The sequence below is a fragment of the Macrosteles quadrilineatus genome, unplaced genomic scaffold, assembly GCF_028750875.1.
Source record: "Macrosteles quadrilineatus isolate MER2022 unplaced genomic scaffold, UCM_ALF_1.0 Scaffold_1__1_contigs__length_201487025, whole genome shotgun sequence".
Lineage (NCBI taxonomy): Eukaryota > Metazoa > Arthropoda > Insecta > Hemiptera > Cicadellidae > Macrosteles > Macrosteles quadrilineatus.
In genome coordinates, this window is record NW_026542594.1 from 4154881 (window position 1) to 4226969 (window position 72089).

Genomic DNA, 72089 nt, shown 5'->3' on the forward strand with positions numbered 1-72089 from the left:
AGAAGTTGGTTTGAACAACAACAGTTCTTTTCTTATATTTATATCCATATGTTATGTAGTAAAGAGTGTTGAAGTAAAACCAGAGCAAAATAGACTAACAGAATAACTAAATACTATTAGTTATAGAGTAAGCTGTGTAGTTATGCAAGTCAATATGCAACATGAAATGTTGTACTTAACTCATAAAAAGCATAGTTGTGTTTTATATCGACATTTTGAAGGATTTTTTCACGATTTAAAGTCAAGAATAAATTAAGTAAAAAGATATAAACTAAATTTATCTTAAAAGCATAGTAAAAGTGAATTAATTTAAGTGATTAATATAAAACTAAAACAAAAAATGTTACATACTCTTGTAAATGAAAATAAAATATTGAATACATCTCGTATAACATTTAATTAAAAATATTCCCTACACAGACCGACATCAAATTTACTGAGCGAGATTCAACAGACGGACCGTGTCAACATTGTGTGCAAGTCGATTCCACGGCTGTTTAAAACACGTATGGCTTAATTCTTTACTTCTAGAGCCATAATACATCATTCACCAGACTTTAATGAAGTTATTGTTATTAATATTTGTTTATATATTAATACATTTGTGTATCTCTTACAGGTTTCTATTTAATTTGTATACACACAAATACAGATTTTGGATTAGAAGATTTTATGTTTCACATATGAGACGTGCGTGTTCTTTGAGGTTATATAGTTATAAAACGTAAAAATAAAAATGACAATATAACAAGATAATTAATAGCTAAATTTGCTCTTTATTAATTCATTAATTAAAATTAAATTAATTCATTCTAAATTCCATCACATTGTTAGAATCTAAGATATTGACCAGGATTTTATTTAGTTTTTTTTTTATTAATAACTAACTTAGAAATTTAAAAATATAACAAATTCAAATCGGCTAGGTTTGAACCCCAAACCTTTCGGTTGGTTATTTTATTATATTTCCGAGCGCGACAGTGTGCCGAATAAAAAACCATTTTAAAGATTGATTCAAATTTGAATTGATGACGTTAAATCACAATAATACACTGAGGACTACAAGAATTGTAATCTAACATACAAGAGGAATATTTTAATAAGAAATTGTTTACTGTTAGACTTTGAAACTTAGTTTACCCACCATCATGGTTGATTATTTATTGAACCATAAGTCCATGACCTAATTACTAGGGTTCTAAAATATACCAGGTTGAATTGTAACAAATTAGTGTGAATACTAATTCTAGAAGATGTAAGTTTCTTGAATGGATCAGTTTTTTTGTGTGTCCACGCCGATTTAATTTTAAAGGTAATACTAACACTTTAAAGTAAAGCGGTCCAAACTCATTAAATATGTTGTGAATAAACCGGGAATCGAACTCGGCCCTCCCAAACCGAATACCAGAATATTATAATATATAAGACAGTTTTTGAGTTTTTGAAAATTATTGTGAAGTACCTTAATAGCACTTTTCGTATTGACACGTTAACGGAATAATCCACCGTCTATATCCTTTAATATTTTTTACAAAATCTAAGCAGTAACTAAAATGGTATACTCAATTTAGCTGCAGAAAAAAAACCGGAATATCATATGAAATATCAAAGAAAATGTACATAAAAATCGTTGCTTCAGCAGGCCTAGTCTATAGATAAATATACAGATTAATTTAAAGTAGGCCTATGTGAATTTGTAATATAAAAAAAAACAAAGAAAGACAGATAACCAATCGTTTATATTATTCGTCGAGATATTCATATACATGTGTTTTTACTTACACTAAACCACAGATTTGAAAAGGGGAATCTTCTTACCTTAAATAAAAAAACAATGTTATATTAATTGCAATACATTAATAAATATTGATTTATCAATCACATGATACAAGTGGCTATAAGTTTATAATATAGTACTGTATGTAGTATTTTTATAATGCATATAAACAATTTAGATTTCGAAACTCATTTCATAATAAAACAATTGTTATGGAATCTCCATAATACCAACAATAGTAGCTATTTTACAGTCGAATTAATCAAAAGCATAACCGGTTTCATATTTGCACTTGCTGCTAAATAACAATAATACGAACAATTTTGATGTTTAGTTATTATAATATAGTATTATAATATACTATTATTATAATATAGTTTATAATTCATACCTCATACATCACGTATAATGTTTTATGCATTATTGAAAAGATGCAACTTAAAATTGTGATGTATTGTAATTATATACTTATCATGTTATTAAAAGTATGTATCAGAACAAACTAATTATATACGATATATTATAAATGTTATCATTAAGTACAATCATTTTATATCCTAAACGTTAAATGTAGAAATAAATATATCATAACAGTACGCAAACTACCAAAGGGGGAATAAATAATGATCTTCACATCAAAGGAACTTTACTGAAACTTCGAGATAGCTTAAAAACATAAATGCGTCTTTCTCGAGATGAAATCTTTAAAAACAAACATAAAGGGAACAATATTTCTCATAAAACGCTTCGGCGACCTTCTTAATTGGAGTTAAAGAAGCGCAATAATTTCGGTGGAACAAAGAGGTTAATGGACTTTGACATTCTTGTCATAAGGGGGCACCTGCTGCTCCTTCTAATAACTTCTCTTTTTACGCTTATAAAATAAAGCTACATTCCTATTGACATTTCTGTTATTAGGTAATTTTAGTGTAATTTTAGAATGTACAACTTTTACTTTGTAATTGGACAACATGTTCATATAGCACATGTCTACTAGCTACGTTGTAGCCAAATTGTTCCTGCAACGAAGAAATTATTTAATACAACATTTATTGACACAAGATTACAACATGCTAGCAACATATTGCATATTTCTTGTACAGTTAAAAATCTATTTCAATTAAATGTCTCCACCTAATCCTCTTACAGTTCAGCAATATTAAACATAAAGGTACTGAGTTAACTTTGTGGTCAATATTGCCAATACTATTTATTTCGAGGACGCACCAGTAAACAGCTTAAAATCACAAACAATACACCTATAGTAGCAGCTATCATTCTCGAAACAAATATTGTGGAGGTGTTATGCGTTTACTCTTATTTGATACTTCCTAGAGTATAAAATACAATTTAAAACACATTTTACAGCAACCAATAATACATAGTTTAAAGACAAAATGAGACTAGGTATTAAAAATGAGAACTTTTAAAGTAATTGGAGAGACACACTATTGAATACGGTTCTAGAAATTACCATATTAAGGCATTCAGGTTAACTCCATAACTCTTTTAATTATTTTTTTATTGAGAACTCATGAGATAATTATAAAGCAGATGTTTCGAGGTCAAAATAATTTATGAGAATCGTTTTAGTCTGGTGAAGTTCAAAAGGCAATGCTTTCAAGGATGACACAATTTAAAAGAGTAAAAATATATCTTTTAGCGATTACAAAGGGCGCAATATTCTCGCTCAGTGAACCTTTTAATTGGGGTAAAACGAGTTCAAAGAAGCGAGAAAACTTTACTGATTGCCCGGATTGAGAGTCTGAAGTGATTGATAACTTTGGGCAAAAGACTTTCACACCCAGGAGAGGTCTTTACTGATGGTTCCTATAATGTCGGGAAGCTGATTGCAATCCTTGTTTAGGTGGAGAAATTCAAACTACATTTAAATAAATTAACAAACTTTATTCTTTGGTAATTAGTATTACCACTGAATTCTATAGTGAGAATTCAAAATAATTTGTATAGGAATTAGTTGTTTAAATGAAAGTAGGCAGGAATAGAAGTGCATACCTAAGTGGGGATGTTTCGATAAATTACGCGTGTGTTTAAATATATATTCCTTTGAGTTTACTCGAAATAACTTCTTTGAAAAACATAATTTTAAATTGACTAAATTATCAATTGAATAAAAGTAAAGTATCAGGGGAAAAATTCATGATTCGCTAAAAACAAAGCCAATGAATACAAGTTATCCTGCTATTGATAACACATTTTAAAGTTTATATTAACATTATAAAAAATATCATAATGTTTACAAAAGCACTAAGACGATTTCAGGTTTGTACTTGTAGATGGAAAAATAAGCAACAATCGTAGTATGTTTTACAAAACGACCTTAGACTTACTTTTAAAATACTGAAATAACTAAAGATTGCCCGTTGTATTTTTTTAAAGCTCTGCATAATATCTCGGCTACATTAGTCATACTCATAATGTTGACATGATGCTCATAGCTGTGTCGCTTATAGGTGTTTACACTTTTGAAGTAAAATTCCTCGTACTAAAGGAAACTCGCAATGATATAATAACAATATAACTTGTACGAATTATTGTTATTTACTGACAACAAACTACTTATAAAAAAATCTTTATTGAATTATTCATAGAAAAGGCGTTGACCACAAACTATGGTCTTAAACAAGTTAAAATTAAAAATTAATATAAAATATTTCGCCCCCGGGTGGGCTCGAACCACCAACCTTTCGGTTAACAGCCGAACGCGCTAGCCATTGCGCCACGGAGGCCGATGTTGAAAGGCAATCAATAAAGGTTCACCCAAATTTTAATTGATTATGTTAAGCCACAGTAAAATGCAGATATTCATAAAGATTGGAAAAAAATACTTTAACGAATAATTTGTGTTAACTGTTGCTTACGAAGCGTGGTTAGTGCCATGCACAGAAAAACAAATGTTACACACGACTGGTGTTGGACATGTGAAAGAATTATATTTTTGGGGGAATATACTATTATGGATATGATTCATTCTGAGTAATACGGTATTATGTAAGGAAGTGTGCATTATTAGAATTATATAACAAATTAAAAGCATTAATAGGTAAATGTATGTAAAAGTTATTACGTTAAATTGTAAAAAGATGGCAATGGCTTATGATTCAAAACCCTAGATTTTTGTCCATTGAAGGGAATGTTTTAAATACAAACTACTGTATTGATATTTGGCTGTTTTTGGCTTGTTTGGTTATGTGGGAATGATGTTTGTAAAAATACATATTTTATTGTAATATCATATAAATATTTAAATAATTTATCAATTCAATTTACAAATTCAAATAAACCTTCCCTTATATGCATACATAAGTACTCAATAATAAGGAATGCATATTAAATGATTAGTGAAACTTTTTTGTAAATTCAGATAAATAAAATAAATTTAGTTTGCAAATTTACTGCGACATAGGTAGTAATAAATACTGAATGGTTCAATGCATTAACTTTTTTGAAAGAAAATTATCAATGACTTTCACAAATTGTAATGTTTTACTTTATAATGATGTGGTTCTTCTAAACTTTCGACCTTTTAAATCGAGGATGAAAATTGAATACGGTGTTCGTAGGAAGGAATGTTCAAGTTAGCCACCATTTTCCGGAATTGCGGCCATGTCTAAGAACGTACACATATTTGTTTTTCGTTAGGACGAAAACTAAGTAAAGTGAAGTCCCCGATTTAAAGTTGTCTGTATATCTAATTCAGAAATACTAATGTTGGCACAGTTAAGTTGTCCAACCTGTAAAATTTTGTATTCATGTTTACTTGTCTTGGAGAAATATTTTAAAAAGTTAAGTAACCGTAACCAGAAGTTCATGTTATTGAATTTAGCATGGTTCAAAGCATCATCTTAGTTTTTAGACTGCAGATTAAACGATAAAAATAATTAAAACAACTTGAAATTTTATTACAACAAAAATTTAAAGAAAAATATTATCTCCCTATGATCTTATATTGTAATTTTTGAATTGATAGGAAATAGTAACTTAAATTAAAATCAAAAGAAATTAATAAAATCAAATTAAATTAATTATAGATAAACGTTTGGCAATTGTTAATGGAATATTAATCATAAACATGTATACAAGGAATAATATAAAAATAAGTACTTTTAAATAAGTTACTCATACTTTTTAATGTTGACCCTCGTGCACGCATTAAGTATTGACAATTGTTTATACAAAGACGTATACTAATGGGATTCTCCAAAATATTTCGCCCCCGGGTGGGCTCGAACCACCAACCTTTCGGTTAACAGCCGAACGCGCTAGCCATTGCGCCACGGAGGCTACGGACTAAATGTGTTTTTACATTTTTAACGTATTTACTCAATAAACTTTCTTACAAAAAAATACTGCTACTAAATATAAACTTAAACACTACATTTTCGGAAAATTTACGCAGTTGTATTAGAATATTAATATATTGGAAATTAATTTGTTTTTCAATACAAGTTTAACATGTTTGAATATATTGTACCCAATATCGTGCAGAATTCACTAGATTATACGTAAAGCCGTTCTTATCCTATCTAACCAATGTAATTGACTTATTTATTACGGTCTTATAAGAATCCCAGTCCAACATTTCTCTTACTTACCTTTATTTGTTGACCTGATCATTTGCATGGAGCATTTTAGTTCGATATTTTATCCAACGATCGTATTGTCTTGATAGTCTTTGTTTTGTATACTGGGGCAATATTACGGCCAACCAAATGTACAAGCATAGTTGTAACACATTGACATAACACTCAAAACATGTTCTCTAAATTATATTTTAGCCGTTCGAATGTCCAACAGTAATTAAAATTACTTTCTACTAAGAAATCGCATTACACAACGATCTTTGTAGTTACCATTATTCAATTGGCAAATTTTCAGATTGTCTAATTAATATCGAGGTTCCATGGTGTAACGGTTAGCACTCTGGACTCTGAATCCAGCGATCCGAGTTCAAATCTCGGTGGAACCTAATATATTTTATGTTTTGGCTAAATAGGTACCTAGACATTTAAATACTTTTAAAATGTTAACCTGTGAGACTTTTGATGAGAATGATAAATGTTTGTTTGTTAAGATGTCATTGTAATGGCGGAGTTCTCTGGTTGAGTAATTTTTTAAATTAACATGTATAGCTATAACTAAATTAAACCAACTAAAAAATACACAAGGGAGTAGTTTGACTAGACCGACACTTACTCGTCTAGACGTCATTACTCTGCCTACCTCTCTCTACAGAAATGCCAATGTTACTTTAAAACTTTCTTTTAAATGTTCTTAGGCTACGTTATCAAATCAGCCATAATGTTCTCTTTGTAATATAAATTCATTCGTTTGCTAAACTGTATAGTTATTTTCTACATACATTTTGTAGACAGATATCTAGGTGGCTCCATTATATATCATCATAAAATCACATAACATGTGAGTTATAAATCTGAAAACCCTTAATAAATGACTTTGAAATTAGTTTTGAATAACTACTATTTCAATGTGCGATTAAAGGCTATTTTACAGGAAGACTTATTGACATAGTGGTAAGAGGCCTTAACGAATGTTTAAAAAAGTCTCACAATTAGGGAAGAGGACAGTAGTCAAATTGTTTTCCAAATGCTTGTTGCTGTATACGGTTATTGCGGTTGTCGTTTAACTGACGTGTAAATATAAATTCAAATACCCCCGCCGCAGCAAACCTGCAGACTTAGCGAACTTCCATTTGCCTGATTGAATTTAAACTAAAATGCCTCCTTAAAAATATCACATTTATTTCCTATTTAAACAGAATTCGTTTAATGAGTACTTAGGTTTGCTGCAACAGGGAGGGTAAAAAAGTTTTTTATATGTAAAATGTTTAAAGGTACTGTGGTTTAGTAAGAAATTAATGTATTTTTCAATTTGATCAAAATATGTTCTTAAACAAGCAAACTACAACAGTTGACTTATTCTCCATAAGAATAACATGGGAATTTTAAAATTACAATTTTTTTTAAATTTTCTCCGTAACAATTAGGCGCATAATAACGCTTCAAAATTATTTGTTTTTTAAGCTCTACAAAATGGTTTGAAAAGAAATTGTGAAATTTTGTGTTTTTAGGGGAAAAAATGGGAAAACCCTATTTTTACCCCATAAAACCCCCCACAAACCCCCGTCCCCATAGTCCGATCATGCTGGTTCGCGAACTCATTCAAGTTTATCCCGCCTTACACCTTCAAACCAAATTTTATCAAAATCGGACAAAAATTACTCAAGGTATCGTGCGGATGGACATATATATATATATATATATATATATATTAAAATTAAAACATATATAACAAAGTACCCTTTTAGTAATTATTTTATTTTTCATGACGACATTATATAGGTCAAACATCTCGAACTTTTAAAACAAGATTCAAGGAACATCTACAAGCATTGAAATAAAAAAATCAGACATCAATGAAGTCGAACTTCGCCGACCATATAATGAACACAGACCACAGTTATAAAAACATGAAAGACAATCTAACTATTTTAGAATTTGAAAAAGAACGTGAGAAACTTAATGTGAAAGAAGAGCTAAATATTTATATACACAACAAAAAGGACCCCAACAACATACTCAACACAATGATTCCAAAATTAAACCAACCTATCTAAGATAAAATTGAAAAACTAAGGAAAGAAAGAAAAACATTCATATAGTATAATGAAAAAAATTAATACCAAAATGTATTAAGATTTAGTTAACATATTTTATTATTTTTACATATGATTATATTTTTAATTTTGTTAGTTTAAAGAATGAGGTTATGGTAAAAATGACTTGACAATGGACTTAGTTCCGAAACATGTCGTCATGAAAAATAAAATAATTACTAAAAGGGTACTTTGTTATATATGTTTTAATTTTATTATATTAGTAGCCCTAAAAATGCAAGAAAATAATATATATATATATATATATATATATATATATATATATAGATATACAAAAATTTGAACGAATGGTGTTTTTGGCCTCTGGGGACATCAAAATGAAAAAGTAAATCGGTCCCGGGCTTAGGTCTTACCATGAGACCTACGGTAATAGCTACTTCCCTATAGGGAAATTCGCTAAAATGATTTCGTCATTATAGAACCGAATGTTTATTAACTATTTTTAACTGTGTTCTAGCAAAACAAATAACAAACTATTGATTTGGTGATAATTATCTCCAATTAAGGTCGAGTGGCGCTTGACACAGGGTTGATTAATCGTTTCATTGTACAAACATCGTTGTTTGTACAAGAGGTAATTAACATTTCACGGTGATTCGGTCTATAAAAGGTGAATTCATTTTTAAATACATAGATCAGTGAAAATATTTTAATTTCTTGTATATTACTGACAATGGATTGCTGATTGATTACTATTCCCTTGATAAGCATTTTACCGGTTAAATGGTGAGGCCATCCAGCAAACTGAGTTCAAAATTAGGCAGAATCTCAATATAAAGTTTCTTTTTCCATTGTACTCGTAATAGTTTTCCGAATATAACACGTTGCTATGATTATTATTAGAAATACTTCGTGGTATTTCGGAAAACTTTATCACGAAACATTATGCAGTTACATTATCAACAACTGACAACATAATGCACAAACGTAGAATAAAGTGATTATCCGATGTTGTAATAACAAAACTTTTCAATTTATAATTTTCTTTCTTTTTCTTTATTCGAAAATAAAAACGGTATTGAAATGCAAACAAAAATGTTGAATGCCCAATCAGCTGGGTGTACAATGGAAGGTGTTTATAGTCAGCAAACACTAACCATTGACCAAGGACATAACGAATGACCGACATTAGTGACGTCACTGGCGACGTAACTGTTATGGAAACATTCAGTGTGCACTCAATTTGACGACCTGACACGCCTACAGTACTGTTCAATCTAATTGTCTTAATGGACAGTGTCACATTGAAACCCTACGTTGTCTTTTCCGCCACAACACTATCCGCCGTTTAGCTAAATTGCGTCGATATTCACGTCCTGTCGTAATAATTGTGTAAAAGATTTTAGTGCCTATAGTCAAAACCATTTGAAGAGTATCAATGGTGTATACATTCAGTTAGTAAACTGAATAATACTATTTAACTGACATTTTTACTGATCTGCGTATTTGTAAATACTTCATTATCCTCAGGGCACAGACAGCGGCCGTACCTTGAACTCTGTGTAGCGGAGCTCTTGTCATGGGAGTTGTAATGAGTCAGACTCTCTAATTTACACCCTCAACTTGACCTTCCATAATTTTGATAGCGACCACTTTAAGTGTCACTTAACTAAGGTATTATTTTATATGTTTATAAAACCTACATACGTATTTTTTTACGATACGAAGCTTAAACAAAATTTGTGTATCAATGCAAATGATGCTGTAAATAAGATATATGTGGGCTTAAAATTAAAATGCCTAGGTACATTTATACATGTGCTATTATGACGAATAATATGTAGTTATTTTAAACTGATAATCTACAAATACAAATTGCTGTAAATTAGTGTTAACTATCATTATGATATTATCTGATACAACAATATTTTTGTAGGGTTATACAATTATAATTAGAACTATAGCATAAAAGAGATCGGTAAAATTGTTGTTTGGCACGTTTAAAAACACATATATTATGTGTAAACTAAATAGCCAAACAGTACAATTATTAGTCACAAACAAAGCATTGATTTATTGGCATTAATCACAAATAGGTACAGATTCGTAATTTTGACAAAAGGACAATTATTTGTTTCACTGTAGAAAACATCTGTTTATGAAATCATTATTCCCCCACAGCAGCTAACCTGCAGACTAAACGAATTTCTATTTACCTGGCTGGATTTCTACTACAATATTCCCTAAAAATTGTCAGATTTAAAACATTAATTTTAGTGAGTAGGCCTACTTAGGTTTACTGCTACAGGGAAGGTATTAAGGTGTGTTTTTTTATTGAATTGTAGATATCTTAGTATGAAATAACCAAAATTGCCAAATTTGATTAATATATACCGATGAAAAAGCAAACTGCAACATTTTATTTACTCTCCATAAAAATGGCATTGGAATTTTAAATTTACAATATTTTAATTATCTTCGTAACAGTTAGGCGTATAACAAAGCTTCAATATACAACATTATTTATTTTTTTAAGGTCTACCAAATGGTTTGGAAAGAAGTTTTTTTTAGGGTAAAAATGGGTAAAATCAATTTTTACCCCATAAAACCCCCATAGGTCCTGTTCCCATAGTCCGATAATGCTGGTTTGCCAACTAGTTCGAATAAAAGTAGGTTTATACGTTTTTATAAATTTTCATTGAGTTATCGTGCTAATGGACACACACACACACACACACATATATATATATGATTTTGATTAGAGGGTGTGTTGGGGGCTCTGAGGACCTCAAAACTAAAAAAAATAGGTCCCGGGTCTAGGTCTTACCATGAGACCTACGGTAATAGCTTCTTCTCTATATGAGAAATTCGCTGATTATTTGACTAATAATTTGATTTCAAACTCAGCGAAGAGTTATTTTAGTGTAAATCAATAATGGAAATACATGTACGCATTACAATAACGTAAACAATTAAATTGAGATATAACAATGTATACACAAGTCAACCAGTCAGTTAAGTTATAAATAAATACACTGTAAGCTGTAAGGACAATTACAGTTTTTGTACACCATAAATGATTTGCCAGGGCAATATTTGGCATTTAATTTTAACAGTTTTAATATAAAAGTTTGTGCGGGTTCCATGGTGTAACGGTTAGCACTCTGGACTCTGAATCCAGCGATCCGAGTTCAAATCTCGGTGGAACCTAGAAATTTTGCATCTCTTAAGTCACATTAAAGAATCAAAGAAACACCATTTTTCCAATGATAAATCACGTTATTTTGCTTTTCATTAATCTAAATTAGGATTAAATAGTTATTTGTGTAACTAGTGGTGAAAGTGGCACTTTGCTGCACACGAGAGCAATGTTTACGCACGAGCCGCAGGCGAGTGTGGAATGATCTCGAGTGCAGCAAAGGCCTTTTTCACTCGTGTTACACATTATATTTTTCCTACAGTCACTATAAAGCATATAAATAATTAGTCTTTCAAACACTATGCAACACGTTTTTAGGTTCAGCTGGCAACACAAATGGTGCCCTAGAGAAAGTAGTACCCGCGGTCCGTATCACTCCGCTATTTTTCCTCGGCAAGAAATGTGCTCCGCGTTTTGATAACATAGTTCCGTATGTTTTTGTAATTTGAAGTGGTTTCCGCGCCTAAAAAAAATGCTTAAAAGGTATTTTCTTGTTTATTAAGATCGTATGAAGGTTTTAAAAACGTTTAAAAGAAAAGTCCAGAAAGTTCAGAAATACCGAAACTATAAACACGAAATGACAGGTTAAATCGTAGTTATAATAGTCAATCAGCTGCTCATAGTATAATTATCTTTAAGTGTTGCCAACCTATTTCCAAGCGTACACGGATTACGTGCATAATGGAACCACGCTGTGTTGTGTTGTTTCGTTGGAATCCTGATGTGCGGCAAAGTATAAACCGTACGGCAAAGTATAAATATGCAGCAATTAGCAGCTTTCTGTACTATAAACAGTACAAGGAAGCCAACTCTGTCGGGTGACTGTGGGAAAAAAATATTGTTGTTGGTGTCATAGGTAAAATATCCATTTGATACAATAATTTATTTTATTTAATTTAGTTAAAGTATTGACTATTATATTTGTATTCGATTCATTGCTATGTTAAGATCGTAAACCATATAAAAATGGATGTAAACACACACTAAGCTTTTAATTGAAAGATAAAACACGATATGCAGTGTTGAATAATTTGCCGATAATCGGTGTTCCTGTATTGTTATTGTAAAGAGGTCAGGGCCGAAATGGTAGTCTAATTGTTATCTGTTATGACCTTACTGGAACACCATTCACGTGTTATTGGTAACATTGAAGCAACTCTCTTTCATTACCTTACCGTTCATGATACCTCAAATTACCAACCTTTTCCATTGTGACAATTTCATGAATTAACGAAAATACAAAAAGGAAAAATTTGCATCCTTTTAAAAATACATCCATACCAATGTCCATGACAAGTACAGTACGTTATCAAGACCTACACAGATAGCAAAAAAAAAAACTTCAAAACATTTCGCCCCCGGGTGGGCTCGAACCACCAACCTTTCGGTTAACAGCCGAACGCGCTAGCCATTGCGCCACGGAGGCCGATGATTAATGATATATAAACTGTACTAGTGAACCTGTGCGGCTCAATGCCCCGCAAAATAACATATGAATTTAGAAAACAAGTTCGTCGTATTATATATTGACTCGACGACGACAATTAAATAGTAATAATGAAGCCTTGGAAGGGAAGCAGTCCAGCCATTTTCTAGCTGTATGTGTATTATATTTAGTAAATCAATAAGTGTTCAAGTTCAAGTATGTTATAGGCAGCAAGCAAGGTTTTAGGGTAGTTATTTTTAAAAGATTTTTAAAACACATTTAACAAAACATTTTATTATATCAAACCAATAGGCCTATGTAGCATATTTTGAGGGTCATAAAAATGCTGCTTGAAGAAAACACACTTTTAAAAATAAACACTAAAAAACGATATTTTATCACAAAAGCACTTCCATGAATACTACGATTTTAGCCAGTTAACTTCAGGAAGATTACCCTGGTCAGAGTTTTCTGTAACGAATATGCGTATCCTATTAAAAGATGTAGCCTTACTTAAAACAACATATAATATAGTTGCTCATGACTGAAATTGGTCTGGTAAAGAACAGCGCTGCAAATGCCAAAGGTAACAGAAATTAGCATCTGACAATTAATATACTGACAATTAATTACCTGACTTGTCAAGTTCATGTAGTAATTCATTAATACTGTTAGTTTATAAAGAAAATTAGATAAAAGTTACTTGGCTTGGTGCTTTCATAACTGCAAACTCAAAATACATCCACAAGTAAAAAAGAATCAAAATATTGGCTAAAAAAATCTATGTTTGTGTAATAACATTATTCACACGAAGTAGATGATTTGTTTGATTTGACGATCAGCTGTTTAGTTTCAAATGAATTAATAATGTCAAAGATTTGTGATTTAAATACATAAATTATTATAGTAAAGTTTTCTAAATCATGGTAACTTATTCTCCACTAAATTTTACTATTCCCAGCATTAAAATAAAGCAGTAAAATCCATTATGGGTAAACTTTAAGGTACACAATCCTTGATTGAAATGTGGTAGGTATACATTAAGAGTCATAATACACAGCAATTATTATGTAGTAGACTTTGACTATTTTCAAGTAACAAACATATGTTTCTGTAAATAAAAATGATCTCCCATGTTATGCTTATGGAGAAATACGAAACTTTAAAGGGCCCCAGGGCCTCACTCTATAATTATTTCCCTAAAAAGAAAGTTTCCTGCACAACTTCACGTTACGCTCTTTCCAATGACACCAAAAACATGTCAATCGGTTCAGTAGTTTCGGAGGAGTAATTGTCACAAAAAAACTGCTTGCGTATTAAAAAAGTACTAGAGGTCGTCCAGTGGTCGAAACTCGACCATAAATATGTAATTTAATTATTTTCAAAGCAATTAACCATAACTTAATTTGAAGGCAATAATTGAATAACAATTTATTCATAGGTTGATTTGGATAATATTCTCTAATGATTAGCTAATGACTAAGTGATTTTATTAAAGTAGAATAAGTATGTCAAATTCCAAGAATATATTATGCCAGTTTGTTTGTTTTGATTTGACACGTATGAACACATGATCGTATTAAAAAGGTCCATCTTCAAAGATATTCCACCACAGCTTAACCACTTCTAGCTAAAAAAAATCCAATTGCACTTTACATACTTCTCTATTTTTCACCCCACTCTGTAAATAAAACATGTGATTGGAATTTGTTTTGATTTTCTGTTTATATTTCGTTGTTATTTCGTTACCATCATGGCAACCCATAAAGCCCATGTTAATTTTTTTGTTAATTTCAAATTCATTTTTTGTGCTTATCTTTGAGCCTATTTCAATTTATAATGGGATTCTGCACACCTACAGGAAAATATCTTTCTAACAGTATGCATAGATTTTCCCTACGACGCACACGAGCTGAGAAAAAAGGTTTTAAAGAAACATGCTTGCCTATTAATATATAGATAGATAGATTACTGTTCATAGACTGTACTTCGATTAATTAAGTTGTACAAATTAAGATACGAAATACCAAATATATATTTGTATGTAAATAGTTGCATAATTGGTTTCAGTTAAGTTCTTTTTGATAAGTTCATTTTTAATTAAAAACTTAGATCCAATAAGAAATCTTTAAAGCTAAATTAGAACATTTAGTGATAACATCGAACTTTTCGTAGCTCTATGTTGAGTTGAGTGAAAGAAAATTTAATTTTATGTAATTTTTTTTAGTATATTTTGAGAAACTAAGGTGTTGTTGACACATTGTAGAAATGTTTGATGACATAGCGACGATTAATTATATTATGTACCTAATATTCCGTAGTAATATTAGGGTATTACTCAGTATTACTCTGTTATTGTTCAGTAACAATCATGCATATCTTTTTTTGACACACAGCACGGTAAGCAGCTTTTTCCAGAATTTCTTATGTAGTTAAAATCGATATTTTAGCCCCTGAGCTGTAATTTAACTAAAAATAGGCATTACCTTCGTCCATCCAGCTCAAATGGTGCAACTACGTTGGTTACGGCCGTTTCGGTATTATAATGCCATCGTCAGACAACGAAATCTAGGCTGAAGTAGCGTAGTTGAAGTTAAAACACATAACATACACGAAAAATACAAATAAAATTTACAAAATTTACAAAAACCAACAGGCATGTCGTAAAAAAAGTTTACTGGTTGACATTGTTTCTGTCTGAGCAAGACACCGACATGTACAGTCGGTATTGTTCGTGTGTGTTATGTGTTTTAACTTCAACGACACTACTTTAGCTGAGATTTCGTTGTCTGACGATGGCTTAGTAATACCCAAACGGCCATAACCAACTCAGTTACATAATTAGAGCTGGATTGACGAAGGTAAAGCCTAGTTTAAAAACTTAAAAAGTTAAACTTAAAAAGCAGGTCTTACGCCACTTAGCTCACCGGGGATTATGTTTACAGTGCTCGTATGGACTTACGCAGCGAAAACATCTACTTCGCGGCCTGGTAGCGTACTATTACGCAGATGTGAAAGTAACAGATTTTCTGTAAGATTTTCCACAGATTAGGTATTGCAAGTGTGTTGACAATTTTAAGCTTATTTGGGGGAAATAATAAATATCCATAAATCTAAATTTAATGAAACAAGTTTGTCAGTATAATATGACACTTAGTCAACTTTTTAGGTAGAAGTGTTAACATTACGAATTTTAGACATTTAAATGTATTTCAAACTCATTATTTTTTAGTATTTGATTACTCTTACAGTGGGGCAGCGACAGTAACCTTGGGGTGTATTTCACCGAGCTCCAGTCAAGGGGGTTGTAATGAGACCGACACTCTCATTAACACCCTTAACTCGACCTACATAAATATTGATGTCAACCTCTTTGGAATGTAACTTTACAGAAATGATGTAACTTGTTTTAAATTCATACACACTATTGGTTTTTGTAAAATATGTTATGAATCCAAAATTGTTTGTTTACGTTTTTATTTAGTTTTATTTATTACAGTAAAGTCCTTAGTTTTGATTCTGCATTCTGCCACATAGCTGATTGCAAATACATAAACCAAATAATTTTTTATTAAAGTATTGAATTGAAAATGTCTTTATTCATATAATATACAGTGGTATACATCGAATGGCGTCATTGTGCTAAATTACAGCTAACAACTTTATTTAATTTACAATTCCTCAATAAGCCATAAGGTACCTATTTAAACCAAAAGTTTATCTTAAACAAAACAATAAGTATGGTTGTCAGAGTTCATCAAATTTATATACAGTAATGGTTTATTTGTCAAATGCAGTTTTAATTTTTCTAAACAAAATTTACATCATCAAAGTTTCTCAATTCCACAGTTAGCCGCAGTAAAAACTTAGCATTTAATGTTTTTTTCTATTATAAAACTCTAGCCTGTGGAAATCAATGGCAATTTGATTTCTATTTCTTGTAAAATAGGAATGCCTGTCACCTAACCTGGGAACCAGATTGTTTATACTTAGTTTTTTAGCATGAAGTGCTGTGTGAAAAACATATAAACTGTAAACAGTCATTGAATTGGGTCCCTGCAAAAACTTTGGCACGCATTTTGAACCAAAGTAAAAAGGTGTATATGAGCTAAAACAACGGTAAATATATTCTTTTTAAATATATATATATTTTAATGGCGGGTGTGTTGTTAACAGTAAATTTAAAAATCACATTATTCCGTTCTGCATTCTCATTCCATAGCGAAGCATGGTCAGAGCAACTTGTTAGTGTTAACATCTTACATGTGGGCTTTTAATGCGTTAGTTTAAATTTTAAGATAAATAAATTGCTAAATAAATATGAAATTTCAGCACATCACAAAACTTTTTATCATATATTACAATAAAATGAACTGCAATAAAGACGTTATGGTGTATTTATTAATGCAAATTAAGTTTAAATGTTATAGAAAAGTTAAACAACTTCTACAACAACAACTTCTTTCAAATGATTACGAGGAAGTGTTATGTTAAAAATATACCAGTTGGAAAATATTTAAGTCAATGAAAATATGTAATTTGATTTTGTATGTAGTATCTTGCATAACAATTAGTTTATAAAATAATATCATGCAGTAAAAACTCAAAAAAATTCTAAAGTGTAGTAATGTTGTGCCTAAGATAACAAAAAATAGATAATACAATCTTTTACCTAGCACAGATATTCAAGTGGCATAGATATAAAACCGACTAAGTTCAATATAACGGTATTCATATATAACAGCTAACCACCAAACAATGTAATCATTAGTGAATTAACAAACTATTGATCTATGGATAATTATCCACAGTTACCGAAGAGTGGTGCTTGACACCGGGTTAATTACTAGGTTCGTTGCGCAAATACCGTCGTTTGATAAAAAGCTAATTAACATTTGAGTATGCAATGAAAAACAATTAAAAGTCAGTCGGAATACAAGGATAGTTATTTTAGTTTGTAATATGTCCAAAATGAACGATTAATAGCAATTCAAAACACATAATGAAATGTTTTAATATATTGGTCCTAATTGGGAGAATTCTTGGTTTCAAATCGTTTAAGGTCATATCGTCGACACCTTTTTACTTTGGTTCAAAATAAATGCCAATTTTTGTTTACTGATTAAATTGTTACATAAATCCACCGTGTAAAACCATAGATGTATCAAAAGAAGACCTGCTATATACATTATGTGTATGAAGAATCGACAGTCGCTCTCTGACTAAAATATCACGTGAAAAGTGTTTCAGTAAAGTAATAACATATAATAATTAGGATATTGTTTGATAGCCCAGGCCATCTCGTTCTGCTACTGTAACGAATTAAAAAAAAAGTTACAACAATCATAAAATTATAGTTAGCAATATACGGTATTACGCACGAGAAGTTAATGGAAAGGTAGGCAATATAAGGTATCAAGCACAGTAATTTAATGACAGAGTTACTTTTATGTTACAAATAAAACGTTAATAGTGTTCCAGTAAGGTTGTAACATATGACAATTAGACTACCATTTCAGCCCTGACCTCACGTCAATAACAATAAAGGAACACCTATTATCGGCAAATCATTTAATTCTACATCTCGTGTTATATTCTCTACTGATACTGCATATTGGGTAGTTACAACTGCTTCTACAATGTCGCAACCATTTAAATGCCAGCGATGTGTAACTTCACAGTGTTACTGTTTGACTTTGAACTCAAATTAAAGAATTAAAAACAAATTACGATTTGAAAAAATAGATACCATTTATGAACAGTTTATAGAATCTATGTACTATACTGTAAATGGGCAATCATGTATCTTTAAAACGCATACGGTTAGAAAGATATTTTACAGTAGAATTGCAGAATCCCTTTATAAATTAAAATAGACTCAAAAATACGTACAAAAAATGAATTTAAAATATTACATCGGGCTTATAGATTGTCATGCTGGTGACAAAATAACAACGAAATACAAACAGACAATCAAAGAAATGGAAGAAATTCCAATCACATGTTTTATTTACAGCAGGGGTTGAAAATAGAAGTGTGCACGATAAATAAATTGTTTATCGAGTTTTCGACCACAATTTATTTATTGTGCATATTTTAATGAACATTGCAGAAAACACATGTTATTTGTATATTGATATTATAAAATACCCGATTGTACTGAAAGAAAAAAACTAAAACTTGCTAAATTGTAAGTTTTCGTGTTGTTGAATAAAACTAGTAAAAAGTACGGAGAATAACTTTTTTTACGATTTGATGGAATAAATGGATTTCATTTGTTCGTTTACCAACAAAATCTAAATATTTAGGTTCCACCGAGATTTGAACTCGGTTCGCTGGATTCAGAGTCCAGAGTGCTAACCGTTACACCATGGAACCGATAATAAGTCAAATAAGTCGTATAACAATTACACGCAACAACTTTTAATATCTTAAATTTAAGTTATAAGAGTGTAACTGGCAAATGCAGATTATTCCAATCAAGTCTTAACCAGAGACTAATAAGTATTAATTGTGTTATTTTGATTTTGGTAAAAATGTGAGTTCGTTTGAAAATATTTCCCAACATAAAACCAAAGCTTTTATAAACGCATTTTATATATGCATCCTAACCTAGGAATATCTGGTCACGTTATATCTGGTCACCGTTAAATTACACTAATCGTCATTTGACCTAACTTAATGATTTTGATATGTTAAATTATAGCTGGAAACAAGTCGGGTGGAAGAGGAATCGGGGCAGATTTCGCGGTTGGGTAACTATCTATACGCAAGACACATTCCCTTATTGGGCTATAGGCTACTGGTTGGCAATCGAAATGATCATGTTTCAACATTTTTTTAAGCAGCAACAGTGTCAGTTTCATAAATTAATACATTAAAAATATTAAAATGATAAACAAATTCCATTCATAAGCCATAAGTCTCATCCAGTTTATTCTTATTAATCAGCTACCTTACATAGAACGAACACTCGCTATTAACATCCTAATCAGTTGAATAGGCGATAAAAGGCGTTTATAGTCAGCAAAAACCAAACAGCAGCCAAAGACATTACCTATGGCTGTCATTTATGAAGTCACTGGCATCACTAATTGTTATGCGAACATTCAGTGTACACTATATTGACAACCTGATACGACTACACAATTTGTTCAGCTCAATTGTTATTATAGTCTTTACTGTACGTGTACAAAATCCTCCAGGCATTGGAATTATAACAGTGGCAAGTTTGGAAATCAAAATGTAATCTTTTGTCGATTCTTCGTTTACAGTTGATTCCTAATATCGAGCTCTTCGATTTACAGTAACACACAATCGACTAATGTTATTTAAAATTATTCCATAATTTAATGATTATTTTGTGCAGTGTGAACAATTTATTCTGATTTTATTTCAAGGATGGTAACAGTTACCTGAAATACGAGTTTCGTTAAAAGAATGACCCAATAATTTTTATTTGTAAAAGTATATGATACTTTTTAATTGTTTAAAGTTCAAACCCGTAACATTTGAATAACTAAAAGTGTTATTACAATAATTTATTATTGCAGATTTCCTAGCTAAAACAAAAATTTAGATAACCCAGTCTACTAAATATTCTTAACTCATAAATCTAACTAAATTACTTAATACGACTTGGCCTAATTCTATTTTCACACAAACACACGTGCGCATCCAAGTACATCTTAGGATAGCAACAAACCATATTTTCTGGATTGTACAAAACTTAACATTGTATGCTCGGTTAGCCTTAAGTTTTTGAAAGAATAATTTATCTAGATGGATTGTAAATCGACATAGGACTATTTGCTTCAAGAATTCGCTCTTTATTGGAACTTGTTTAGGCAAAAAATTAATCGATGATGCGGTAAAATCTGTGGCACATTGGAAATAGTAACGTATATGCAAATCTAAAATATTTCGCCCCCGGGTGGGCTCGAACCACCAACCTTTCGGTTAACAGCCGAACGCGCTAGCCATTGCGCCACGGAGGCAGATGCCCTTAAACAATTTAAAAGTTTTTGTATTTGATGAACCTGCTTATGGCAATTAATATCGGATCGTAGATTTTAATTTTACTACCTAAAAGAGTCATACCATGAACCTAAAACAAAATGCCACATTTTACTCTAAAAATGACAATTTAGGCTAATAATATAACTGCGGATTAGCGTGATTGTGGTTTGAGGCATGACCTGTTATTGCACACTCTCTCCTTTTTTACAAAACTTAACGTACATATTAAGAGACTGTACTGGTACGTACGTATTAAGAGAGGAGTATTTGTCGTATCTGTTGTTCTTAAGACAGGCACAGGTTATACATGAATGTTTAAGATAAGTAGTACTCAGGGAAGATGATTGTGAAAATGCTCAGTATATTGTATTCGTTTGTAGCCTACTCCCAAGTCAGTGACAGTGACAGTAACCATAAGCTCTGCTTCGCCAAACTCCAGTCAAGGGGGTTGTAATGAGAACATCCCTCACTCATTAAGACCCCGTGAACCGACCTACATAAACATTGATGCAAATCCCTTTAATGTTACTTTTCATATTTTACCCTATATACTTTGGTTTACAATATTTTACCTTGTATATATTACCATACTATTATTAAATTTGATAAAAATGTCTAAATTTACAATTTATACAAACAAGTTTGCGAACCAGCAAGATTAGAATAGTGGTGGGTTTTCCTGGACACCTTTTTGAAATACTAACCTTTAGGAATACAAATTTTAAAAGTAACCAAAATTTTTTCCGAGTAATTTCATATTATAAATTTTAGTTTACGTATGGTAACATTACAGATCTTAACCCATAATCGGACACCCATCTTTACATAATCGGAACCCTAAAATGAATAAGTTTTGCTTTTAATTCTACCACAGCGAAGTAAGTAGTCCATATTAAATTTTAGACCCTTGTTTTAAGAAACAATAAAAATGTATCAGGTTCCACCGAGATTTGAACTCGGATCGCTGGATTCAGAGTCCAGAGTGCTAACCGTTACACCATGGAACCGATGGATTATAGAACGGTTGTATATAAATCCCAATCACATACTTAACTTACTTGCAATAAAAATAAAAATCTAATTTTTATTTATTATTATGAATGAATATAATGGTTCAACGCTAAATGTAATTACTTGCTAATTAAACATCGCTGTTCGGGATAATAACTAATCCTGACCTACTGGACTTTAATTACTATATTATCGACTCATTACATTTGATTATTTACTTCATTGGGAAATATGGTTTCAGAGCAATATTTCGGTAATCGTTGTTCGTAGTAAAATTTGACATCAGGGGCATATCGAAAGAAACCCTTACAAAAATATAAAATATTATTTGTCCTACTGCGTTAAAATTCAAGCGAGCTACGTTGTTTAACGTGAATATACTAGTCAATTAAAATATATTGCAGCGCTTTTATTTAGAAAAAACATAAATAATTATGCTAACTGTTAAAACACATTTGTAAATAATAAAATATACATAAAAATAATATATTACAGTATAATACATGCGTAAATAGTATGTGTAAATAAACCCAATGTCTTCATACATCCTGCCACGTCATTTAACATATATAAACTAACTAGAACTCATTATATTGAATTTGCGGTAAAATGTTAGTTTGTTAAAGACTGTTAAAAATGTTATAACTGTTTAAAAGTTGTTTTGTTTTTACCAAACAGCAGTAAAGGCTAATTAGTACTATTTCTGCGTAGAAGTTATGGGAAACGCTAAACTAGTTTTTTTGACTTTAAATTTTACACTAATTGTGTCCAAACACTACCTAAATTAAGAGGTAATTGTTAAATCATAAAAAAGAGGAAAAGTATTTAAATCAATTTTATAACAGTATCATTTGGTTAATACTTTATTTTTGACTCCTCAAAAATGCAAACAACTTTTTTTGCTGCTCTAATGGCAGATAATGGTTTTGAGATCCTGATGTACAAGTCATGAATATAAAATGTTTTTAAGACAATATTTGGTAAACATATTGAAATATTCTATTTCTAATATAAGATATGTACAGAATTGAAATAACACGGTACCTTTTAATAGGTTTACTGAGTACTTAGGTTTGCAGTTACAGTGTATTTTTACACTGTAGCTTAGTATAAAATAAATACACTTTCCCAATTGAATCCAAACTTTATCACAAATAAGTGAGTTACAACAACAGTTGTATTACAAGACAAATGAGTAAGATTTATGCAAAATAGACATTACAGTTGTAACAATACCATATGTATTTGTCTCAATGTATAATGCAAATGTACAGAATGTTACAGTTCCACTTGTGTGTTAGTAGAGAATTTCGTTGTAAGGACTATTCTTTATGGAAATATTACTAGGGCCAGGACCATAAAACGTTCGGGCCTCACGCCTTATGTTAGAATTTTTATACACATTTGTGCGTGTCTGTGTGAATTTATTGAACTAAATTGGTCCATAGGTGGAAAGACCCTTGCAACAACACTCTTTACCTATAATGGGATTCATCACACCTACCCAACCATAGTACCATGTTTTTAGAGGTAAAGATTCTTTCCAAAAGAAATTTACTTCTTTTCATAAATTAAGAAAAACCGTAAAACGTTTCTGTTTTTCATTAAAATTAGCAAATTATTTATTTTTAGAATAGAACCTTATATTTTTTATTTGTTTCTACGTACATTTAAGATTAAGTCATTGTTGCATATGTGCTTTAATGGATATATTTAGAGAATGTTTCAATAGAAATCATGTCGTCATTTCATTGTACGCAATGAAAATCATAGTTCTTGATGTGCATCGATAGCAGCAAATAAATTACGATTTAAAACAATGATTTTATAAACAGTTAAGTATTCAATGTATTTGAAGTTTGAAAATGGACTTGTCTGAAACATGTCACTTCTTTTAAAAATATAATATTCAGGGTGCTCAGTTGTACTTATTTATTACAATAATTTAATGATTTCATAATATAAACGATTAAACGAGAGGAAAATGAATGTTTTTAGCCTACAGGTTTACAGCAAAAGTTTATTGAATTTGTTGTTCGTGTAAATTAAGTACCAAGCCATTATAAGAATTTAAATTTTTTTCTGTTTCCATCCGTAGTCCAGGGTCAATAGGGGAATAGGGATAATATAAAAAAAACTAAGAAAAATCACATATTAGCATTATAATGCACATTACTACAGCACCAAGAGTTTTGTAATTAACGAAAACTGGCGTATTATCATACATTAAATCAATATATTTTCCAAAACGCACTCTGGCGTGTAAATAATGAGGTAGGAAGTATTAAGGTTCCAACTTCGCGCACGATTGAACAATCTTAAGTCGGATTTGAGAAGCGAGGAGCACCATGCGTATTTAAATCAGAAAGTCAGGTAGTCATTTACAAGACTAAGGATTATTTCAAAAACTGTTAACTACGAGTATGTGGATGAATCATAACATTTAAAAATATATTTACCTATGAGAAACTGACACATTAGGTAGTCAAATTTCCATTTAAACCGATTAATACGTGTCTCAAAATATGAATAAGTAAAAGCCATCACATGTTCTAACCTTGTAAAACAAATAAGAAAGCCGGTATTGAAACAATTTTCTTACGTGTTGATTTGAACTAACTGGAAATTTATTGAACTAACGATAAATTCTACTCTCTCTTTTTCATTATGTATGTTTCATTATGTTGAACAATTACAATTACTTGGGCATGAAAAGGACGAAGAAATGGTTGACTTAGCGAAGAAGTGCGGTTTTCTTAACAGCATGCACATCTATGCGTATGTGAATATTTGATTAACCGAATTAGCATACCTTAAAATATTATTTACTTACTTCCAGGAGCCTCCGTGGCGCAATGGCTAGCGCGTTCGGCTGTTAACCGAAAGGTTGGTGGTTCGAGCCCACCCGGGGGCGTATTAATTTTGGTTTGATAAGCAAAATTTTTTATCATCACTACTTTAGTTTTTGCCTTACTTTGGATATATTTGAAAAGTTAAAAAATTAATCTTTCGGATATCTATGTTAACGGTATATCCGTCAATGTGGCTACAAAGCGTCACGAAAATCTCTACCGAACTTTTGAGTTATCATTCCTGGGCCAAATATAAACTAAATATTGCGTAGGAAATTTCCAAAACTCGAAAGCTACTTACGCAGCCGCCATTTTTTCAAAAAAATATTTGTATTTTATAACGTACGAGTAGTGTATTTAAATTTAGTGAATAGATAAAGAACACAAAGGCCTAATTTGGAAAACATATATTTTTTTTTAATGGCGGCAAGCTGAAATTTTTAAACATAAAAAACTATAAAACTGCATAGGCAAACAAAACAACTGTCGCTATGTTAGAAATTTTTTTGCAATACTAAAGCAATTCTTGAATATAAGCTCTATAATATCTAATATTAAAAAAATCTGTTCAAGAAAGCAATATACATTTGTAAGATAATATACTCGTAAATTATATTTGCGATTATTGGGAAGCTAACAATTAAACCAGCTGATTGTTATGGCTAACCAGCAGTGACGTTAGCCAATGACATCAGGCATTTTTTTATGCACAGTATCTTTAAGATGAGTTTTCTACTTTATTTAAATGCCGCTCTTCCTAAATTTTCTCGTTTGATTGTCTAATAACATAACAACAGTAGTTTTATTTACTAACTTATTTTTTACGTTATTTAAGTTCAATGATATTAGATGGCCACCGTTTTGAAACTAAACATGATAGACAAGTTATATATCTTCTTAAAGTAGGTCATGGATTTTTAATCTTCGTACCAAATCGCTGCAAAAAGCTGTTTTAAAACAAAAAAATAGTTTTGCAAAAAAAAAAATGGCGGCTGTCTGGGTAACTTTTTAGTTTTGAAAATTTTGACTTTAGTTTGTCTTTAGTACAGGAATTGTATATTATAAGGTCGGTAGGAGTTCAGGACACATTGTAAATTTCTTGTAAGTTAAAACAGATCAATCAAAGATCAGTCAGTGTAAACTAAGAATGTTATCATAGACTTTATATATACACATGTTATTTTATCAAAGCCGCGGCGGCAGGAGTACATATACTAATTAACTCAAAGGAACCTAGTAGCACAGTTATATTGTCTGTGAATTATATTGAATTATTATGTTGAATTATATTGTCTGTGCTAGTAGTATTGACCAGATGCTATGCTCATCTAAATAACACAATCAGGTTTGCTTTGTTGATGCATCTTGCATATTGCACATTACATATACATAGAGGACTTCTAGATAATATTGAATAAAATTCAGGATGATCTTACAAAGTTTCTGGTAACCTCTTGAAACAGGTACGTACCTATAACAGAAAGAACAAATGTTACATTTACATCTCTAAATATTTGTTTTCACATCAATGTAAACTAAGTTGTTACTACATGCTCTTACATCTAAATCTGTTGTGTTTATATTTAACCTTAATGGTGCTGTAAGGGTCCTTTATCATAGTAGTGTTATCAGCTACGAGATCGCATGTCAGACGTCCATCAATCTCCATTACTACCTGAGAAAGCCTCGAGTGTTATCACGATGACCACTTCTTGCGAATTGTTTTGTAGGCAGAAGTAGGGATTTTTCATTTGTTCCCCATATCGAGTCATCTTTAGTGTATCTTTGCTCATTAGTTACAACTGATGTTTATCATTTTGTACTGTATTTTATAATTTACTTGTATAATGTGGATAGCTTGTTAAAAACATACGGTATGTTACAAGTCTTTTGTTGACTTTATGTTTGACTTTTTACTTGATATAACGTTTAACCAACATAGTTGTTAATCAGCAACCCATAAGGCCAATGTAAAATTTTTAATTTTAAAATTAGTTGTGTAGCGAAATACCAATTTTCCCGAAGTAGTGGCTGTCACCAATCATGCTTTTAAAGCTATAAGTTCCTAATTCCAAACTTATGTCAAAACCCTTCCGCTGGATTTCTATATATATATATAATATATATTATAGACAGGCAGACAGACAGACAAACAGACTTTGCTAGTATTAGAGTATAGGACTTAGGTTTAACTCAATTGTGTGAGAAACATATTTTGCAGCATCTTTTGTTGGCGTGATAATAAATGTGCCTTATAACAACGTATTATACGTACAGTTTCAATTCAACAATTCCCATAGTAAATTGCATTTTATAATATCTAGTACTATAGTATGATAAATAATGATAGTAAAATATATTCGTAGAGTATATAACAACAATTGTCATAGCTGCAACGAGTCTAGAGAGAGTATTTTTAATTTATCTAAAAATATAAAGAAAGGAAGGGAACAACATTTTAGGGATTAGTGACTGAACATTGAAAATGTCTTCTTTTCAGAACAAGTGATCTGGAAAGAACACTTCCTTTACAAAATGACACATACATTTCCAAAACTCCTCCGCTATTACAACGGGTATATTTTGTGCGATTTCAGATAACATAAAAAATATTTGGTATAAGACGAAGTTATTTACTTTACCTTTTAAAATTTATTTTAAAGTGTATGTTGACAATTTTTAATTCAGCTTATAAACCAATCTTTTTATTTCTATGTTTATCATGCAAGTAAAAATTCCTTTGGTGCTGTTAGAGTAAACATTTTACTCAAAATATTAGATCTATCTCGTAATTAAATTATTTTTCTATAGACTACTATCCGCTTTAGAGAAAAAGTAATTAATTATGATTGTTATCAGATAGAAAAACAGAGGTTTTATCTTTCACCAGGGCTTGGTGCACCTGACTCAGCGTATGCAAATTTATACTGTTTTTATTCCCGGTCCCAGACTAAACTTTATAAAAATGCCTTACCTATCTGTAAGCGAAAATCTTTCTACTTGACTGAACAATGTGAATATTTCAGTAAATCACAAAGGTATTATCACAATAAATACATTCATTAGGGTAATGAAAATAGTAAAAAATAAAGAGTAAATATTAGAAGAGAAAGGTCCTGGAGTAAAAAAAACTCTAATGCAGTATGATTAAAGCACAGATTAGGTGTATGAAAAAAAATGATGAAATAAACAAATTGAACAAGGGATGTAAGTTACAGAATCCCTATCTCAATTGCCGATTAACAAGTTTCGGTAGCATTGTATTAATAATTTTAACTAACGCCTCTTGCAAAGTACAAATACAGTCCAACTGATAAACGAGCCTACCAGGGTCACTGCCGAGTCATCCACTCTTATAGACCACGTCATCGTCGAAAAAACCACAAAAATAATTAGATGTGGAGTGATTGATACCTCAAACATAAGAGACCATAGGGGAGTTAAAATAACTGACCACAAAATGATTCATGGCTGCATTGAGTTTGAACTGAATGAAATGAAAACTAAAATGGTATCATACAGAGACTTTTCAAAATTTGACATTGCAAGTGCAGTAAGAGATATGGCGGCAGTGGACTGGGAATGTGTTAAACAAATTTTAAATGTGAATGAAATTGAACAATTCATCTCTCAAAATATAAGGATAATTTTTGATAAACATGCTCCCATAGTGCATAGGCGTGTTAAAAAGAAAAAATCGCCATGGAGAACTACTGAAATAAACGAATTGTCAAAGATAAAAAATCAATTAAGGAGGAAGTATTGGAAAACTAAAGATAGCTGTGATTGGGAGCAGTACAAATCGATTAGAAACCATTTAAATGTATTAGTACACAAAGCGAAGAAGTCATATTACATAAAAACCCTGAATGATTCAAAAAAACCAAATGAGTTCTGGTCAGTCATACGAAGTTGCAGTATAGGGGGTGAGGATAGTAAACTAAATGATTATTCTTTTGCAAGCATCAATGAGATTAATAAGCATTTTATTGACATGGGATCTAATTTTAGCCCAGATCAAAACGTGATTGAGTATTATAGAGGCAACAGAATGAATGACATTAAAGCATTTAAATTTGTCAATGTAACGGACCTGGAGGTAAAACATGCAATTAACAGTATAAGCTCAAAAGCAAAAGGAAATGATGGCATAGATATTTTCATGATTAAATCAACGAGTCCGTTCTGCCTTGAAGCAATCACCCATTTGATCAATCAGTCACTGAATACCGGGTTATTTCCAGATGCTTGGAAACAAAGTATTGTAAGCCCATTGCCCAAAACTAAACACCCGACGAATGTAGATCATCTAAGGCCTATATCTGTACTACCAACGTTATCTAAAATCTTAGAGAAAATTGTAGTAAAACAAATTATTGAATTTATTGAAACAGAACACATTTTACCAAAACAACAATCAGGCTTCAGGAAAAACTATAGCACTTGCACTTCCCTTTTAAATATCATGAGTGATCTCTTTGAAATGAAGGATGTTAGTAAATGCAGCTCTGTAGTCATGTTGGATTATTCCCAGGCATTTGATTCAATATCTCACAAATTGTTGTTAGCAAAACTACACTATTTTGGATTTGATGAGTCAGCAGTGAATTGGGTCGAATCGTACCTCAAAAATAGAAGTCAGGTAACAAAAATCATCGATGAAATATCAGCTCCCCTGTCAAAAGAAAGAGGAATTCCCCAAGGAACATGCTTAGGACCTATATTCTACAACATCTATACTGCTGACATTACAAGTGTTGTGAAAACTAGCAATTTACATTTATATGCAGATGATTGTCAGATTCGAATATCTTATGATAAAGCCTCTTACGCAAAGGCCTTTGATGCCATTAATGATGAGCTGAATGCGATCTCTGGCTGGTCAAAGAGCCATGGATTGAAACTGAATCAAGAGAAATGTTCAGTTCTCCATATTGCACCCTTAGATACTTTACAAGAAATTAAACAAGGCAATGGCGGACAGATAGAAATAAATGGAAAGGCCATAAATATATGCAACAAATTGAAAATGCTTGGATTAATTGTTGATGAAGACCTGACGCTATCTGACCATGTAAACCTCATGTGTCAGCGAGCCCTTGGCCGGCTGCGAGGTCTATATAGATTAAAAACAATTTTACCTGAAAATGCCAAAATAAAAATTGTAAGGGCCCTAGTACTGTCTGTTTTTGATTATTGTCTTCCGGCTTACGGAAACAGCATTACAAAAGGTGACCTGAATAAAATCCAACGACTACAAAACTCATCACTTAGGTTTATTTTCAATTGTACAAAAAGAGATCACATAACTCCGTACAGAAACGCTGCGCAAATTATGCAGATAAATAAAACTTGTATATACCTAACCTGCAGCCTGATACGTAAAGCTATAGAGCTCGGCCAGCCTGAGTACCTGTGTGAGAGACTTCTGTCTCGTCGAGATGTCTCTGCCCGCAGCACGAGGCAAGACAAGTTGTTACACTTTCGCAGAGTCAGGCATGAGGTGGGGAGGCGCGCCTTCTCATACTTCGGTCCCGCCTTGTATAATGCTCTCCCTAATCAGGTAAAGGGGGCCAACACTCTTAACTCATTCAAAAAAAGATTAAAAGCATATTTGGGTGAGTTTTGAGTTCTTTGCTACAAACTATTGTTGTTGTACATAGTTGATTTTTGGATAGTTTTAAGATTGTTAAATTATAGATTGATTTTATAGACTGTTTTATGGATTGTTTTATAGATTATTTTTATAGATTGTTATTAAAGATCGCTATCATTGATTGTTTTTACATTGTACCACCACAGAGAAGATTGATTATTTATATTGTTTTTAGATTGTTTGATGGATTGTTTTTATTTATAGTTTAAGTAGGTTAATGACAAGAGTTGTTTTGTAAAGCAGAATTGTAAATATCTGAAAAACGCTTGCTGAATAAAGACCATTTATTATTATTATTATTATTATTATTATTATCACAGATTATTACAACAGCTTAACATAAAATTCATAAAAAAAACTTAAAAGCTCATTATTTCGTAACATAGTACCATTGACTATTGGAAGTCAAAGATAGTACCTAGTGCGATTTTTGTAACGTTAAACAAATATATTTTATATAAAAAAGTAAATCAAAGATATAAGTTTACGAGATAGAAGGTAACAAGTTGGTAACTAAATTAGTTGTTTTAAATTGTAAACTTAATTTCCTAAAATAACTGAAAATTCTTTGGAAGATTTACCTTAAACGTCTTTTAAATGTGATCTTTCACGGAAACTTATTTGGTCCAAAATTATAAACTGAATTAAAACCCTACCAATGATGTATTTATTTTGTTTTATTAGACATACCTACATACGAATATTTGAAGGGGGGAGGGGGGAATGAAGGAATTTCGTTCGTGTTAAATCTGTCCAACGCATCTATAGTCACATAGACTGGGGATATTTAGTGACGAAACTGTGTCTTTTTGTATTTTTTGTAAAAGGTGATTTTTTAAATGCAAACTAGTATTAAAATTGCATCTCTTATTGGTAGTTATTTTTTAACATTACATAACAACCTAGCCCAATAGTTGTATAAAGTTTATCTAATAGTAAGATTGTAACAACTTCTTTGGAGTTATCACTAGAGTGCAGCATAAGTGAGGTAGCAATTCGTCATGATTCTATCTACTGTCAGGAGCATAGGTCAAATTAGCGTACTCCTTCACTATTATTAGGATAAAGTGACATAAGTTTTAAATTCAAGATTGCATTTTTTCATACGACAACATTAAGAGGCCTTGCTACTACGTTCCAAAAATTAAAAAAATTAAATATTTCTCAAAATTCGAAGAATTTGCCAATTTAGAAGGCATACAGCCTCCTCTAATGTTAGCGTATAATCTTTAATTGAGCTTCATTATATTTGAGCAATTATCAATATATGAAATCACTCTTTTTAAGACAAGGCTATAATGCAAATAGCATAAAATGTTCAAAAACTAAGATAGTGTTTTTAAAGTTGCCGTCGATAATATTCTTTAGATAGTTTGGTAAATTAAACCTAATTTTCAGTGTAGCATTAAACATAATAATCATAATTACATATTTGAATTTGCAAAAATAAAAAATAAACTTTGAATACTTTTAAAATTTAATGGTCGATTACTTTTACCCTTGTAAATGTGTTTTCTAACGTAATGAAACCGGTTTATGGACAATTCGTTCAACAATGTCTCCTCTTATTAAAGATTAATTTTTGAATCTTTAAACCGCCAGAAGTTTCATAGCTACACAGCTAAATAAAGTTACATTCAGGAACAAAATAAAAATTGCCTCCTAATGATGGACGAAATTGAAAACATAAAAATAAAATGTATGATCTTATGGGTTTCAAAACAATACGTACCTACCTATTTGCTTCATTTTATGTTATTTGAAACGTTTGTTTATTTGACACATACACAATGTACAATCAGTAAAGCTCACATCTTATAGATGCTAAATATTTAATTGCTAGAATACCGGTATAAATACCCATAAGGGGATCTGGTTGCCTACAAGGTAAGCAGCCCTTCTTTTTATGCTTGAAATAAGAGTACTTAAGTTTTTTAAGCTGCTAGGTTTAAATGTTTAATCAAACGTCGTTTTGATCAGCGGTTCCATGGTGTAATGGTTAGCACTCTGGACTTTGAATCCAGCGATCCGAGTTCAAATCTCGGTGGAACCTGATAAATTTTATTTTGACTGTAGGTTAACTTACCTAGAGTAAGTTAGAGATTTTGGTTTATCTTGGTTTTGACAAATGGGGTGTGGATTGTCCATCAAGCCATATAAGTGAGAAATTATTTTAGAAAATTATGTGTTTGGGTGTTTGGACAATTAACACAATACATAAGAAACTCTTTTGGACAAAACCTCTACTAAAAGCCTATATGTTGGACCAAAAAAATGTCAACACTTATCTTATTAATACTGTGTAGGATTCAATATAAATTTAATGTGCTGAGTGAAAAATTATTAGACTACAATTATACATTTAACCCTGTATAATAAAGCATAAGTTTTATAACCCGCGAAATTATAAATCAATTTTACAATAAACTTTTCACCAAATAACATAAACTACGTTGAAAGCTGCTAGTTGGAGGATATTTCAGAAAACAAGTTGTCAAGGAATGAACATTCATGATTATTACTTTATTTTTATAAATTCCATTTTATTCAACGAATTTACCAATACTATTTTTACTAATACAGAAAAATTAGTGAAATCAAGTCTATAAAGCGAAAATCAGTTTTTGTTCTTTATTGCCAATGAAACGTAAAAAAATATTCTGCTAGTATTAAGTTAATGTTATATTGTTTTATAACTCAATTTTAATGAAATTAGGCTACAAGTTTTAATCCAGTTTTAGAAGGCATTAACCCAGAATTAGAGTCGGTTGGAAGTTTAATTTTCCGCTAGCTATCTGACGAATCAGCATATGCTAATGCTTCACGGCGCGACAGCAAGCTTCTTGATACACCGATATTTCGTTCATATTTTATAATATAATTTTAATATATTTAAAGGTTTTTAGCGAATTTCCCATATAGGGAATAAGCTATTACCGTAGTACTCATGGTAAGACCTGGACCCGGGACCGATTTTTTTTTCGTTTTGAGGTCCCTAGAGGCCAAAAACACCATCCGTTCAAATTCATATATATATATATATATATATTTATATATATATTTATATATATATGTGTCCGTTAGCGCGATAACTCGAGCAAAAATGATCCGATTTTGATGAAATTTGGTACAAACGTGTAAACCTACGTTTATTCGAACGAGTTTGCGAACCAGCATGATCGGACAATGGGAACGGGGGTTTATGGGGTAAAAATGGGTTTTTCTCATTTTTGACCCAAAAAACATAAAATTTTGCAATTTCTTTCCAAACAATTTTGTAGAGCTTAAAAAAACAAATAATTTAGTATATTGAAGCGTTATAATGCGCCTGATGGTTACAGAGAAAATTCCAAAAAATTGTAAATTTAAAATTCTCATGTTATTCTTATGGGGAATAAGTAAACTGTTGTAGTTTGCTTGTTTATTAACATATTTTGCCCAAATTTGGAAAATGTTTTTATTTCTTACTAACTATTAACATTTTACATAAAAAAAAACACTTTTACCCTCCCTGTTGCAGCAAACCTAAGTATGTGTTAAACTGATTCCATTTAAATAGGGATAAATGTGATATTTTTAAGGAGACAATTTAGTGTAAATCCAATCAGGCAAATGGAAATTCGCTTAGTCTGCAGGTTTGCTGCGGCGGGGGTATTAGTTTAATAAAATGTGACTATTAAATATTTGCAAGGGTAAAAGATCTTAAACGCCAAAACTCAAACATTACCTGAGTTAAAGTGCATGCACGATATTTTATATAGCTTCTAGTATTCACTTTTTTAGAGATGGTCGGTTAAATAGTGAATTATTTAATTCCATTAGTTAATTAACCAGGGATTTATATGCCAGTAACGTCTTACTGCTCACCTTAGTGTTGACCTTATGATACACAAGAGGTACCAATCATTCCATGGTGTAAATATAGACAAGTTGAATATAAGAAAGGCTTTGGGGGGTTTTATTTTCTAAAATTTTACCGGCACTATGGTATATTTTACTGTAAAAATCTCTTTACCGATATATCTCAGTGATAAAACGTAATGAGAATGGTTGTTAATTGGCCCTCGTACACTATTCGTATTTACTACAATTTTGCATTACATTAAACACAAACTTGTGGTTAAAACCTCTGTATTAAAAGTACTGTGCTGTTATGTATGAAAGATTATCAATGTGGCATTTAAGTAGCGTAACTTCAGTATGTAAGTTTTTATTCCAAAATAATTGCATACGCATACAAACCAGTATACATTGTTAGGAACAACCCGCCCTACTTCTATAGCCCGTCGACGAAACACAGTAAGTTAGAGTTTGCAGACATGTGCAATTCGGTTACAACGTTAATGTAAAAATTCAAAACAGTCCTAATATACTATAGCTTAAAATAAAATGTTCAGGTTCCACCGAGATTTGAACTCGGATCGCTGGATTCAGAGTCCAGAGTGCTAACCGTTACACCATGGAACCTCGATATTAATTTGACAATCTGCACATCAGCAAATTTAAGTTTTATGACTAAATATTAACAGATTCAATTAAAACAATAACTTTTTTTATATTTGTGATGTAAACGGAAATTGATCAAAACTTTACTTTATGTTATTCTTACACTAGTTTCAAGTCTCTATAAACCAATTCCAAAACTCTGCTGATTCTTGATACTTCTCGAATGGTGGACACTAAATTGCGCCACCAAATATCAATACAGTAGCATGGATTTAACCATTGTGTTTGAATATTAGGGTGTACACTGTACTGTACATGCCATCGACACCGAACGCCTGATGATACAGTTAAACAAAAGTATTTTGTCGAAATGCTATGCCCCCTCTATTCTAGTTGTCAGTACTGTGCTATTTTATCAGACCTAATATATTCAGCTGTATACAAATCGATAGTATTTCAGTTTGGTTTTGTTCGAGTAAGTGTTAGTGTGTATGACAAGATCTGTAAATAACAGCACCACATTCTGTTGAGGGATAATCAGGACCGTTCCCTTGCTAAAATAACATACTTCGGAAAATTAATAGCACAGATAAAGAATATCTAAACAATATAAAACTCTCAACGACGCTATTAAACCATCGACGTTGGGAAAGTCGTACTACACTAAACTTATCACTTTTACGAATAAATTACAGATGTAAAAAATAAATATTGCGTATCACAAATGTATAATGCCCCAGTGTGTTTGGGGATTTTAGTTAAGATTATATGAAAAGAAAAATGTACATTTAAGAAGAAAATAATTACAATACCATGGCTCCTTGGATGTAATTCTAAAGTGACAGTAGAACAAAAAGTTGCTTTAAAAGGATATCGGCAGCATTGTCGTTTGTATGAAAGAGCGTTTTGTGGCTAGCGGAAATTCGGTTGGACAGTTTCAATTGCTTCTCCAAAGTTGTCGCCAACTGTTTCATGACAATTGGAGTTATCCTTTGTTTCTTATAAAATGAATTTTCATTACTAAATTGGATGAGGAATTTCATGATAACATTTTAGAATAATAACAGTAATTATGTGGTCGATGCATACACTACTGTAGGTCTCATAACACCAACTCGGATATACATTGAACGCTCAAATGTGATGTTTAAGCAACAATGTTTTATCGAATATCCTATGTTAATCCCGGCGTGGTCTAAACTATATCCATCCGACGGTGGTGATAGAAACATATACGTGTAATAATAAAAATATGGGTACAATCAATAAAATTATCAAATTGTAGTTTTTATCCAAAATTCAAATAATAATTGTTCATGTAAAGACTTTTATTATTTACTTTATAAAACATCTAAACTAAAGTGAAATAGTTTTACGATTAAATAGACTGTTTAAATAAACAGTTTTTTTATCTCTAAGTACACTCCAATCTAAAATTTATTATTGCTGAAACGGAATCATCATTAGCAATTTGATTGTTTCGTTTAGAGTCAATATTTCTGTATGCGTTGAAAAACACTATAGCATCTTAACGGTTACAGCTATGGATTTGAGATTCTATAAAAATGTTCATCTCTTTGGTCGCTATCAACTTATTAGACTTCATAAAACATATCACATTTTCAGGCTTTTGACCTAAGATTAAAAATGTACCTATGATGACACTCATATTTAAATTAATTCGATTACCTGAGTGCTTACGATCCACGGAATAGAAAATACAATAATTATACAGATTTTTTTACGACAGACTATAAAAAAATTAAATCGATAATTTTCAAACGATTTACACAGTTTTCTAATATAGATTTGAAGCTCGGAAGTAAAGCAAGATGTTATCCATAAGCAGGGCGGGGTCTAATTTTCCGCCAGCAGTGGCGCGGCGCGAGTCAGCATATGCTAATGCTCCTCTGTATCTCTGTGGGAGATAACAAATCACCACGTTTATTTATCTTTTATTTTAAACTGTAAATTACATCGAGATAATTAAAAGTGCACCTATTTGAGCTTTATATAATCTTTAATATGTTTTAAAGCGATAGAAGTTAATTGATTAAACAATAATTAAATATTGTATTGATTTGAACTGCCCACATTGGACTACAATGAACAGCTACATTATACAGTGAATCTAATTAGCCAAAAGGATATTATGTTTAAATGGCCCTAATCTATCTATCTATACTATTATAAAAAAGAGGTGGTTGCTGTATGTGTGTATGTGTGTATGGGAAAAGTAAACTCGAAAAATACTGGTCGGATTGGGCTGAAATTTGGCATGATGATAGCTCACATTCCCGATTAACATATAGGCATATTCTTATTTCAAAAATCCTTTCGGGCTTCGCCCCAGTGGCTCTGGAGTTTCCCATGTTAACCTTATGAGAAATGGAATTATTGAATCTTAACAGCTGTTTCAATTAAACAAGTTGGTTCTGTTCTATGATGTTCAATAGCATTAAAGTTACAAGGATTACCAACAGGGTGCAGCACTATTATTTCTTTTACATTTATGACAACAGCTAATTTGCAACCAAAAGGTGAGTGAGCGTAGCGAACGAACTTCAACCTGGAGGCGAGTTAGCGTAGCGAACGAGCTCCAACCTAAAGGTGAGTGAGCGTAGCGAACAAACTTCAACCAGGACGTGATTGAGCCATGCGAACGAGATAATCTTGAAAATAAAGAAGTTAAACGGGGCAAAGCCCGCGGGTTACAGCTAGTATACTTATACGATTCTCAGTAGGCGTCTGGTCATCATCTTCAAAAACTTTAGGTTCCACCGAGATTTGAACTCGGATCGCTGGATTCAGAGTCCAGAGTGCTAACCGTTACACCATGGAACCGTTGATTATCTACATCTAATACAATTTACTGCGCAATAATGAATTATGATGCGGTCGGTTACCGTATTTAGGCACACACTTAAGTCGCATAAATGATTTATTCAAAATATCCTTTAGTACAAATATTAATTAAGAGACAGGAATACATATAATGTTAACACGTTCCCTGTTGTACTCCCGGAAGGGGACCACGGTTATAAAACCACAAAATATTAACTTCCTAAAAAATCAAATATTAGCTTATTTACCAACTACCGTGAAAATCTAATTGTTTAAAATTCGAACATTACTAAGGAGTAACGATCATGTATGAAATCACCAATAACTCATTCGATTGATTAAACACCAAAATGCATTCGTTTTTCTAGTTCAATATTGTAATATATTCAAAATGTATATTGAATAAAACAAGAAAGTAGACTTGTCCTGTCTCTTAGTATCAATAAGTATAACGCTTAAATGATCAACGTATATTTGTTTTATTGTAATTGCTGATGATGTAAATGATTGCTAGTAGATATAATATAGCAATATGACCCCACTTTCGGCGTTTTTGGACCTAGGACTTTAGAATTTTTTTGGTGAAAAAACACCCCAAATAGCTATAATATGATGATTTTACCCCATTTTTGGCGTTTTAGAGGCTATATGGGGCCACTTTTTTGGTAAAAAAATGTTATTAATATTGAAAAACATGTCTGGAAATGAAGAGCTTTTTTTGGCCACTTTTTTTAAAGACCCGGCTCTCGGCACGCGAACTCGTGTGCGCTCCTGACCCATAGGCACACTTCTGATCCCCAGCGATGACAAACTAAAAGTCTTATGAAAAAATGTTTGAAACAAAAATTGAGTAACATCTAATCATCTGTACTTCTTCCACTGAAAGTTTTTCTCTGATTGAAAAATAAAAAAAATCCTCGCTTACTCACTTTTTCATGTTTACTCAAAGTAACCTTTTTATATTTTCCATAATTAATAATTACACATTGGCACAAATTAAATTATATTTATATTGTATTAAACAGTATTTCATGTAGAATTTTAATGCATAAATTTCATGCTATAAATATTTTTATTAGAAGCTAGACAAACATGTAAGTGATAGGAGGCGCATCACTTTGAACATCGTCATGCCTCCGACAGTGCCGTGCTGGTAACACCTGGAGTTTGAAACCATTGCTATTGTTGAAATTATATTATAACACATTTACATACAAAAGAAACTGGTAAATGGTTTTACATTTTTAAACTTTTTTATGCTTTATGTAGAAGGCCATGTAGTATGTAGGCTGGAATTTTAGCTGTTTTGTTGTATATCAAGCCTTTTTGAGATATGAATATTTGTAAACAATAAAACAGACCTTTATTTACTAATGCTGATATTATATTACAATGCATTGGCATACAAATGAAAACGGTTTGATTTATTTGTACTCATATAAAATAATATAATTCTTTTGAGTTATAGGGATGTCTGGTGATTAAATCACAAATTTAGAACATTTATAATGGACTTTTAAAATAATGGAATTAAGTATAGACTTATAACATTTTCATGATAACTGTTTGATTTATTTGTACTCATTTAAAATAATGTTAAAATAGTATTTGATTTTTATGTTGTATTATTGTTTTTTATCAAAAGTTGAAACCTATGTAGTGTGCTTAAATGTTTATTTACTGTTTTTCTGTATCTCAAGCCAATAGATAGAATAGGACAAAGAGGTGTTTTTGGTGTTTTACCTATGAGAATAACATGGGGAGATTTTAAGCCACAATTAAAAATCGTGCTTACTCTCTATACATTTCTATGCAAATGTCCATCTCCAAAAATATTTCCAATCCCCATTAATCTTTGTATCATGTGAGATTTGCACCAGTTGGTTTGAAATATTTATAAATATAATGTGTTGCTGGAATTGTCTTAAATGGCAATAAACATGTAGTCTTTGGACCTCTGGTAAAATATTGGATTTTTCCTAGTTTGGACTAAATATTTGTGAAAAATTGAAAAAAATATGTTTTATACTCAACTATTTTAGGGTCTTGAAACATGTATTACTGAGGAATCAGGCAAATATTTTGTGCCGAAATTATATTTTTACCTTATGTGAGGACTTGGATTTACTATTTAAACTTAGTCCTGCTCCACAGTATTATTGCAGGCTTGCTTCTCGTCCCAAGTGGTGAATTGTGTACAGTTTATGCGTGGTGCAAAGACTGGGTTTTTTTTTTAGTTGTGACCAGCTCATTCCTAAGATGCTAGATGGTATCCACTTTGCCTCTGAACATAAGCAAATTGTAATCTTTAGTTTAGGACTTAAAATTAATGTCGGATGCGATGCCTCTTTAATCGGAAGTTTGGGTTGTGATGAGCTCAACCCCTATCACCAATATCAGCATAGATCCATTGAACTATTATGTGTTATTGTACTTTGTGCTGATTAATATGTGTTTGGTAAATTAGCATGGCACAACACACAATCCCACATCTTGCTAATCGTAGTTGGTAGTTTAACTTAGCAACGATAATAATAAATTATTATGTCATTGCATTATTATGTCATGTCGGGGGTCTATTTGGTGGTCAAAGTAGAAGTAGGGAGCATTGACTTTCTACAATCATGATGAGATATCCAGCCAGAGCCTCAGACTGTAATAAAAAAATAGATGAAAATGCAAACTCTAAAGACCCTGACCATGTTGTATACTTCCAGGCTGGAACAACCTTTACTTGGAATATTGTATATAAATTGTTTGTATACATAAGACTCTTGTAGTGAATGTACTCTTTGATGAAAATACAAAATAAAGATGAAAACTACTTTATGCAAAGAAGAGAAAGTAATTGTGAAGGGTAGCTACAAACAATTGCATTTTAGTGAGCAATGAAAGTTGCTATAATTATTGGGATTGTTTTGGGTAAGTTTATAGATATGCATTGTGTTTACAGGAATTAATCATAGTGGGGATGCCATTTACATCGAGACATATCGATTTAGTTAAAGTGATAAAACGAAGACCATGATAGTGGTGGATAAAGATTTTATTTGTTGAGCAATCGATATGAGAAGGAGTTTCTTGTTAAACAATAACCTGGAAAACCAATACAACATAATGCACTGTCATCCCTCATTGGTATTGTAACTTACAAGCTCTGTTGTTCTTTACTCATTTTCAAAAACATATAAATTATAAAATAAGCCATTTTGTTGTTTATTTTACTGTTATGTATTGTAAGTGTATATATTGAAATAAATGGTTAAATAAATGTAAGTTGAAAAATGAGCCTTATTTTGTCACTAGTTTATTTACATTGATTTTAATCACATTTTTGAACTAACAGATGATTAAATTATTAATTGCATAACATTTGAAACATAGAGATACAACATTTACATTATTAACTGGAAACTATAGATCTATATTATTGTATGAACATAATTTCTGTATTTTATATATGTAAAAGCAATGAGACCATGCTAAATTACAGGATTCAATAACAAAGGAAGCTGATATTGTGCTATATACCTGAGGGTGTAAATATAGAGGTGGGCATTTCCATAGAGACCTAATGACGAATTAGAATGTAAAAGTTCTATGGTAGAAATATCAAGTATGCAAGAGTGATCATCAGAGGTAACATGGTCATCAGGCAATTCATAGAGGTCAGTCAGGTTGAACTAGTATATTGCAGTGATTCATCCAATATAGAAACAATAGTTACAAATAACCAGAACCAATTACTGAATATTGTAGTTACCAGTTTTCCTATCCTACTGTTAAAATATGAACCTCATTTTAATATGAGTTAGTGAGTTCATGCCCGGAAACATGAATGTAATAATGGTTCTAAATGTATTTATCTTATTTTATGCTAGATTTCACTATGTGTGCTTACTCTATGGTAAAATTCTTTGAGATCATTTAATATTTAACACACTTAGATTAGTGAATAAATCATCAAAGTGCGATATAAATATGCTGGGTGAAACGTATTAAAACTTGCTTCCAGTTTATCTATTAAAGGATTGTCAAATGTCTCGGTTTTGCTAACTATGACCTGGTGTCCCGAAAAGGGCTCTTAAGACCATAAAATGACAATACATAAAGTTTGGACTATTGACTGTGATGTGAATTTATGCATACTTTGTCATACAAATTTTACACTATAGTATTTTTACGAGTTCTGACTGTGACTGTGATGTGAATTTGTGTGTATTTCATCACATAAATTTCACACTATTTTCACTCATTTCACACCACTATTATGATGTGTTGTGCCTGCATGAGTGTGTTGAGGCATGAATATCATAGACTACCAAGCTATAAGGACGTATGCTAGAACTGATCTAACCTCTGCCAAACCCTGAATACGAGCCTGGAGGCACAGACTTTGGACCAAGGATCAATAATTGTAAATAGACAAACCTGTGTGATAGGACATAGAACACTGAAAAATACAAATGTTAGAAACTTTAGTCTTTTACTTATTTACCCTTACCACCCTCTGTTTTGGAGGAAACTGCCTTACAACCAACATTATGAAGATTGCATTAATACTCATGATCTTGGTCATTATAAAATTGATCAAACATAAATCTGTATTTGCCATTATTCATAGACCTTTCCTTGTCTATTATGAAAAAGCCATCAAACACTGGTGGTAAAGACTTCTATATTGATGAAATGAAAAGTCATTATTAATATGATTGTTAAATATAAGGTTTAAAATTTATATTGCCTTGTTTGGATAATATTAGAAAATGTACGTTATCGCATAAATGTTTGTGTACTTTCTAAGTAAAAGCAGTTAATATTTTTATGTTGACCCATTGAGAGAAATTGTATACTATTTGTACTATAAAAGGTCTATTCATGCATATCAGTCCAGTAAAAGTTCTGTTATAATCCAGTCATAGGTCAGTCTCAATTGCATCCATAGTTTCTCAGTCAACCTGTCAGTCATTTGGTTACAGTCTGTTTTCTAACTCTTCATTAACCAATATTACATAACATTTTTTATTTAAAACACCATATTCTATAACATTTTCATTGGCCAGTTGTTGTTGATTGTTATAAACAGTACTTGATATACAAACACATACGTTGTCATCAGTCAGGCGTCCAAACAATTAAAAAATATCGTTGAGAAGAAATCGGTTGTTGTATTTAACAACATAAAGGTCGATTCACAAACGGTATGTAATAGTTTAATCACGTCACAGTGTATACAACAACTGACTGTGACTGTGATGTGAATTTGATTAGTTGTGTGAAATGTGTGAAAATAGTGTGACATTTTTGAAATTGCTTCCAGTTTATATGTTGTCATTAAGCAAGCGTTTAAAAATCCAACAATATCGTTGAGAAGAAACCAGCTGTTGTATTTGACGACACAAAAATCAATTCACACATAACACGTCACAGTTCAATCACATCAGTTATGACACAGTGTATACACCAACTGACTGTGACTGTGATGTGAATTTGTGTGTACTTCGTCACACAAATTTTACACAAATTTCACACATATTTCACACATTTCACACAACTATCATGATATTTGTGTGAAATGTGTGAAATATGTGTGAAATTTGTGTAAAATTTGTGTGACGAAGTACACACAAATTCACATCACAGTCACAGTCAGTTGGTGTATACACTGTGTCATAACTGATGTGATTGAACTGTGACGTGTTATGTGTGAATTGATTTTTGTGTCGTCAAATACAACAGCTGGTTTCTTCTCAACGATATTGTTGGATTTTTAAACGCTTGCTTAATGACAACATATAAACTGGAAGCAATTTCAAAAATGTCACACTATTTTCACACATTTCACACAACTAATCAAATTCACATCACAGTCACAGTCAGTTGTTGTATACACTGTGACGTGATTAAACTATTACATACCGTTTGTGAATCGACCTTTATGTTGTTAAATACAACAACCGATTTCTTCTCAACGATATTTTTTAATTGTTTGGACGCCTGACTGATGACAACGTATGTGTTTGTATATCAAGTACTGTTTATAACAATCAACAACAACTGGCCAATGAAAATGTTATAGAATATGGTGTTTTAAATAAAAAATGTTATGTAATATTGGTTAATGAAGAGTTAGAAAACAGACTGTAACCAAATGACTGACAGGTTGACTGAGAAACTATGGATGCAATTGAGACTGACCTATGACTGGATTGTAACAGAACTTTTACTGGACTGATATGTATGAATAGACTTTTTATAGTACAAATAGTATACAATTTCTCTCAATGGGTCAACATAAAAATATTAACTGCTTTTACTTAGAAAGTACACAAACATTTATACGATAACGTACATTTTCTAATATTATCCAAACAAGGCAATATAAATTTTAAACCTTATATTTAACAATCATATTAATAATGACTTTTCATTTCATCAATATAAAAGTCTTTACCACCAGTGTTTGATGGCTTTTTCATAATAGACAAGGAAAGGTCTATGAATAATGGCAAATACAGATTTATGTTTGATAAATTTTATAATGACCAAGATCATGAGTATTAATGCAATCTTCATAATGTTGGTTGTAAGGCAGTTTCCTCCAAAACAGAGGGTGGTAAGGGTAAATAAGTAAAAGACTAAAGTTTCTAACATTTGTATTTTTCAGTGTTCTATGTCCTATCACACAGGTTTGTCTATTTACAATTATTGATCCTTGGTCCAAAGTCTGTGCCTCCAGGCTCGTATTCAGGGTTTGGCAGAGGTTAGATCAGTTCTAGCATACGTCCTTATAGCTTGGTAGTCTATGATATTCATGCCTCAACACACTCATGCAGGCACAACACATCATAATAGTGGTGTGAAATGAGTGAAAATAGTGTGAAATTTATGTGATGAAATACACACAAATTCACATCACAGTCACAGTCAGAACTCGTAAAAATACTATAGTGTAAAATTTGTATGACAAAGTATGCATAAATTCACATCACAGTCAATAGTCCAAACTTTATGTATTGTCATTTTATGGTCTTAAGAGCCCTTTTCGGGACACCAGGTCATAGTTAGCAAAACCGAGACATTTGACAATCCTTTAATAGATAAACTGGAAGCAAGTTTTAATACGTTTCACCCAGCATATTTATATCGCACTTTGATGATTTATTCACTAATCTAAGTGTGTTAAATATTAAATGATCTCAAAGAATTTTACCATAGAGTAAGCACACATAGTGAAATCTAGCATAAAATAAGATAAATACATTTAGAACCATTATTACATTCATGTTTCCGGGCATGAACTCACTAACTCATATTAAAATGAGGTTCATATTTTAACAGTAGGATAGGAAAACTGGTAACTACAATATTCAGTAATTGGTTCTGGTTATTTGTAACTATTGTTTCTATATTGGATGAATCACTGCAATATACTAGTTCAACCTGACTGACCTCTATGAATTGCCTGATGACCATGTTACCTCTGATGATCACTCTTGCATACTTGATATTTCTACCATAGAACTTTTACATTCTAATTCGTCATTAGGTCTCTATGGAAATGCCCACCTCTATATTTACACCCTCAGGTATATAGCACAATATCAGCTTCCTTTGTTATTGAATCCTGTAATTTAGCATGGTCTCATTGCTTTTACATATATAAAATACAGAAATTATGTTCATACAATAATATAGATCTATAGTTTCCAGTTAATAATGTAAATGTTGTATCTCTATGTTTCAAATGTTATGCAATTAATAATTTAATCATCTGTTAGTTCAAAAATGTGATTAAAATCAATGTAAATAAACTAGTGACAAAATAAGGCTCATTTTTCAACTTACATTTATTTAACCATTTATTTCAATATATACACTTACAATACATAACAGTAAAATAAACAACAAAATGGCTTATTTTATAATTTATATGTTTTTGAAAATGAGTAAAGAACAACAGAGCTTGTAAGTTACAATACCAATGAGGGATGACAGTGCATTATGTTGTATTGGTTTTCCAGGTTATTGTTTAACAAGAAACTCCTTCTCATATCGATTGCTCAACAAATAAAATCTTTATCCACCACTATCATGGTCTTCGTTTTATCACTTTAACTAAATCGATATGTCTCGATGTAAATGGCATCCCCACTATGATTAATTCCTGTAAACACAATGCATATCTATAAACTTACCCAAAACAATCCCAATAATTATAGCAACTTTCATTGCTCACTAAAATGCAATTGTTTGTAGCTACCCTTCACAATTACTTTCTCTTCTTTGCATAAAGTAGTTTTCATCTTTATTTTGTATTTTCATCAAAGAGTACATTCACTACAAGAGTCTTATGTATACAAACAATTTATATACAATATTCCAAGTAAAGGTTGTTCCAGCCTGGAAGTATACAACATGGTCAGGGTCTTTAGAGTTTGCATTTTCATCTATTTTTTTATTACAGTCTGAGGCTCTGGCTGGATATCTCATCATGATTGTAGAAAGTCAATGCTCCCTACTTCTACTTTGACCACCAAATAGACCCCCGACATGACATAATAATGCAATGACATAATAATTTATTATTATCGTTGCTAAGTTAAACTACCAACTACGATTAGCAAGATGTGGGATTGTGTGTTGTGCCATGCTAATTTACCAAACACATATTAATCAGCACAAAGTACAATAACACATAATAGTTCAATGGATCTATGCTGATATTGGTGATAGGGGTTGAGCTCATCACAACCCAAACTTCCGATTAAAGAGGCATCGCATCCGACATTAATTTTAAGTCCTAAACTAAAGATTACAATTTGCTTATGTTCAGAGGCAAAGTGGATACCATCTAGCATCTTAGGAATGAGCTGGTCACAACTAAAAAGAAAACCCAGTCTTTGCACCACGCATAAACTGTACACAATTCACCACTTGGGACGAGAAGCAAGCCTGCAATAATACTGTGGAGCAGGACTAAGTTTAAATAGTAAATCCAAGTCCTCACATAAGGTAAAAATATAATTTCGGCACAAAATATTTGCCTGATTCCTCAGTAATACATGTTTCAAGACCCTAAAATAGTTGAGTATAAAACATATTTTTTTCAATTTTTCACAAATATTTAGTCCAAACTAGGAAAAATCCAATATTTTACCAGAGGTCCAAAGACTACATGTTTATTGCCATTTAAGACAATTCCAGCAACACATTATATTTATAAATATTTCAAACCAACTGGTGCAAATCTCACATGATACAAAGATTAATGGGGATTGGAAATATTTTTGGAGATGGACATTTGCATAGAAATGTATAGAGAGTAAGCACGATTTTTAATTGTGGCTTAAAATCTCCCCATGTTATTCTCATAGGTAAAACACCAAAAACACCTCTTTGTCCTATTCTATCTATTGGCTTGAGATACAGAAAAACAGTAAATAAACATTTAAGCACACTACATAGGTTTCAACTTTTGATAAAAAACAATAATACAACATAAAAATCAAATACTATTTTAACATTATTTTAAATGAGTACAAATAAATCAAACAGTTATCATGAAAATGTTATAAGTCTATACTTAATTCCATTATTTTAAAAGTCCATTATAAATGTTCTAAATTTGTGATTTAATCACCAGACATCCCTATAACTCAAAAGAATTATATTATTTTATATGAGTACAAATAAATCAAACCGTTTTCATTTGTATGCCAATGCATTGTAATATAATATCAGCATTAGTAAATAAAGGTCTGTTTTATTGTTTACAAATATTCATATCTCAAAAAGGCTTGATATACAACAAAACAGCTAAAATTCCAGCCTACATACTACATGGCCTTCTACATAAAGCATAAAAAAGTTTAAAAATTTAAAACCATTTACCAGTTTCTTTTGTATGTAAATGTGTTATAATATAATTTCAGCAATAGCAATGGTTTCAAACTCCAGGTGTTACCAGCACGGCACTGTCGGAGGCATGACGATGTTCAAAGTGATGCGCCTCCTATCACTTACATGTTTGTCTAGCTTCTAATAAAAATATTTATAGCATGAAATTTATGCATTAAAATTCTACATGAAATACTGTTTAATACAATATAAATATAATTTAATTTGTGCCAATGTGTAATTATTAATTATGGAAAATATAAAAAGGTTACTTTGAGTAAACATGAAAAAGTGAGTAAGCGAGGATTTTTTTTATTTTTCAATCAGAGAAAAACTTTCAGTGGAAGAAGTACAGATGATTAGATGTTACTCAATTTTTGTTTCAAACATTTTTTCATAAGACTTTTAGTTTGTCATCGCTGGGGATCAGAAGTGTGCCTATGGGTCAGGAGCGCACACGAGTTCGCGTGCCGAGAGCCGGGTCTTTAAAAAAAGTGGCCAAAAAAAGCTCTTCATTTCCAGACATGTTTTTCAATATTAATAACATTTTTTTACCAAAAAAGTGGCCCCATATAGCCTCTAAAACGCCAAAAATGGGGTAAAATCATCATATTATAGCTATTTGGGGTGTTTTTTCACCAAAAAAATTCTAAAGTCCTAGGTCCAAAAACGCCGAAAGTGGGGTCATATTGCTATATTATATCTACTATTGCTCAATAATCACATTTCGATAAAGCAAAAATTTCAAGTCTAAAGAAAAGTAAATTTACCTTGTTGAGCAAGTTTCTACCGACAATAAATTTAGAACTTGGTAAATCGTTTGGGCAGCTCTAATTTATGCACTTAACTCTCCAATATACCTTGCCCTTCCTGTTCTAAATGTGCAATATTGAACTTCTTGATTTAGGAGTTCTTACTATGTAAAAATAAAAACTGTACATTTAGGATAATTTAAAATAAATTGTTTGAAAATATTTTTTGAAAGATTTTGTTGCATCCTACCTTCAGCATTCTAACTAACTATGTAGGCCTACAAATAAATAAATAAATTCGTATAAATATCTTAATACGATAAACGTACTAAATTTTATGTATAGTCCAATACATAATGTTAAATATTTACAAAGAATGGATGCTCATTCTTTGCAGAAAAAGTAATTCTAGTTAGGTAACACTTGCTATTATAAGGAATCATTAAACATTTGTTTTTCATATGAGAGTCTAATGAGTATTCAAGAATATGAATGTCCAGTACAGACGAGTTCACATATCATTAGCAGACATTAGGGTTTTTACAGAAGGGTATAATTAAATGCGGCCAGGGCGGGTCTCAGGAGGGCTAAGTTGCAATATTTATGGACTTAATTAGTTTTTAACAAAGGAGTGAGTCGGTTTTACCTCGTGTAAATTCAAAGTCAAGTATTCCATTTAACTGTTTGCCTCAAATATTTATTTATAATTGTACTAAGTGCCATACAAGGAAGAATAATTATTGTTCATACATAATTTAAATTGGTAATTTGAGATTTACATGTTCCGTAAAACCTTTGACTAAAAAATAGTCAACGGTAAAACATATTCGATAAAATTCATAATGACGTTGGTTTTTATTATGTTATATTATTTCATTGGACATTGCCAACGTGTCTTGTGTTTTAAACTACACAACGTTTCTGGAGGTAGATAAACTCCTCCCGGATCTTTTTTAACACACTGTATGCCGTAAATAGTTGTTTTTTCAGCAAGAGGGTTTTGTGACTGGTCACCGTTTGAGGGCCAATTTAGATTAATTTAGACATTAGTATTTTTTCACTTGATAACGGGAGGAGTTTATCCACCTCCAGAAACGTTGTGTAGTTTAACGATGTAAAAGTTCAATTAAATATAATTAAATAAAACAAATAAATTAAATTAAATAAATTAAATAAATAATTAAAATTAAATATAACATATTTGATATAATAGTTGACAGAGTTTCATGCCATAATGCCGGTGATTTTTTAAAGCTTTTAATAATTTTGAGGCTGATCACACGTAGGAATTAAAGTTGGTTACTGATTAATTTCATTATGTAAAGATATGTACCGTAATGTTAACTGGGGCTGAAAATTATTGTTATATTATAATATTTACTTTGTTAAGGAAATTGTGTTAAAATTTAATTTCATTACTGAACGATAAAAACCATGCATTGCTGTTTAAACTAAAAAGTACAGGAAATCAGCAAAAACTAATTGGATTAAACTATTTAGTACAGTGAAATATGAACACAAAATATTACTATTGTCAATATTGAAAAGATCTGTACAAAACAAGAAATAGTTGTAACAAGTAATATTTCTTGAACATAGTTTTGGGAAAATAATTAAAATAAATTAGGTTCCACCGAGATTTGAACTCGGATCGCTGGATTCAGAGTCCAGAGTGCTAACCGTTACACCATGGAACCGATGATTTAAATTTTAATTAATACATATATGGGCAGTTCTGTTACTGACAAAGGTTTGTAATAATATTTTACACGAAACATTGTTTTATAGCAAACCCACGTACGATAGTTATCTATAATAATAGAAATAATTGTGCAATACAATTTGAATTGGGTAATTGGATACGGATGATATAGAATAAAGATGAATGAAAGTAAACTACACCCAACTTGTTTATCCAAATTTTTGATAATGGGTCGTTGAGTATTACACTATTTAAGAAATAGATATAATTACAGTTTAGTTGAATAAAAAGTTATATGAGTGAAGAGAAATGTATGAACGTAATCATCTCTCTTGTGGTATGCAACCGTAAATATGTCACAGTCCATTAATAACATATTGAAGTTTTATTGTTTAGGTAACGTAAATTATGTTATTTGCCTTTGAAAATATTTGAGCAAATTACGTGTTTCTACTGGATTTTGAAATTTAAAAAATGAAATGTTTAAAACCCTTTTTTCTCTTAAAATTACGGCCCTAATGGTTTAAAGAGGCTGGTGTAGCCCTTCTAAGGGAATGCCAATAATCCGCCATACTATTAATTATATGCACTTAGATTAAATAAGCTTAAAACTACTCATACCTCTAATATGTATGCTATTTCAGATATTGGTTGTTGTCTCTACATTGTTCTGTTGCTTTGACTCTTTTTTTGTGATGGTATTTCGTTTACTTTATGTGTTTTGCAACAGGTGATAAAACATCTGGGCATAGATAACTTTATAAGTACAAGTAATACAGCTAAGTTTTAAGCTGTATAATTTTTTTTGTAAAACCATAACTTAGAAAAAATACAAATACACCCAATCAATGGGCCGCTGGTTCGATCCGGCTGACACGTAGTTGACGAAGACGTATGAACCTTAATTGAATGTTAGACTAAATCATCTGCCTTCTTTCGATTTAAGAAGTTATTGACCGATGTGAGGATTAAATCTTTAGTATTAAAACTAGGTACGACAACATATATTTTCTCCAATAAAGGAGTATAACAGCCAATCTATCAGAAAAAAAAAACACTAATAAATCGATTTACGATCGATCGAAGCCTGATTTGTTACTGACATCTTGTTAAATCCACAAATTGATAGTGAAGCTGCAGATGACGTCAGAAAGCAGGGAACCTGAGGTATCATTCAATATTTTTGCCGCGGAAATGTTGGATCTTTAATTATTTTATAAGTATTTTCAGTAAATTTCTAAATAAGGGTTAGTATTTTTAAGGTGAAATGCCATAATTTGTGATACTGCTAAGTATTAATTCGTATTAGTATAACTGAAATTATGGTAAACTAATAAACGAAATATATCTTTTTACCGAGATAATCTTAATTCGTGTTTTATTTCTTGCAGGCTGAAAAACTTTTCTTACCAAAGAAATATCACAATTTTATCTTTAAAAATTAAGAATTATTTGATCCGTAAACATAACGAAGATCAAGTAAAAGTTTTCAAAATTATTTCAGGTTCCACCGAGATTTGAACTCGGATCGCTGGATTCAGAGTCCAGAGTGCTAACCGTTACACCATGGAACCGATGATTATGCATTATAACGCAATAAATACAGTGTATGGAATCAATGTTTTATAAATAATGATATAACCTACGAATTCCAACCTAGTGTGGGGTTTTGTTATCGATCAAAATACGACAAGTTACGTGCTTACTTTTCTTTTTGAAAGTTGACATACATTACTTATGGTTTCAGGGATGAGACAACTTGGCGATGATGTTGCGCATATTTGAAAAATTGGCGATTATTTTTATCCTCGATCCGTGTATGTTTATTAACAGTTTTTATACAATCTAAACTCATTTCTTGCTCGGTTATTAAAATATAATGTAGACATAAAAAAGTTTCTGTGGATACAATTTTTAAATCAATCTTTTTGCGTGACACATCAGCTATTTTATAACCAAGTATATTCAGTTATACTTTATTATTTAAAGTACTGTAGCTTAGAAATTATATGACTATCTATAACTTTCCAATATGTTTCCGTATGAAATTGAAAAAAAATATAAACATATCCTTTAATCCTTTGTGAAAAGCCAACACTACAAACAGTTGTTATACCAACACAGTTTCTATATTAACATTAATAATTCAAAATGTAGATTATCCCTAAGTGTCAATAACAATCTTGAAAATTGGTTAACTTGTTATTTTAAGTTAATTGAGTGGCAATGAGAATGAATGCTTTTATTTAGCTTCTGAGTAAGGTTAATTTAAATAACCTTAACATAAAACTATAGACAAATAATTTATCAGAATTTCCTATGGACCTTTTAAGAACTGGCATCAAAATCCAAGTTGCACAGAAATTTATATAAAATGATGGTTGTTTGTAACACACGCATATTTAGGCAATGAAAAACCAGAACGGTGTACGAGGGTGGTCGTCAACCAATCAGCGTGTTGAATTAAACATCAATTCGTTGATTACCAAGCTGCACAACATTATACCGGCATTTGATTGGTCGCTCAAACAATCACTGTGCCAAGCACTAACGTCAGTTTACCAACACTAAAGTCTTGGATTGTATTTGGTAATTTCGTTTTAATAAATGCACAAATAACTTAACCATTTTTTTATTAGGTTTTAAATCTTTAAGGGAACAATTATATGAACTATTATATTAAGGCTATACTGAACGGTTAATTACAAACGTAATAATATCAATGAGAGTAACATAATATGTAATCAAAAGGAATAGTGTATAATAGTTTATCAGGTCCCACGGACTGCTTAACCTAAAATTAAGATAAAGTTTTAAAAATTGCTTGGTTATCTAAAACAACAAAGTAAGTTGTACAAAAAATGACCTTAACACATTTTGAGAAATAATAAAAATTTGTTAGGTTCCACCGAGATTTGAACTCGGATCGCTGGATTCAGAGTCCAGAGTGCTAACCGTTACACCATGGAACCGATGATATTAAATCAATGTCAATATGTTTAAACTGACATATTTGTTTGAACTCACACCCTCACTTGTTTCAGGGTGGATTCTTAAATACTAAAATTATTAAAATACCAAATTCAATGTTAAAAGTTATATTCTTTTGTGGGTTTACCTGTTAGTTTTAAAGAAGCTAATAATTTTAGTCATGATTGCTTGTTTTTTTAGTAAAATATTGTACATCGATAGAACACTGGTGTCATGTTGAAACTTTAAAATTATCAAAGAAACGACAAAAACATAGCGTATGTTTAAAGTAAACATTAAGTTTTTCTTTTAATAATGCGAAATGTATCGTATATTTACTTGACACGTCAAACTTATTATAATCATACAAAGTACCGTCCTGACAAGTTGATTATTTTGAGTTGACTTTTTTGTTGTTGAAAACAAGGTTTGAAGACTAACATACAGTTAACAACAGAATTCTGTTAGTAACAGCAATAATGCTTCAAAGCAGACAAACTGGGCGTTGAATTAACTTTTTTTAGTATTTCATTGGTATTTATCGTATATCTTTGAATGGTATGGTTATTGAGTTTTAAAGGTACAGTAACAAACTCCATTAAAATACAAAAGAATGAGGGGAAGTTTAAAAGTATTTCCGATATCATTTAAGAGACTATTTACTATTTAAGAGGCCATTTAAATAACTTGTGATCACTGATTGAAAGATGTTAAAAACTTTTAATGCTTAAACAAAAATATATCAATTACATTTTACTAATAAAAATACAAATGAGCTATTTGATCAGGAATCACACGTCATTTTAAACGCCACGCGCACACTAGAGGCGGGTAGGGTATTATCCTGGTGTTATTTGGCGCTTATCTTGACAAATCCGTGCCGGACTGAGGAGCGGGATACAAAGAGCTAAAACAATCCCTTCTAATGCGACATGAGGGAGCGCTAGGGTGAAAAATAATCTCATTCATTAGACCTTCTTCTACTCAAAGCACATTTAAATCTCCACAGAGAGGCAACCGTTCTTACAACTAACGATGAATTTTGAAGAGGGAGTGTATCTTGCTTTTTAAAATATCATAATTTTCGCTTTATCCATCGTACACCTTTAACAAAAAAAATCTGGGAAAACAAAAAAATATACCGTTTTAAAAATGTAGTGATCATACATTTAAATGGGTTGATGTCGTATTATTCTATCAACACCTTCTAACACAAGGTTTTACCTTTAGCGGAAATTGATTTTCATACTTAGAAAATAATCCTCTAACAAATTATTTTCAATAAGTTTGGTTTTGTCACAATTCAGGCATAGTGGTTTCAACTAAAGTTATTTTAAACACGTTTGTATCTAATTCGTTAGAAATAATTTACCACATATTTACATTGTCGTACAAGTAGCTCTTCTTGTAACCAAAGACATTAGAACGTGTTGCTTGTAGATAAACACAGCAGCAAGTAGCCCGAGTTATCAATCACTGAAGGTCAGGAAGAGACAGGTCAATCACTCATCGCTCAAGTATTTGCCTGACCTTGACACTGACACTTCATATCAACAAAATTATATCAGAGGTTAACAAAAGAAATACGATGTGTTGTTATACAATACATGACCAAGTAACTGTATTGCTGTTTTCTTACGCCAGTGGAATTTTGTGTTAATAACATGAAGCAGGTCTTCCCCATATATACGTTATGCACTTTAGTTAAATTAATAGCACTCCTGTAATTAAGGAACTCGTATATCTTTAGTTTTAACTAATAACTGTTTAAAAAAAATATCAACAAATTCACACAATAATTGCGGCTGAGTGTTACAAAGCCTGTAGTATTTGTGAGAGGTGAGAGGTGTGGAACGTGTGTGATTCAACACCTCTGAAGAGGCAAGGTTTTACACACGTGTGAAAGCCTGCAAAGCCAATTAGTACAGGAAAGGTAGGAACACGACACTCGAACTGAGTGGCTAATGTTATACAGATAATACTGTAGAGTTTAGCAGCCACTCCATCACACCTCACATAATGCGTGACGAGAGGGGTAATTAGTAGGGGCCTCAATATCGTCATTAAACTTGTCAGGGTTTGACTTCAGCTTCATTATCAATACGGAGTTTGCACTAGTTCTTTTTATTTGGAAATCAATTGGAATGATTGAATGTACTAAAAAGTCAACTATAATTATAAGTTTTTTTATTTATTGAAAGTTGATAAATAAAATTTACAGTAAATATGACAGTATTATGTTGTTTATATGACTATATAAATAACAAATAATAGTTTAAAATTTTTTGAAATAATAAATGTAAAAAGATCATTCATTCAAAATACATGCGATTCGTCCTAAGTACTAAGCTTGGTCCGATAATCTCCCTCTTAAATTTCCCGAAAGGGATTGGCTCATGTTATGAGCATTTAGCTAATAAACGAAGCTAACTATCTTTTTTACTAAGAAAAGTACTATTTACTAAACGGTTTACGACTACGTGTGTGCTAAAGACAGATTATTTGCAGGAGAATTTTAAACGTTTTACAGCAGATGTCATAGTTAATTATGGTTTATTAATTAAGCCTGGTCTTTTTAATGTCCAATGTCGACTCTTTTGTTAGATAGCATCGTTGATTGAAACCCGAATTACTAGGAATCTGGGTCCTATATCTATATCACCAGCGACTTCCGGGTTTGAAGACGAGCACTATTACCAAACGGCTTCCTAGATGATTAAGTTGAAATCAAAACTATAAACTGTGTTCCCGCAGTAAAATAAAATAAATGAGTTAATAGCCGAAACCCCATAAGAAGTTCTGGGTTTTAACGTATGAGATCAGGATGTAATATTTTCTTGTAAATAAATGTATATGGCATAAATAAATAGAACCAGATTCGTTAAATCGACCTCATTATAACTTAAAATATTTACTGAACACTAGCGTTTGAAAAGGTCTATATTTCAACATCTGAGATCAGCAGTGCCAAAGGTCGTCTTACCCCTGACACAACAAATAAATGGCCCCGTTTATACCCAGGGCGCCGATCCTCGCCATTAATTATCAGCTCACCTCCAAACCTTCCCATTTCAAAGCCCTCAAATTAATGTCAGTGATTTTTCTTTTAACGTGTGTGAATCTGGATGGATTGCAAAGTGTGATCTTCTAGCAATACGGTTGTAAATCACGGGTAGTCAACAAAGTTTAAGGCTTTAATTTGATACCAGTATTGATATTAAATCAGGTAAATAAAGTGCAAGGGCTTGATCTTGAGTATTAGATACAAGACCTGTTTATAGCTGTGTATGCCTCCGTTAGGTTTTAATAATATATAACTGAACTCGTTTCGGTTACGTCGGATGCGGATATCTTTCTAATACTGAGTTCAAATCTAACCCGTTTGAAACTATGACTTAGAGAAACGTTGTATGAAAATGTTTGCGTTTCGATAAATCAAAATAAAAAATTGAGAGTAGGCATAGCAAAAAAATTGAGCAAATAGTTTGATAAAACTCAATAAAGGGAATATCAAGTTTAGGATGATATAACGAATTAGCCAAATTAATTCAACGTAAATCTGTGAAAAAGCAAACTACAACAGATTTCTTTTACCTCATATAAGAACCACATGGGCATTTTAAATGTGCTTTTTTTTCTTCGTAACCTTTAGTATTTTGCTTCCTTTAATACAAAATATTAGCATGTTTAAGCTGGATTTTAAAACAAATTGGGCAATTTAAAGGTTTAAGGGCAAAAGAAAAGAAAAGTAAACTTGTTCAAAAACCTCATAACACGCCGTTCCCATGACTCGTTCCTGCTGGTTTGCAAACTTATTCACATTAATCGCGATATCGCACTTGAGTTAACGTGTTCATAGACTATAAGACCGATAGTTTGACTACCTAAAAACTAAGTTAGTAATTGAGTGTAATTTAATAAAATGAATTGAAGGGTGTTTTTATCTGTAGGGGGATTTCCTAAAATATATGTATACTCGTATTACTAATAGCAAACTGGTAAACAGTTAAGATAAATGTTCTCTCGTGTGGGGGCGGCTTAGACATCTCTAATACATAGGTGGTACTATGTTAAAGGAAGGGGGGAGGGCGTGCAGGACCTGTGAACAGCTGATAAAGCAGACCTGACCTGGGCCAGCTGAGATATTACGTCATCAAGCTACGTCTCTAGGCTGACTAAACAAGTGGTCGTGAATCTTGAAAGGAATGTTGATCTGTGACCACTATTTAAAAATGAAATAGTTAAACAAATAGTCAAGACATAAAAGAAGTTTAACCTCTTATAAAAAATAAGTTTTATTACTGGTTAAAACGCTAGTTCAGTATAAAATTTACTACAGATATTTTCTAAAGTTTTTGTGTTTCGATATCATAATTTTATACAGAACACCTAAATTTGGGGGAAACCAATAACGTACGTTTATTGCGCTTAATGAAGTGATACTGATTACTATTATTGTTACTTCATTAACATTATTTTTAATCATATACAGTAGATATGAATATTTATCCAAATAAGATTACCAATAAACAAATATGAAGCTATTGAGGAGTTAGTCACTCCGAGGACGTCGGATTTGTGATGTCGAGAAACAAATATATCAGAGATAACCCTCAAAAGACAGAGACATCGTTGTATTGCCTACTAATTGTTGTATACATTGTGTTCTGTACTGGTGCCATACTTATGCGATGGTTTGATTAAACCAAAGTGAGGAATACATTAAAATACATTATAAATAGCTAATGGTCAATGAGGTTTTATAAAAAACACAAACTTATAATAATTACGATTTTTAGTTGTAAAATGGGGTAGTATAAGGCAGAAGCTAAGGAATAAGGGGGTAGAATAAGGTTTGCCCCACTTTACAACTAAAAATCGTATTATTTAAGCGATCTCTTATTCTATCTTTTTGAACTTGGTATCATTTCATAGGGAATTTAAAAAATGCTAAATAAAAGTGTTCTTGATATTGCTTTTTTTAAACAGCCATTTCTGAGTAATTTAACAAATTATACGGTCAAATTATATCAAGATGAATATTTTTTCTAACAATGGTCTCTTCTACATTTAACATACATACAAAGGTTCATAAAGATTCGTTGAAAAAACTTCAAAGATGAAAATGTTTTTGTAAAAAATACAAAATGGCGGATATCTGGTTAACAAAGCGATTTAGAAAAAAATGTTATTCTTGAACACCCTGTATAATCTCTATTGATATTTATAGAGAACTCTTTAAACAACTAGCAACATATTACCAAAGTCATGCGCCATATACATACCAATCTCCCCGAGATAATATTTATAACAACAGAATGTTTTACTAGAAGTAAAGGAATCGTTTGAAACAAGGCGTGCATGACTTCAAAGAAGATGGCACAAAGGAAAAGGAAAATCAGAGAAATTATTGGTTTCTCGTCTAAGCAAGTGAAGGGAGCTGGTCTTTGTTTAGAAAAGCTCAGAGCATAAAATCTTCACATAACGACCGCTAAAGCTTCTGCTCTGTTATTAAAATAACAAGGGGTAAATCTGTTTGTCTTCCATAGAATGAAAAAAAATCTGTATAAATAATTACCAAATTGTTGATGTGGGGCTACCTTTTTATATAAATAATATTCGGCGGAGTTTTTTTCCTTTGTGCTTAAAAATAAGAAATAGGACAAATTGCTACTAACCTATGTAGGGTAAATGTATTCTTCTTCTAAATCAGATAACTTTTTAACATAACTAAAAGTGACTTAAATATCTGACGTTTGTCCTAAACGTCAGACAATTATGGCATTGCAGCTTCAACATGCTGCGTAGGAATTGCAGCAATTGGCAGCTACAATAACGTCAAGGAAATGTGTCCATTTAATTGTATTTTTTTATTCGATTATTCAATTTCAATAATTTTTTTTCGATTATTGTTCAATCTATCGAATAAGCTTTATTTAAATTTTTACGTCTGTTGTTTATAAACTATACAACGAAATAAAAATTAACTGTTGGAAAAAGTTGCACACCATTCAGATAGTTTCATTTTCGGATATAAGGGGTTTGTAAAAGTTAGCACTTTTATTATTCGTGGTTTCTTTTACTGCCATGTCTTTCACTTTGAGCTGAAAACTGATATATTGTTGGTTTAAAACTGTTAATTTTACTTCAAAATATTCAACAACAAAAGGTAAAATAACTCTAAAAGCTTCATTGGCAGTTGTTGCTGATGTTTTAGGACCTGCTCCGATCAATCTCGATCCTAAATTGCTAAACTTAGTGGAAAAACGCAGAGAAATTCCGAGGAGAGGGATTTAATAAGGAGTTGAATTTATTGATATTGAAAACTCGGGTGAACTCGGTTAAGCCAGTACGCTTCCTTTATAAAATTATTATCGAATGCCAAATGAATATATCACAGATGAACTGCAGTCGATCCAATTCTGTGGCTATCTTTCTTGAATAATGTTACTATAATACACGGTAATAAATTTAGTATGAATATATATTTTAAATAAAAGTGTTATTATTTTACGTTTGAATAATTAAGCCCTAAAGCTTATGGACAACTACTAGTTAAGGTTACATGACATCACATTAGCATGATGCTTGTATGCAGCTTCTCTGCAACTTCTTTTAATTGATGCGTTCTAGTTTCTCTTATCTTTATTATCCACTAAACATGCTGCAGTTGCGAGTTAAAGCGCAGTTATGGTCAACTAGGATAAGCCCTCGTAGATAAACCAAACACAAACTTTTATGATATTCTTATACATGTACTTTAACAAGAATGGGAATTATAGACCTACTCTATTCTAGGAATTTGCCGCTTTGTAAACCTAACGCATAAAACGACGTAGGCAATCTATAATGTTTATCCAAAGATATTACTGCCGAATACCCGATTTGGAATATTTGAAAGTTTTGATTTAGAACGTATATTAGCTTAATTAGAGTAAACTATCCCTTTGGTCATGATGCGGAATTTATTGATCCTTTTCATGAGAATGTTTTAATCAACACAAGTACGCAACATATTTACAGTTAATACACTAGAAAGCATTTGCAACTTCAATTGGAGCCACTTTTAAAAATATTGGCAGTTCAAGTTGTCTGGATACTTTATAATAAACTACCCTCTTGTCGTCTGAAAATATAATTACCGACGACAGCTTTGACTGGCGTGCCATTGATGTTGAGTTGAAACCGCTTCACCACCTCCGAGTATCAATACATTTGTTTATGGATATTTGTTGGTTGAAACATATAACGAACTTGTTCATGTGTATTTCAAGTCTACTCCTTAGGGTTTATTTAAACTAAACTGCACGGAACGCTGCACCGTAGTAGGCTTTTCCTGCGTTTTAAGTGTAAGTTTGATACAATCAGTATATATTAAAAATGGTTTTGTTTGTAAAATAATTTTTCTAAGAATTGTGTGTAGTGAAAATTTGTATATAAAACGCGTGGCTACAACACAAGCAGGATACCACAAGGAAACCCAGAACATGCATTTAGTTTTGTGAGAGACGTTATCAATAGGAAGATTTGGACACTAAAAACCTCATCCAAAAACCATTTGTTTTAATTAAAGATTTTTTAAAGCAATCGTTACAGTCAGTACATAAGCCTAAGAAAAATAAAGAAATTTCATATTAAATTATTATAAGATGATTTATTTTGACTCGTCGCCGAATATTAAGGGTTAATTATCTGGGGGTTTACCGGTACTGTAGCTCTAATCTTTTCCTAGCTTATTTTAAGTGGATTTTTTGCTTATGGTAACTAAGGTAAACATCCCATTTATGTGAGTTAAAGTGTAGTTTCAACATTAACTTAGTTGGCACCGCTTACATAGTTAATTTTCAGTAAAAAATACATTTCCTAGCTCAATGTGATGTTAATGTGATATTTGATGTGACATAACAGGATTCTTTAAACATTTAATTATAACACCTTTTGAAAAGTTAACGTTTTTCTCCCTTGAATTAAATTGTTTTTACCATAAATAATAAGTTATTTTGAGGATTATATATAACTTGTGCAGCTAAATCGTTTGAAGTAGCCTAACTATTCCAACTTTATCGCAGCATTTAACATCAACAGCAGTACACGGACATGCAAAGATATTAGATAATCATATTCCTGTAGAGCAGCACGAGCAACAATACAGTACTAATAAATGTGTTCGATGGCACTACTATGTCCACTACCGATAACCATAATTACCGAGAGGAAATTATCATAAAAATAAGTTTAATTATTTAATTTAAAACTAATAATTGCTTCAATTGACCAACATTTTTTTAAATAACTGTCAATTCAATTTCTTGAATTAAAGTTCTTATTAATAAAATCGACTCCACTCTCTAAATACAAATATTGAATACTATTCACCGCTACGGCTGATATTATCCGTACGAATAGTATTTTATCGGAAAACTAATTCCAAAATGGAGTTATAAGCCTATTTTCTGGTACGACTTAAATATAAAAAGGAGCAATAAGATGAAACGCCAAGATGGAGTTTAATAGCGGGAGTTGATGAATGCAAATAAGCCCGCGCTTGATGTGATAACGGCTGTGAATCTTCCTATATTGACGACTGCTTGTGATCAACTGAACAAACTTCTTCAATGTCAGTAGTTTACTACCTCAGCTAGGGCGAAAATTTATGGTCTGTTTAATTGGTTTAAAAAGGGTCTTCGCAGTCGAGTTTACAAATCTCATTGTTTATAAACGAACTCATATATTTTTATATACATTACGGACTGTCTTTCTATTCAGTGGAATAGTTTAAATTTGTAAACGTTAATTTGTGTTTATTATAAAGGCAATTCTCAATTATACCTACGCTAAACATACATAGCACTAGCTGAATGAGTGCATATATTTTCTCTACAAAAATCACCAAATAAAGTATTATTGTTTGTTAGAAATCTTAAACAGTGCAATAAAATAAAGTTACAGACGATTTAGTGATACAAATATTACTCAAAGCCGTTTGCCAGCAAATAGTTTATGTGAAAACTCAAATATAAATGAAAATCTTATTGCAGTGTTGAAGTCCAGACAAATGTTCACTCATCTAGAAGCAGCTAAGACGTCTCTGATACGAGGATGGTTCCATGTGTAGAGGTGGGGGGGGGGGGGGGGGGGGGTGCAGGAGCTGTGAACAGCTGATAAGCAGACCTGACCTGCAACAGCTGAGATATGACGTCATCTAGCTACGTCACTAAGCTGGCCAAACTCAGCGTCTGCGATTTTAAAAGCAATAAAGTGTAACAATATAAAGCACGCCAAAAATAACTTGTGTAGTTTAGTTCTGCATGACAAAAGAAGGCTTTGGTGTTAATATGGGTGGTAAAAAAGTCCCTGGACAGTTAAATATTTTAAAAAATAATGCAGATAGAGCTACAATACTTGGTACAAAGTTACAGGACATAAAACTCTATTTTAACATATATTCAGTGATCCAATAACTCTTCAGGGGGACGGCCCACAAGGAGTCGGAAGAAAATCTTAAATAGAAGCATAGGTCAATATGCACATCAAATTAAAGGTCTTTTTTAGTAGAATACAATGCCGCAAACCGCACTTCAAAAGGTTGATCCTGCGCAAAATGACAGTTGTTCAAAGATTCATTTAATTTACATTGCTATTATACGCTTACTTCTCAGGGGGCACAGTCCTAGGACTCGGAAGAAAATTGTTAACGTAAGCATAGGTCGATATGCACATCAAATTAAAGGTCTTCACTAGTAGATTACGATGCCGTAAATTCAAGCTCAAAATAATGCCTGAGTAAAAAATGACAGTCGTTCAAAGATTCAAAATGACGGATTCAAGAAATCTTTGAACATCTGCCATTTTGCGCAGGATCAACCTTTTGAAGTGCGGTTTGCGGCATTGTATTCTACTAAAAAATACCTTTAATTTGATGCATATTGACCTATGCTTCTATTTAAGATTTTCTTCCGACTCCTTGTGGGCCGTCCCCCTGAAGAGTTATTGGATCACTGAATATATGTTAAAATAGAGTTTTATGCCCTGTAACTTTGTACCAAGTATTGTAGCTCTATCTGCATTATTTTTTAAAATATTTAACTGTCCAGGGACTTTTTTACCACCCTGTAGATAGCTACAGTTTGAATATTAACTTAATGGATTTACAAAATATGAACAGGTTCATATTTCAAATCCATGATAATTAAAATTATCATGGATTTATAAAGACATTCTACCACACAATGACATTGCCTTTATATGAATAATGATACACTTGATGTACTAATAAGATTTGTTTTTAAACATATCTCATAATAACCGAGTTGTGATGAGTATGGCAGTTAGTCATTTTACTGAAACCAATTTAAATAATGATGATCCAACCCTACAGGTATCTTGGTGACAAATCCATATAAATTACTGCAAGCTACAAAGTACGAGTTCAATTACGAGTAGTTTAACAAGACTTGTAAACACAATATAAAGTAAATATTGAGCCTAATTATCTAAACTGTTAAAACTGTTATGATTAAGAGTATACACTATGGTTGTGAGGGTACGATTCTAATATTTTAAGTATAATTAGAAGATTTTTTACAAATTATACACACATATCGCTCAAAAATAAACACGTCAAAAATCATGATCTGTTTTTGGCAGAATTTCCAATTTTATCATGATTGGAAAATCAACGAACTATGTTTACGTAATGTTTCTAGTTTTTTTTCTTAATCGACGTGTGCCTCATTATATGCTAAACTAAGTAGCTTTTGTATACATGAAAGTTGTTTATAATCAACAACAACAGATCTCCAAACTCGTTTATAAGATATTTAGGATAAGATAATCAAATGCAGAATGTTCATTGTAGTCATTGGTTCTTGACAAAAAATAATTTACGATAATGATCTTCTTGACTGTAATAATTAATTTCAAAACTAATTTTGAGTGTCAACTAATTTATTCTATCGAAATTAATCAACTTGTAATCATTTATCACCATTTGTAAAGTTTACTGCTTCGAATTGAAGATTTCAGTAGACCGAGGTTCAAAACTGCTCAGTTAAGTGGAAAAACGAAGGTAAATTCTGTAGAGCAGCATTTAATAAAGAGGCGAATTTATTAATTTTGAAATCTCGGTTGAGCTCGGGCAACCTTAAACTACCTTTTATAAACATTAATCTTTACTCGATGGATATCAATAGTATGGATGTTGGCGGGAAACCACTGACCTTGAATTAGTTATTTAAAGAATTAGACACTACTTCTGTTAAGTTGATGACCCGGGTTTCCGCTTTTAATACGCCACAATTATACCATAATCTTATGTCGGGGCCTTACTATAATACACCTTGCGATGTTATCAAACAAACATAAGAATTAATATGACAACATGAAAACTTGGTGCACAACATTAACAAAACAAGGCTATTAAATTCCATGTTAATGGCCCTGGATTACTATATATGACTAATAATTATGGTACAATACCTTTTCAAGTAATCCAAATGTTGATTGTCAGGTTAACAAGCGATTACAATTGTCTTACGTTTTGTAACCCTGAGATGCCGCATTTACGGCGCAACATGAAGGTTGGTAACCTGGCAATCAACATTTGGGTTACTTGACGACATTGTACCATAATTATTAGTCAAAACAAGGCTTATTTAATACTGTAATTATTCGTAAGCACCGCACGTGCTCGATTAGAACTGTGACAAAAAATTTTGTATCCATACAAATAATTTGAAAACTTGAAATTGTTTACTAGTAACCCAAGTAATTATAATAAGTGTCAACTGATTATCCCTAATTTTGAGGACGACAAGTTGTAACGCGTTTACATGACATCACATTAGCATGATGCTTGTATGCAGCTTCTCTGCTACTCTTAATTGGTTGTCCCAGTTTCTCTTCTTATCTTAATTACCCACTGAACATGCTGGTAGTCACTGTAAGCATATTCAAGCTCATCCCGTAAGTTTGTAAATTGTTATTGAGGGAAGCAGGATATTTTTTATAATTTTTGATAGATGAATGGTTTGTTGTTATTTGCAGCCTAAGCTTAAACACAATGTTGTTAAAAAGGCTATATTTTGCCGTGTACTTTCAATATTATATTTACGCATAATAAATGCGATTGAAGGCAAAACAAATAAGTTGAAGTCATATAGTTGCCAGCTTGTATAATAAATGTGAATAGTAAACCTTTTAACCAACCCTGTTTCGGTAGTTTAATGCGATTAATTTACAAGGATACCATGCAACAGTTTAACAGAAATTTCAATTTACAAATTAGTCAATGTAAAAATACTTTATTAAAAAAAATTGCATTTTATACTTTTCCCCGATGTGTTGAGCCACTTCTGGTGAAATAAGTAATTAGAACTGTATGTATCCTCAATTGAAAACTACCTTCGCGCCGCGTCAAAAATCTAATTAGCGAGAGCGACGACAACTTTGATTGGCGTCTCATTGATGTTGAGTTAAAAACGCGCCACCGCCTCCATCTCACAACACGGCGACTTTTGGAAATCAGTTTGACTTCAGTGACATTAACTTAGTCGATTGTACAGACGTTACTTTGTTTTCAAACAGTTTTGTTTATGATCTGGAATCCACCCGGATTATGAAATAGCTGTTTACAAAAACAGATTGGTTTAAAATATTTCTAATCTTTTAAAAATACGTATGAACGAATGTTGTTCAAATTAGTACAATATTTTTATATTGTATAAATAATTTGCCTTATAACTCCTGTCCAGTTTTATTGTTTAAATTAAAATGCCATCATAAATTTGCTGTTTGGCCTAAACGTAAATAACCACTAAATAACTAGATTTAATTCTGTAAGTGCTAGATCATGCTAAAGGTTCTATACTAATTTAAGATAACTGCTTAAATTAGCGTTTGGTACGTGTCATTATGAAACTTTATAAAGTTGGAGTATTGTGGAGAGAGTTGATTAATTAAATAAACCATGGAATAACACGCAAATCTTTATCATCACAAACGGGTAGTGAAGAAGTATAATAAATAAACACCCTTGCTAATATTGAAGAATTTCGTTCACACGTCCTTTTTGACTACTAGCTATATTTTTTTAGAACTAAATTGGAATACATTTTTCATTAATTAATAAATATTTTTCTTTTTAAATGTTGCCTTTCCAATCACAAATACATACATGATATTACTCATAATAATCTATTTATTGAGTATTATACTAGGCAATTGATTAAAATTGCATGTTTGAAAATATATTAAACAGTAAAGAAATTGAGAGATTGTATAAAAAACGCGTGTATCAAATATCATATATTACTAAAGGCGGTGCCCTTTAAACCCATACTTTAGTAGTCCGAATGTACATTACATAATTACATTTTAGAGTTTCGGTTAACTTTCTCTAAATAGCTTATGTTAATAAGAAGCGGACTTGAATTTTTAACAAACCAATTTATCGTGACATTTTACAATACAAAGAGGTGTTTTCCGTTACATGGAGGAAAGTCGTTATAGATCGCTGTATGTGCTTACATGCACCTGTCGTAAGATATACAGTAAGAGAAAGAGACACAAGAACAAAATCTTCAAACACAATGTGCAGTATTTCTATTGTTGTAGTCATTGATCTCACATTGAAACTACGAATAAAACTGTTGTATTAACTGTAACAGTCTTAGGATACTATACTATATCATACTACAATACCAATAAAATATTTTAGTGTTAAGCTTTAACGCAACATAGCGCTAACTGGTATTATTGTTTTGGTAATGTGCATTACAGAAATACAGCGGTAGTTACGCGGTAAACAAGACGTAAAGATTATTTACTATCAATCGGAAGCTTTTAACTATATTTCATGTATAAATCCTAGTCAAGTTCACAGGTTGATACATATCAAGCTTCTGTTTGGTATCGTGATTGTTTATTGTTTTATTTATGTTCTTAGTGTAAATAATATTGTAAGTAAATAGTTAACCAATTCATATCACATTTAAATTCTAACGTACTTCCTGCTATTCATGTCACTTGTCGGTGTTTAACACAGACATAAACATCGTCCTTCTGCGAAAGGACGGGCCCTTCTCACCAGTTTTTAGAAATCTGTAACCCCATACTGAGTGAGGGAGGAGTCTTTTGTCAGGGTATCATCGAGCGACATTGTTCGTTTACCATAGCTTGGGATAGGACGTGTGAGGCAGATCCCTCCACGTATTTCATTAGTTTAGTTCATCAATAGTACATTCGCATTAGTTCATTATAGCAATTTATTCATCACAATTCAATTATACAGTCCACTAATACCATTTGTTCATTTATACATCAATAAATTCATAGTTCGTTTTTAAAGTGTCAGTTCTTTTATTATTTACCAAAACATTGGCGCATCACGCGCCGCAACAGCTTCCCTTACTAGAATAAATTATTTATTGTAAACACTATTTACTAAATATTAGGATTTTATAAATGAGGTTCAATATTTAAACATCTTGTTTGAGCAGTGCCAAAGGTCAACTTACCTCTGGTCCAACAAATGACCCCGTTTATACCCAGAAGGCCGATCCTAGCCATTCATTATCAGCTTCCCTCCTACCTTTCCATCCCCCGCAAATTAATATCAGCTATTTTCCTTTTAACCTTTGTGCGAAATCACACAACGCACTTCGTTAACAATGTTTTCGAACGTAATACGTTCAATCATACCATATTATAGAATCAGTGAGGAATATACAAGTAAAGTAGATGAGATGAAAACGATAATTGCTCAGATTATTGATTTAAAATGAATATCATGGGGCATATTCAGAAAAGGTTTCTGTTATTTTAACTGGTTTTAGATTAAACAACTAATAAGATTAACAGTTTAGTAAATAATAGTGCTAGAGCAAACTGACAGTATGCTACTCCGCTCTGACCAAGAACTCGTTCTATAGAATTTACAGCAGAAAAGCCTAGTATGAACGGGATAAAAAAAAAAAAAAATTTAAGCAGTTCTTGGATTCGTATAAGTTTTTTTAACGTAGCGCTAAATAAAGGAAATCTTAGTTTTGACTAAGGAAAACTAATTTAGTCCTATATGCCACACTATTTTATCAAACGGTATCATTTTTATACAACAACGTTATTTTAATAAAACTAATGATGAAACTTGGATCAAATCTGTGTATAGTATATGTACACAGTGGAACCTAAGATTTAAGTACTAAAAATTTTAACAAAGATGTTTATTTGCTAAATTTATATTATATTAATGTCAAATGCATTTATCTACTTTAAATTGATTAACACTTGAAGTGACATTTTCACCATGTTGTTTGTAAATTATAGTGTTGATCTCGCGTCAACCAATCAACAACTTGTTGAAACACTAACTTGCTAATTATTAGTGTCCCAACAATTGCCATTAAAACGCTGAGATATATTTAAGAACAGATAAAATTTTTTTATATTTGTATTTAGTAAAATAATACATTCAATTAACAACGACTACAACACACTCCTAGTATTACGTTAGGTAAAATTGCATGGTATCTTTTCATTCGTTCAACAATAATCATTGTATACAAGAATTGACTTCCGACACTGACAGAATTTTTTTTTCTTTATGTCATATTTTATGCTTGTTTTGGTGAGTGTTTCATGTGTAGTTTATGATTATGTTTTCTCTTTTAAGACGGATTTTACTTAGAGTGATTAGCTTTTTGGTTCAAATACATATGCTTCTCTTTACATTTTCGGAAGTAAAATTACAATTAAAGGAAAATGTGTCAAAGATTAAAAATGATTGCATTGTCCAATCGAACTTTTTAATCGGTAAATTTATATTAAATTCAATTAATATAATAATATATTAAGCGTCTTTTAAATATTCTGCATGGATTTATTTATGTTGTGTTTACAACACTGCTTATACATACATGTGTAAACATCCAATTTATTTATAGTCATTGTAGACGTTTTACGTAATCGTAAAAAAATCTACTATCTGTAAAATAAATCTTCCCACAAAGGGGTAATACGGTTCTTGTTGGTTATACAATTACATCTGTAGGAAGAAAATATAATAAAAAATGTTGATTCACGTTGAATGAATTGATTAGAGCGCAATACTTAAAAAAACTAACATGTATATTATATGTTTAATTACTTACAAAGGTAATGTAAAATGTTTTCACTCTACACTAACGTTTCTCGCAAGACCGAGAAATAACTTGCAATAGAGGTGTAAACATATACATTTTAACAATTTTAAATGGGGATTTAATTTCGGATTACGATTAAGCAAATTGATACATTTTTCTCGACTTTAATTCTAACGAGTTAAACACATGGCTAAAGGTGAATGCGCAAACACATGTATTTGGGCTATTGCGTCAGTTTTGTTTTATTATTTAATAGTCTAATATTACGAAACAAGACAACTATTTAGATGTAACGAACTACGATTTCTTTGTGGATTTTAGTTTATAGGTACATTTAGAAACACTATGTTTATTTTAAATAAATTATACAGTAACTTTATAACACACATAACATCTAATATAAAATATTTCAAATTTGTGAATAATGGAAATAAAGAAATTGCAATAGCAGGATAAAGGTTGTTCATTTTTGTTTGGAAGCAATTGTTAGAAAATTCTATTGAGTCATTCAACTACAAGACTTACAAATTTGGGGTGAAAAATTTAAAAGTATGCAGGACAAAGGCCGTTTCTCTAGCAATGCAATCAAACGGGGAACATTATAGGAGTAAAGTCAATATCGGAAGATCAGAATATTGAGCAGAGTTTAAAATCAACATCAATGTCAAGCTAATTACTCTACGGTGAGGTTGATTAGAGCTGACGAATGGAAAGGCGGAGTTTAATAAAGGGTACGTATAACATTTTTGTTCAAAACTCTTGTAACATAAAAATTGTTTTTTTAACATCGAGCTAGTACATTTTTTGTAGTGATGGTTTTTTGTAATTATGATTAAATATTACTAACAAACTAGCCTATTTACAACTAAAACAAAAATCGTAATTATGAAAGGCAATGAGTATTAGGGTAATAATCAAATATAAAAATTGAGCCTTTTTTATGATATCTTAATGCATTTTTTTGTATTAACACTTCTTTATTACGCCGTCAAATATTTTAAATGAAATATTTGTAACAATGAAAAGCTGCAAACTTTATAATTAAAAGCGTTACCTTAATTGAGTTATGAAATAGCATGGTAATTATTATACGCATTTGGATAGGATGCATTTACATACTGAATTATAACACTTATTACATGATTGGACCGTCGGCAACTGATATGCGGTTTCTCGGTGACTAAGGTTATTTTTTTCAAAGAAGCAGTTCTGGATATTCAGAGCGACCCGGGTTTTCAATATCAATCAATCCAGCTCTTCATTAAAACCCGATCAACATAAATCTCAGTGGATTCGGCTTAAGTTCAGACTGTTTGGATTTGAATTATTTAAAAACACAATACAATCGTTGGGATAATTTCTTTAGTTAGGGTCGTAGCACGTAAAAAAACGGTTTGATAATAACTGTTACGTTTTACGAATTTATTTCACGAATGGTATACATAGTAACTCAAAATATCAGAAGGTTGCTGATATTATTTCAGCTCGCTTATAAAAGACAGAGTATTTTACTAAGCTGTTTAAAGCCCTTAAATTACTTACCCAAATTTAACATATTTTTTTGTTTTACGCAAAGAGTAATTACCGGGTCGTGAAAATTACTGACTTAGTTCATGTAGCGTGTTGGAATCTAAATATCCTGGAAGTCAAAAAACTAGGTACATTTAATGATATCGCGAACCAGCAAGATCGGGTAAAAACAAGTTGTAATGGGTTTAATATATTTTTTCTCTTCCATTACAACATGCAAAGACCCAATTTTCATTGCTGCCAATGTGTAGAGCTAAAAACCCAATATTTTTGCATATATTGGGCGTAGTTGTAAAATCAAAGGTCACAGATAAAATTCACTAAAAAACTTAACAGTTAACATTTCTATCATATTCGTAAGGAGAAAAAGTAAACTGTTGTAGTTTGCTCAATTTAAGATATAACGTTTGTAATTTTTGTGATATTTAATACTAAGCAATAAAAATAAAAATAAAACTATTTTTCCTCATAATGCGCTGCAAACCTAAATGCTTAAGGATAAACTTAAGTGAAAACCCAATCATAGAGATGGATATTAACTTAGTCTACAGGTTTGCTGCGGATGATTCATTTACTATTTTTTATGTCCAACCCTCCCATCCTAGATGCTATGTAGAACTGCTTTAGGTTAGACTAGGCTAGAAAGGGTGCCGCACTATTACATTTCTAGAAAGTTTTGGTTTAAGGTAGATTGAACCTTCGTTCCTCGGCATCAAAGCCTAGCACTAGACTAGCTCACCCCTCATTTCTAGAAAAGTTTCCCAGTCTTGTTACAAGAACGTAATACGAGCATTTATATAATACTGAATGGATAACCGTGGGTAAGAGGCTCGATTGCAGCGGAATGTTATCGATCACATTTGAGTTCTAAGAGAAGACTCTGAGGGTTAATCAGACTCGTAGCAAACACTAAATTAGAATCCGAAATGAAAAATTCAGTTGGAAGAGATTGATGCGTCACCCAGTTCGTAATTGCTTTGCTCCCGGGAAAACTCGTCGAATTCCTTGAGGAAAATTGTACCTAACGCCTGATATTACTGCTTTTATATTCAAAACCAGAAATGTTCAATAAATATCGTGCAAAGTAAAATATATGTTAAACATAGGATAATCTGTTAAATAAGTTTTACCACTTGCGGTTACCTTAAATCTTAGCCAGTGACGATTGTATATTACAGATAGTCTTAGGATTACATTTAGGTCCAGTA

General features: G+C 31.5%; 11 non-coding genes across 11 annotated transcripts; 1 reads left to right on the forward strand and 10 right to left on the reverse strand.

The window, feature by feature from the left end:
• Nucleotides 1-4454: 4454 nt before the first annotated feature.
• On the reverse strand, nucleotides 4455-4527 carry Trnan-guu (transfer RNA asparagine (anticodon GUU)). Its single transcript has one exon. It is a non-coding gene; the product is annotated as a tRNA-Asn (tRNA).
• A 1482-nt stretch (nucleotides 4528-6009) lies between these two features.
• Trnan-guu (transfer RNA asparagine (anticodon GUU)) lies at nucleotides 6010-6082 on the reverse strand. The gene has a single exon. It is a non-coding gene; the product is annotated as a tRNA-Asn (tRNA).
• Nucleotides 6083-12987: 6905 nt separating this feature from the next.
• Trnan-guu (transfer RNA asparagine (anticodon GUU)) lies at nucleotides 12988-13060 on the reverse strand. Its single transcript has one exon. It is a non-coding gene; the product is annotated as a tRNA-Asn (tRNA).
• A 7924-nt stretch (nucleotides 13061-20984) lies between these two features.
• On the reverse strand, nucleotides 20985-21057 carry Trnan-guu (transfer RNA asparagine (anticodon GUU)). The gene has a single exon. It is a non-coding gene; the product is annotated as a tRNA-Asn (tRNA).
• Nucleotides 21058-22014: 957 nt separating this feature from the next.
• Nucleotides 22015-22086, reverse strand: Trnaq-cug (transfer RNA glutamine (anticodon CUG)). The gene has a single exon. It is a non-coding gene; the product is annotated as a tRNA-Gln (tRNA).
• A 10493-nt stretch (nucleotides 22087-32579) lies between these two features.
• On the forward strand, nucleotides 32580-32651 carry Trnaq-uug (transfer RNA glutamine (anticodon UUG)). Its single transcript has one exon. It is a non-coding gene; the product is annotated as a tRNA-Gln (tRNA).
• A 2342-nt stretch (nucleotides 32652-34993) lies between these two features.
• Nucleotides 34994-35065, reverse strand: Trnaq-cug (transfer RNA glutamine (anticodon CUG)). Its single transcript has one exon. It is a non-coding gene; the product is annotated as a tRNA-Gln (tRNA).
• A 2751-nt stretch (nucleotides 35066-37816) lies between these two features.
• Nucleotides 37817-37888, reverse strand: Trnaq-cug (transfer RNA glutamine (anticodon CUG)). Its single transcript has one exon. It is a non-coding gene; the product is annotated as a tRNA-Gln (tRNA).
• Nucleotides 37889-50165: 12277 nt separating this feature from the next.
• Trnaq-cug (transfer RNA glutamine (anticodon CUG)) lies at nucleotides 50166-50237 on the reverse strand. Its single transcript has one exon. It is a non-coding gene; the product is annotated as a tRNA-Gln (tRNA).
• Nucleotides 50238-51744: 1507 nt separating this feature from the next.
• On the reverse strand, nucleotides 51745-51816 carry Trnaq-cug (transfer RNA glutamine (anticodon CUG)). The gene has a single exon. It is a non-coding gene; the product is annotated as a tRNA-Gln (tRNA).
• Nucleotides 51817-53142: 1326 nt separating this feature from the next.
• Trnaq-cug (transfer RNA glutamine (anticodon CUG)) lies at nucleotides 53143-53214 on the reverse strand. Its single transcript has one exon. It is a non-coding gene; the product is annotated as a tRNA-Gln (tRNA).
• Nucleotides 53215-72089: the final 18875 nt, after the last annotated feature.